The sequence below is a fragment of the Magnolia sinica genome, chromosome 6 (genome assembly GCF_029962835.1).
Source record: "Magnolia sinica isolate HGM2019 chromosome 6, MsV1, whole genome shotgun sequence".
NCBI classification, from domain to species: Eukaryota; Viridiplantae; Streptophyta; class Magnoliopsida; order Magnoliales; family Magnoliaceae; genus Magnolia; species Magnolia sinica.
In genome coordinates, this window is record NC_080578.1 from 7,186,882 (window position 1) to 7,241,023 (window position 54,142).

Consider the following 54,142-nt stretch of genomic DNA (forward strand, 5'->3'; position numbering starts at 1 on the left):
CGGCTTCTCCAAAATTTCTGCCGCCTGCATAAAAGTTTTTAATGGTGAGCATTCAATATCCACTTTTTTTTTCTGTGTTGTGGTCCACTTGAACCTTGGTTTTGTTTAATGTTTTTTCAAATATTCTAAAATGGGATGAAGAAACGGATCAACAGAATAGATATAACATATAATAATGTAGACCCCACATAGCTTAGGACTACAGGAATTCCTAAGGGCCAGTTTGGGTAACTGGCTTAAAACGTATTACGGTGGATGGAATTCGGTAATCCATGATGTGACGGATGGACTCACGTTTGGATGGCCACCATCTCTCCACGTTTTAAGATGGATTGAACGTGTACGATGGAGTCGGTGGGATTTCGAAATCCCACCGAGATACGCCTTTTCTTCAGCCCCTGCAAATCCAAATTCCGACATAACCAGATATAATCCGATATGTTGAACGTGCCGACCAGCTCCGCCATCTCATGCACAGTCTCCCTCACTTCCTCTGCTTCCCTTTCTTTGTCCGAACATATCCGGCTAATCGCCATCCTCGATACTATGCTGTTCATCATCTTTATGAGCTCTAGGCCAACATCGACTGCTTCTCCGCCATTGGATTTCTTATGTAGCAGTCGCAAGAATCGTTGGATCTCTTCACGACGGATGGGCTGGAGCTGATCAAGCGTGCGACCGCCTAAGAGATCAGACATGCAGAGTTTCTTCATGAACTTCCAGTAGGGGCCGTAGGGAGCAAAGGCGAAACCAGAAGCACCGTAGGCGAGGTAGTGAATGACTGAGGATTGAGGTCTAGATGCAAAGGTGGTCCCGTGGGTCTTGAGAATTTTTCTTGCTATATCAGCGTTGGAGGCAACGACAACAGGAACAGAGCCGATGCGGAGGTGGATCAATGGCCTGTAGCGCTTGGAGAGCTTGTGAAAAGCTTGGCGAGTTATGGGATCGAGGAGGTGGAGGTGTCAGATGACCGAAAGCGATATCGGGCCCGGTGGGAGGCAACGTGCCGTGGTTTGGGAATTGGAGAAAATGATCCAGATGGTTGCAAAATCTCATCAAATAACCCATGGGATGGTTGCAATCCCGCAAAACCCAAACAGAGCCAGGTGGTGCATGGGATAAAGATTTACACCATAATCCGCTGATAATTCACTGCACGTCATAAATGCATGGAATGCTCATAATTCCATCCCATGTAATCCGCTCTATTTCACACAGCCAAACACGGCCTAAGGGCCCCTTTGGCCGAGCGGATTGGATGGTATTGGAAGGGATTGGAAGTTAAATTCCGGGATTGGCTGGGCGTGCCAAATAGACTGGGAGACCTGATCCCAGGATATAGCAATCCCATGGATCTTAAGACAATCCATTGACAACACCATCATTACCTTTAAATCCCATCCAATCCACCCTAATCAGGGACGTGTTTGGTTCAAGGGATTAGATTGGAAGGGAAGGTTTAATCCCTGGATTGGTTCAAGGGATTAGATTGGAAGGGAAGGTTTAATCCCTGGATTGGCCGGCCGTGCCAAACAGACTCGATATAGCAATCCCATGGATCTTAAGACAATCCACCAACAACACCATCATTACCTTGAAATCCATGCCATCCACCCTGATACCATTCAATCCCTTCCAATCCAGCCGGCCAAATGGGCCCTAAAGTGGTCTGCACGCAATCTTCAATCCACGTCTATTGTGAAAATAATGAATTTAGAAGTGTACATTACTCTAGCAGTGTTATAGTTAATAAATAGGCACTCCTAGATTGTTGATATAGCATATTTCGACACCATCCAAACCGTCTAAATTAGGTGATCCATTCTAGATAGGCTAAATCACAAAAAAGAAATCCATTGATTTAACTATTCTATCTTCCAATTAGTGGGAATTTGTATGTTGAATTCAAATAATTTGTTTAGTTTACAAGAATCATCCAGTTAAGAGATCCAGTCATTGTGTGTTTTTGTTTTTGTTTTTCATGAACCATCTAAACTGGGACCCACTTTTATATATGTTTAATTTAATTTAAAAATATTCAAAGGTTGCAATTTCTCAATGCATGTGTATAGATTATCAAACGCTGTCAGAGTATTAAAAGCCTGTTCCTATAACATAGGGCCTTCATAATTAGGGGCCGCCTCACTTGCCTACCCATTAGAGCCGCCCCTGCCATGGGCCACTTTGATGTATGCATCTATATCCACACCATCCGTTTATTTTTTCTAATAAACTTCTCAAATATGAAGTGGACCATATCATAGGAAATTATGGTGACTGGCCATTAGAAACTTTATGTGAACCACAAAAGTTTTGGATTAAGCTTATATTTGTTTCGATTTGTCTAGTTAAAAAAACAAACATTACTGAAACATCATGGTGGGCCATTCAATCAACATTGTTTTTTGTAATAAAGTCTACTTAATAATTGGATTTGATTATTTTTGAACTCATACACAATAAACATCACGTAAACATTATGGTGGGCCATTCAAGCATCATTGTTTCCTATAACAAGGTCCACTTAAGAATTAGATTTGCTGCATTTTTTAACTTGTACTCTTAAATGATTTGAAAAAATGGATGAATATATTGCATGGATATAAAATACATATATTAAGGTGGGCCTCGTGGTAAGGTTGCACTGTCTTCCCTTGTCCGTGGGCTTTCCTTGATGTATGTGTTGTATATTCACATGGTTTATTTTTCAACTCAATTAAATCACGGTCTCAAAAATTGAAGTAAATCCAAATCTTAGGTGGACTGGGCCATGGTAAACCGTGCTTATTGAACATCCACCATTAACAAAATTATAAGGCCTACGGCAATGGTTATTTACCATTCAAACTGTTGATAAGGCCCCACGTAATTGTACGAAAGTAAAAAACACAAATATCAGCTTAATCTAAAGCTATTATGGCCTCAAAAATTTTCAAGGGTGGATATTTAATTTCTACCGTATGGTCCAGCTGCTTCCTTTTTGGGAGCAGATCAGGTGTTACCCACTAACACCACGCCCTAAAATCATCTCACAGGAGTGGATCAGGTGTTTTCCTGAACGTGGGGCCTACGTTGATGTATGTGTTGTATATATCCAGGCCGTCCATCATTTTTTTCGTTTTCGTTTCGAGGCCAATGCATGCATGATCCATGGCCCTAGCTGAGCAATGTCTCAGGAAACGGATTGGGTGGTGTGTTTACGTCACCAAGTTCTGTGAACCCCACTATGATGTATGTGTTATATTCACAGCGTCCGTACATTTGATGATATCATTTTCGGCTATGAGATCAAAACTGAGGCAGATTCATGGCTCAGGTGGGCCACACCACATTAAGCAGTGGGGACAACGATTCCCACCGTTGAAAACTCGTGGGCCACGGAAGTTTTGGATAGACTGATATTTGATTTTCATTTAGGTCTGTGTGACCTTATGAACAGATTAGATTTCAAATCAACATCACGGTGGAGCTTACAAAGGCTTCAACGGTTGGTAACATTGTCCCCACTACTACTTTTTGTGGTTTAACTGACATTTGGATCTCTCTCATTTTTTGATTGGTTATCTAAAATGATCTCCGAAAATGGATGGACGGTTTGGATATAACTCTTACATCACGGTAGAGTCCACAGAACTTGGTGACGTCAACGCACCACTGAGGTCGGTGGTGTGTGGCACACCACGCAATCTGCTTCCAATGTCTCGGGGAAACGGATTGGCTATTCCCTGCCACAGCCCGGTGGCTGGTGGTCGGTTCTCTGTGGGCTCCACCATGATGTATGTGTTTCATCCATTCTGTTCGTCCAAGTTTGCAGACCATGTTAGGCTTGATACCAAAAATGAAAAGGATATAAATCTCAGGTGGAACACACCATAGGAAAACAATAGTAATTGGATATTTACCCTTAAAATTCCCCTAAGGCCCACTGTACTTTTTATTAGACATCCAATCTGTCGATTAGGTCATACAGACTCAGATGAAGGGAAAAAAAAAAACAAAAAAAACAAAGATCAGCTTTGATCCAAAACTTTTATAGCCCTCAAAAAGTTTTTATTGGTCAACATTCATTCAACACTGTTTCTTGCAATGTGGTCAACTTGAGATTTGGATATGCCTCATTTTTTTCTCATAATATAAAATGAACTATAAAAACATATGGACAGCATGGATGAAATACATAAATCATGGTAGAGCCCACAGAGCACCGACCACCAGCCTACCTAATCCGTTTCCTGCATGTGTCGGACTCCGTACATACTGACCTGGTCTGTTTCATGCGGAAGCGGATCGGCTAGTGTACCACAAAACAGCTATATACCTGCTATGGGTAGCGAAGACGAGCACTGACGGTCCTCGATCTCCGAGTTGTACGAACGGTCCAAATAAGATCAAAGTTACGTGGCCTCACAGTGATGTATTTATTATATCTACACTTTTCATTTATTTTTAGATATCATTTTAGAGCATTATCCAAAAAATAAATCATATCCAAAGATCAACTGGACCACACCACAAATAGCAGTGGAGATAATGATTTTCACTGTTAAAAAAATCTTATTTTTCATTCAAAGCCTTAAGACGAGCTTGCCAAATGGATGGATGGTTTGGATATAATACATACCTCATGATGGAATCCGCTGAACTTATTGACATCAATGCAGCAGTCATATAGCAGGTGTGAGGTACACTAGCCAATCAGCTTTCGCACCAGTTGGTAAAGCTGGGCAAAACAGATGCGATCCAGTGGATCCGACCTGCTCAGACCCGATCCGATCCTAATCGAACTGATGGCCTGGATCGGTACAGATCAAGTTACGTATTTCATATCCGAATAATTTTAGGATCGTGATCATTCCGGACCGATCCGATTTGAAACCCGATCTGAATGGATCCAACCCGATTCGGAGCCTTAGGAAGATTTTAATGGAGGATATCCAATCATTATTGTTTTCCCTGTGGTGTGGTCCACCTGAGATTTTTATCGCTCTAATATTTTTAATCAAGCCTTAAAATGATCTGTAAAAATAGATGAGCGACATCGATGAAATACATACATCATGTTGGGGTCCACAGATCACCGAACATAGGGAGTAGCTAATCCGTTTCCGTCAGGCATAAGTACCACACACCGGCTACTGCTGTAGCCTAGACTAGCTGGCTAGGTACGTGACGTGCGAAGATGAGACTGACGCTCCGCGAGCTCCGAGTTGTACGAACGGTTCAAAGGAGATCAAAGTTAGATGGGCCCCACGATGATGTATTTATTATATCTACACCGTTCATATATTTTTAGAGATCATTGTAGAGCATTATCAAAAAAATGAATAACATCTAAAGATCATCTGGACCACACCACAAATAGTAGCAGAGAATGATTTACACCGTTAAACATTTCGTATGGTCCACTTGATAGTTAGATCTGTCTTATTTTTCTTCTCAAGTTTTATGACAAGCTCGCCAAATGGATGGACGGTTTGGATATAACACATACCCCATGATCAGACCCACGGAACTTGCTAACGTCGTTACAGTAAGTCACTTGCATGAAAAGCACTCACTGCACTTACGTGCAATGCACGTCAACACATGTCCGGTAAAAGCATAGATACGGTAACGAAGAGTTCTTTCAGAGCCATGTGGGGCCCACCTTGATGTATATGTTTTATCTAAGCCGTTCATCCATTTTGACATATCATTTTAGGCCTTGAGCACAAAAAGGCGGTATATTAAAAGCTGAAGTAGACCATACCATATGAAATAGTTTGATTAAATTCATACAATCCGAACTGGATCCGACTCGGTTTCTTTGACCGAGTCAGACTCGATTCGGGTCAGGTCAACCATTCATCAAATCGGTCCGAGTCAGGTGACCTGGACACAGTTCCGGATCAGATCGAGTTCGGGTCAAGCCATTGAGAATTTGGATTGGGTCAAGTTGGATCCAATTCGATCTGATCGGGGCCGATGCCTAGCTCTACTAGCTAGTGTGAGGTACACAGTCAATCCTCGGCACCACACACCACTATATAGTGGTTGTAGGTACTATCATGGGAAGATGAGCATTCACTCAACTCAAAGTAAGTGGTTGTAGGTACTATCATGGGAAGATGAGCGTTGACTCTCCTCAAACTTTGAGTTGTACGAACGGTTCAAAGGAGATCAAAGTTACATCCGCATCACTGAGGTTCAAAGGAGATCAAAGTTACATGCGCCCACAGTGATTTATTTATTATATCTACACTGTTTTTCTATTTTTAGAGATCATTTTAGAGCATTATCCAAAAAATGAATCGTAACCAAAGATCATCTGGACCACACCACAAATAGATAATGATTTTTACCGTTAAACAATTTGCAAGACTCGTCATAATGTTTATTTTCCATCCAATTTGTTCATAAGGTCACGAAGACATGAATTAAAAGAAAAAATAACTCATATTGATCCAAAATTTTTGTGGCCCAAAAAAGATTTTAATGGTAATCGCCCAATCCCCAACTGTTTTTTTAGTGTGGTCTACTTGATAGTTATCAACTTAGATCTGTCTGATCTTTCTTCTCAAGCCCTCCGCGAATGGATGGAGGTACACCAGCCAATCCCCTTCCGTTTCATGCACGCCCGTATGAATGAGAGCAATTCCTTCGTATTTGGACACGTGCGGCACCTGCGGCAAAGGTTGCGTCCTTTCCAAGGACCGTCAAGTGGCGTGCGTTGCATTTAGAATTCCAAGGACCGTCAAGGGGCGTGCTTGCCAGCTGATGATGGGAGTGGATTAGGTGAGACATCGGACTCACCCAAGATGGTGCAGCCCTTGACTTGGAGCCCACCTTGATGTATTTATTCTATATCACCACCGTCCATCCATTTTTAAAGATTACTTTAGATTATTCTCCCAAAAATGAAGCAGATTCAATTATCACGTGGACCATACCAAAGGAAATGGTGATTATTGACCATTATGGACTACAAAAGTTTTGGATCAAAATAATATTTGTTTTCTCCGTTCATCAAGGCTTATTTGGCCCTATAAACATATTGGATGGAAAATAAAAGCTACGAAAACTTAATTTTCACCGTAAAAAGTTTTTAATGGTAGAACGTTCACTCACCACTGCTACCTATGTTATGGTTCATCTGATAATTAGACCTACTTTATTTTTTTAATCATTTATTATAATGATCTGTAAAAGTATTTGGACGGTCTGGATAAATATTACATACATCAAGGTTGGCCCCAGATTAAGGACTGCACCATCTTGGGTGAGGCCGGGGTCTCACGTAATCCGCTCGCGCTTCTCACGTCCTCGGACGCGGATTGGCTGCCGACCTTCGAAGAAGAAAAACATTGATACTCTGGCCAGGTGTGATAGTTAATACACACACTCTCAGAAATTGTATACTTGGAACATTTTTAATCAAAATGAAACGGTCCAATTAAGGTATCACTTTATATGGATCAGAATTGGAAGTCCCACCGAACTGATGCCCTAACCGGACGATATTTATTCATTTAATGGACGTTTAAACTCAAATTCTCACATCAACTGAATTAAATCCATCTGATGTTGTAAATATCACATAATTTTTCTTGGTTACACGATTTTAACGGCTTAATTTTGAGTTATTTATATTATAGATGAATTATTTTTCAATGCACGTGTATTAACCATCATGCTCTTCCCGAGTATCAAATAACTACCCATTTTTTGGTCCTAAGTGCTGTCAACGGGCCGGGCTTGGTTCGTCTCGGCCCGGATTTTGAACTGTTTCGGGCTGGGAATATTCAAAATTCTAAAAATACTGCAGCAGACAATAATTTGATGCTCTGGAGCGTGGATGGTTCATATACATGCACTCTTAAATTTTACTAGCGGCGACGTGACATACATGTAACTCAAACTAAAAGTCTATTGATCAGATAATCATAACTTCTGTTTAATGGACTTTTTCTTTGTTGAATCAAAACCGTTGATTACTTTTTTTAATCATTCAATGGCTACCAACCAATCATTCAGCTATGAATGGTGTAATTCTTGGTTTGTGACCCATCTAAAGTAGGGCCGTGTCCCGATGGCTGCGCGATTTGAATGCCACGATGTAAGATTTCTGATGCACGTGTATGAACCGTCACACTCCGCTAGAGTATGGAAATTTTTCTCTTATTTAGAAGGCGACAGACGATTGCCCTTTTCTCATATTTAGTAGCTGACAGGTCATTTCTACGAGACTTCAAGTCTCGGGCGAGAGTAGGTCAAAGTATGAATTGGAATTCCATGACATCCTGGACCCGAGGCCATGGACAGTCTACCGGGTACAAGTGGGGCCCACGATCCAACCATTGGTCTCTTAGTCCTTCCATCCAAAAATCGGCTGATCCACGCACCAGATGGGCTCATTTGTAATACCCTATCTTTTTCAACGGTGAGTTCCATTGTTCCCTGTCGTGTAGCCCACTTGAGCTTTGGATCAACCTCATTTTCGGGTTAATGCCCTAACCTGATCTGAAGAAATAAATGGATGGAGTGGATTTTTCATAAACATCATGAGTGGGGCCCACTGTGTTAAAAAATAAAAAGAGAGAATGAAAATAAGTGACATACACCCTGTTCCACGGGTAGACTGAGGTCTTGGTATCGATCCCTAGGAGGGGGTGGCTAACGCTGAAGTGTCAAGACAGTGGGGTGTACTAACAATCTACCTAAAAAAGGGGGCGAATAAGGGACTTGTATTGTTCACACTCAACCACAACTCCAATTTTCTCTCTCCTCTCTAACCAAAATTCTTCTTTGTCATGCGAAGGGTCCGCGTGACTCGACCCATCTTTGCACGCCATTCTTCGTGGTGGGGCCCACCTCCCCAATCCAAACTGTTGGTTGGAACTTACTATTGTAGAACTTCATCCGTTGAAACCCCTTATCCAAAATCTTCTTGTACGGCCTATCAGAATTCTTAATCTACTCTGAGCTCCTAACTTATCTTGAATCACTGAAACTGATGAATGATATGGATTCTTTCTAAACTCATAGTGGACCCCACGTAGCATCCGCAACACACAACACTACACCTGCATTTGTTATAGAGTCCGCTCAAAGCAGAACTCCTCTTTTGCACTTGCCGCCATGCTGCTCCACAATCGGCACGAAGCCCATCCTCACGATCTCGACCATTAAATCTCTCCATCCAATAGCCTACTTTTCTCCAACATGAATTCTACCCAACAAGCAATCAAATGAAAGACATAGAGTAGAAAACGGAAGAAAAAAAAAAGAAGAAAGACATGGACTGAGAGAGGAAGCTGCACTTGGGTGTGATATGTTGAACACACCGAGTCTCGCCAAATCTAACCATTGAGCCGACTTCTATCTTGGCATTTGTGTTGATTTCCAGAGCCTTGACAACTCTTATAGCATCACCAGGTATGCATTCATTCCCCGCATCACCAGGTATGTATCATTCCCCTTAGATCAAATCTATTCATGAACTCCTTGCTCAATATACTATTTTGACCAATTTATTTGGTATGTTGACTCATAGAGTTAACTTAGTGAGCCAACCATTTCCGTTTGTTAGATTTCTTGAATATGAACCATAAATTCCATATATAGTTACCACCTCAAATGAGGAAGATGTTTTTTATTCAAACCAGTTAAATTCTTTTTCGTCTCCAATTTAGCAACAATTAAAGATTTCATGATTAGTCAAGTCGAAGTTATAGAATCTGGACCGTTCAAATCAACCATGTGAGAGTTTACATCTTCGTCAGTATCTACAATCATAATAGGTAGATGATCTTCCTGGTTGAAAAGCCTATATTAGTATGTACTTTGATATCGATTAATTATTTATTTCATATTACTAATTTAAGTTATTTGATTTTGGTTGTACGTAAAATAAAATGCATTTATTTGATTATTAATATGTGAAATTAATTCAATTGATTATTACTACGTGCTTTTAAATATGATTAAGTTATGGGTGTTCTGCCTTAGAAATGATCAAGTTGTTATGGGTGCTCTTCCCGAGTCATTCTCAAAAAGGATATTTATTTTGTACTGCATTTTAAATTTTAGCAATTGTGAACATTCGACTCCTGGCCTGTGTCCCAAGATGTGTCATATCTAAATATTTGATCCCTGGCTTGTGTTTCAGGATGAAAGTTGTATTTTCTTTATTTAAGATTAAGTGAATGTACACGTGGGTGCTCTGTCTGGACTTCCTAAAATGTTGGATGCACGGTGCCCTGCCCTGGGAGGTCCAAAATAATCATGGTGTTCTACCTTGGGTTAATCCCTAAAATGGGTGTATAGGAGCTCTACCATGGCAAAGTCCAAAAACGGATCAAAAGTTATTTTATTTTATTTGAATTCATTTTCAGAATTTCATTTATATTAGTAGAATATTAATGTCCTCTTATATTTAAGTTGTGGATGCATAAATATAGTTTTGGTGCACACATTCGTGAGCCACGATCCCCGATAGGTATGTGACTATTTGGGATTTGGAGTCTATTATTTTAGAATCACTTCACACGTTAGGTATGGGACTAACGCGAGTTGCGGCCCTTGGCGCGAGGCCCCTACCGGCTTACTATACTACGCACTATGAATCGACCTTTCATTATATATTCATCATTACATGCTAATGTAGAAGTTTTAATTTTGGGAATGATGTGATCCTACGAGCCGTCGTACTCACACCCGTATAGATTTTTGCAGGCTTTATGTATGAAGAACTAATTGAGCAAGATTGAAAACCTTTCCTTTTGTTTATTTGAATATTAATTAAAATTCAATACATTTTGTTATTATTTATTTTTGAATATTAATGTAAATAAAATTTCATGGGCACTATTTAATGACAATGATTTTTATTCTTTTAATTGCTTGAATTGCCTTTAAAATACATTATTATAATATGGGTTACGTTGTATGTTTTGTTTAAATACAACTCATAGTCTTGAAATTTAGGTTCGGGCCTGGCCAAACTCTGGTACCGAATTTCAGGGCGTGACACCACTTGTATCTCCAGTGAGATTGTTGGCTGTCCATTGATTTCAACCCGTATTACCATGAGAAGAACGTGCCACTAATATGATCTCAATCATTAAGCATTGTACACGTTTCCGAGATATGGACCTTTGATCTTGTGGGCCCTGCCATGGATGGACCTTTCCATGAAAATCACGCCGGCTGGGTGATCAAAGCAGCTGAACTGGAGCAATCTTGAAACTTACATCAGACAGTTGGGAAATGTGCCACCAACCATCCACATCAGATGGCCAGGTTCATCTGTGTGGTATGATTTTCGAAATTGCACCGGTCCATTCTAGGTAAAACCACATGACCTGTACGGATATTGCATGTGTTTGCGACGTTGGAGGAGCCTATCACTGGATTCTCACATTCGCAGCTGGTGCCATTTCACCGAAGGGGTGCTCAGGCCCGACCTACAAAGAATAGCCGTGGATTAGGCCACCATCAGTGGTGGGCCTGACTGGGCTGACCTGTCAACGATAGAGAAACTCAGTGTTGCACGTTTGTGAGAAATCTAGGCCACTCATTAGGCAGGGCCCACTGTTATCTGCACAAAAAGATTGGTCCGCCAATCAAGTGAACCAACACTGATAAATGCAGCCAGCTCATTTTTTTCATAAGGTCACACAGACCTGGATGAAGGGAAAACACAAATATAAGCTTGATCCAAAACCTTTGGCCCCCATGAAGTTTTTAATGGTGGGCGTTCAATCACCGCTGTTTGCCCGTATGGTCCACCTTTAGATTTGGATCTGCCTAATTTTTATGGCCCTAAGATGAGCTGGAAAAATGGATGGACGGCGCAGATAAAACAAATACATCATGGTGGGATCCACACAGCTTTTGCAACACCCACGTCGGTACTAGAGAGGTTACTACCGAATCCTCTATGCTCTTCCTGGGAAATTCCCGTGAGATGTCATCTTTTTTATACATTAGAATGTGGCAACCATTGTCCATTTTACATACCAATCTAGAACCGTCCAAATTGTGCCCCACTGCAGATGGAACACAAAGTCTAAGATCATGCTGACCGAGAGATGATTACGATCCAACTGGAGAAAGGGAGAACGAATGATCAACGGTCCAAATTCGAGTAAATGCTAGGGTCGGATTGTCCTATAGCTTCTTCCACGAGAAAATATGATGGAAGCTTGCTCGGGGGGGTATTGTGGAAACGGGTCATGATTCCGCTAGGGGGGCCCCTCATGTGAGGGTCCAGAACATGTGCGGTAGATCTATGCAGATGGCAAACGTGTCAGAGACTGGGCCATTCATCAGGTAGGATACAACGTGAACATGGCATGATCAGGCATGTCAAACTTCCACAAGAAAATATGGCAGTTAAAACAGAGTCCAACTGTCCAAAATCAAGGTACATTTGTGCCTCACAGTGCAAACCTGCCTTATGAATGGCCCAGATCTCTGACATGTGTTCCATCGCATAACATGGGGGCCCATCCTTGTAGATATTAGAAGGTTAAATATAGAACTTGGGGGGCAAATTTGCAATTATGGATCGTATGCAACTTCATGATCTAAAAATAAAGGTCAAGCGTAGCAGTCCACTAGAAATTCCAACGTGCCTGAGGATAAAGAGGAATTGCATGATACTCTCCCCAAGGACATGGAGTTGTCATTGGTCCTTTGTACAAGTAGCTCATGGTTTGGCAATCCAGGCCATTGATCTGATGGCTCGAATGAGGATGGACCGTGCCCCATAAAAGGGCAATTCTAATCCTCCAGGCTACCAGCCTGGAAAATATATAGTTTTTAGATTTTATTTTTTTTTCAAAATGACACAACGATTATCTGCATTTAATTGGACAAGGCCAAAGATTGCATGGTTAAGATCTTTCAATTCACGATACATGCCCTATCCACAGCAAGGCCCATCAGATCAACAGTCCGTATCGCTGAACCATGGTAAGGTTTGAGGATGCTGTTCTTATTTTCGGCAAAGAATCATAGGATCCCCCATGTTGGTACGAATAGGGCTGCTTTCAATCCGAATGGGATGGGTGGTAGGATCCCTCATCCTTCTACACTGGATGAATGCCATATGTCAGGGGCAATTGGGATCGGTAATCAAGAGGGCCACCAAGTCCAATAATGACAACAGAACATTGAAATCTAAGCACACATGGCACAATCCCAATCACCCCTCTATATGTCATCATCATGATCATCATCATCTAAGCCTTAATATCTCTCTGTACCTAAATCTAGAAAGGATTCAGTACAATCATATGCTTGGCACACCCAATTTTACTCTCCACTTCTATCTCGTTTTGATAATTTTGAACAACACATCGATCCTCAGTGGGCCAAGGCAGAATCAAAATTGCATCCATGGATAAGTAGAGATTCCACAGATAATCCCAATGTACATTTAGATCAAGGTATGCAGAAAAGAGTGCTGAATTCTACAGATATAAGACCATTCCTCAATCAAGTAAACGTTCTTCAACTATAGCAGGTGACCAAATTCAAGAGTTTGGATGCATAGTCGGATGCTATCTTACAGGGGGTTGGTTGTTTTGTGTGGGTCCTTGCATCTGCATCAACTTGGAATGTTACACTGGCACCCGTTTGCTTCTGTAGCGATCAAGGAACTGCAAAGGGAAAAAACCAAACCTCAGATTCCTTACTGAGAAGCTTGGAAAATTAAAGGCATTAGGTTTGAAGTTTGCTGATATGCACAATGCTCGGTCAGGCTTCTATGTTGCTGTACAAATGTTGTGCCGGATCTAACTTGTGGTGATCCAAATGTTTATATGGAAATCCATGTTTGATGGAAATACCCACTAAATCTGCCCCATCAGATAATCCCAATCATCCAATTTGGCCCCCATTAAACAAGGATACTGGCAGTAGGGTTGCCTATTTTCATTGAATGGCTAGGATCATCTGGTAGCGGGACATTTGGGGCATGGCAAGTTCCATGGTAGGGCCTCCCAGATCAATGGCTCAGGCAACAATAAGATGCATCCCAAGTATCGTATATCCATCTCTGAGTTTTCTTACCGATGTCATAAATGGTTGCTGGAACAACCAACCCAGAATAGGTATCCTCTGAAGAAACACTGCCAGAGTAGGCCAAAAACCGCTGCCCAACAAAACCCATCAGCATATGAGGAGGATTTATAACACAAGCAGACATTTTGAAATAATGAAAGAAATTTCACATGCCTGAAGAGCACAATAAACCCATATGCCTCCAAGATCATGCCCATGAGAGGCCATCCGATCAGGACCAAAAAGAAGCCAACACTGAAAGAGATCGTTCCCTGCCCGTCCATTGAAAGATCACTAATGAGAAGGTGAAGAAAGAAAAGAAGAAAAAATGTAGGCTTGATGGGATATGATCAAACCTTGTAGTTCTGGCGTTTCATGAAGAATTGCATGGTGGATTTCAGTCCGATGGTTAACATCACCCCTGACAAGAATAGGATCTGATAAGTATAACACAAATAAGCCAGTGTTAAGGCAGGCACAGCAGCAACAACCAGAATGAGAAGGTATAGCAAGAAAGGAGAAAGGGACATGAGCCTGTGGGCAAAGTGCTCTACTTACATTTCCCATGGCAAGAAGTCCCTTGTCAAATAAGAAAATGATCCCCAGAAACGAGAAAAGTACACCGAATCCAGTCAATCCTAAGCCTATCTCTGTTGCATTTCATGCTTCATGGTTAGAAGGAAATAAAAAACAAGAAGTTGGATGAAAAGCATTTCAGGGGTAATGATGAAAGATTAGAGAACAAGGAATTAATCCATACAAACAGAGTAACATTTAATGCAATAGAGAACTTACATTTAATTCAATAGAGAACATTCCAGGGCCAGTGATGAAAGATCGAAGAATGAGAAGTTAATCCACATAAACAGAGTACCATTCAATGCAATCTCAAATATAAAAGGTATTGTTGAAAAGAAAAAAAAAAAAAGCAGTCACAATCCACAGTGAAAAGGGTATGCTCCTATGAAAACCATATTTTCTCTAAGGTCTGTCTTGGCAGTTAAAAAATATTCAAGGGTTTCCAAAGTTATCATTGGATTTTGTTACTTTATTAGTGTTCACAAAACAGTAACCGTGGTAGACTCTCATCACATGAATGCCCTGGACTGGCTGTCTCTGTCTTTGGGTACGTGAGAAAATAACAGCTCTAAACATGTTTCTTTACGAGTGGTAAACACAATGTATGTTGGTTCCCTAGGATTAACAAATACTTGATTGCAGAAGAAACGAAGATAACTGAACAATGAATGGAAGCGTGCTGTGGAGGTTCCTTGAACCAAGATAACTGAACAATGAATGGAAGCAGGGTGTGGATGAACCTCCTTCCATGAGGTTGTGCATGCATGCGTGTGTGTAAAACGGCACACCCTTCCATGAGATTTGCAGTTGTTACAGCCATGAATCCATCGTGTGAATGTTACAGTTCCTCTTAAAGAGTTTATCACCTGGGTGGAATAGCCGGAAAAGCTATTTCACTTTGATGCATGAGTTGATCGATCGACACACAAGCTGAGCATTATCACTATCACATTCTTCTTGATAAAGTAACTTGAATTTTTGCTTCTTCTTTTTCTTCCTCTTCTTCTTCTTCTTCTTCTTTTTTTTTTTTTTGATTTCCCTTTTTTCTGATGGCTGATTAAATATCAATTCAGGCAGACCTAGACCTGTTACATGGTTAACTATGGACCCGATACCAAGACTCTGAAATTGTTTGATGTAGTGAGTAAGAGGCTCTGGTTGTTCGCAGTTCAAGAATTTTTGTTTAGGCAGTTCATACCATCCATACAGTGTTTTGATCTTCCTTGTATGGATGTTGCTCTTCCCACTCAACTATGAAGAGATTCACAAAAGAACTTCCAAAATCAAGGCAGGGAGGGAGCGTGGGAGACTATGGGCACGTTTGGGTGCCAAACTAAAATAATTTAGTTTTAAATCTGCAAGGGTCTGGCATAGTTCTCAGGAAAACAACTCAGTCACCATTTTTTAAAAAAAAGAAATTAGTTGAGTCTCAGAGATGCATTCTTCTTCCGTCTCCTTTTACAGATGCCAACTGGGCACGGGTGTTCAAGACCCGAGCCGTGTGCATGCCAGTGCGATAGCATCAAATTACCATGCCGCAAATATCTAGACCATCCTATGGCCACGGTAGTCAGGCACTGACTGTTCATGAGTCAGCTGAAAAGAGCCGACTGCTACAATAGCGCCTGACGGCTAGAAAGCAATTTAATTAATTTTTCAGTGGACAATCATGCCCTAAGGTTTTCCCAACCAGACTTTCTCCACCTTCCCATTTAAGCAAAGTTAAATTTCTTGACAGAATTATTATTTTGCCTTCCAGTGGGGTAACCTCAAAGGCACCACCAACTACACAAAATCAGTCAAGTCAAGCACTGATTGGTACTTCCAGACACCATCCAGTATGCCAGGTTTGATAAACTAGAAAGAATATTCTGTAGGCATAGATGATCAAATCAAAAGAACCATTAAGTAAAAAAGCATAAGAGTTGCATTAAGAATACACCACAAGTACTGCAAAGTTTCATGAAATTTATCATACATACAGTTGAAAATAGAGCAGATATGTGATTATCTCCTCCAATAAAAGGATTTTTTTTTAGTGAAACCCAGAATAACACTGGAAACATATCAACATCTACAGGTACTTGAGATCTCTATATACAGGATAAATATAAGATGTTGTTAGAAGATAACAGTATTGGTTTTCAGGATAATTCAAGGAAAAAAATTAAGGGCCTATTTGATAAAAGAGAAAAGAAAGGAAGATGAAACACTTTTCCTACAATTAGACATTTCACTCTATTTGGTTAACATAGAAATCCACATAGCAATCATAGCACTTTTCCACAGTCAAATTCTTTAGTACAACATATGGGGATGCCATTGTCTCATAAATATGAGATTTTCACCTTCTAATCAAACAAGACCCTGTCCATGGGAAACCATGTTTCAGTAGTGCTAATGGATATCATCATTAGATAATTATTACTTTTTTCTTTTATTTTCTTTTCCCAATAATCAAACAGGCCCTAGGAGAAGACATTTTACCACCTGATATGGCCATCATTGGAAAAAAAAAAAAAGGAAAAAAAAGAAAAAGAAAAAGAAAAAAGAGGTACAACATAAATATGACTTGAGTGCATAATTTGCACACAAATTTAACTCTAGTATCATGTCAGCTTGTTACAAAGGAAAAATGACATATGGTTGAGACTGCATACTTTTCCTGTCGTTCATCTCAAAAGAAACCATCGTGCTGATTTAAGACGGAGATGGTTACTCTGTATGTGAAGATTCTGAACTGCAGCAAAACAAGTAACCAAGTCAAGCTTAAATTTTATATGAGCGGAGAAAATCATTACATAGAATCTACAAAATCATCCTTCTAGAAATGAATTATCCATGACCACTTGAATCTATGAAAAAAATATTATGCAAGAAACAGACCAGTAAATATGTTAAAATTTAAAAAAATTAAAAAAATTAAGAAATTTAAAAAGATGGAACGTGGGAGGAAAAGAAATGAGTAAATGCTCATTTTCACATCTGCTCAAATCAGGATGGCTTTCACCTTTTCAGCACAACCAAACTGCCTTTCATGTGGGCTCTGCTCACCCCGCTTTGCCCCTTCAACTTGTGAGCAGGTTTAGAGTGTTGATACAAACTGAAATGGGCCCAAGATCCATAGGCCAAGCCCAAGCCCCACAGGTAGCCCATCAATAAGGAGGCCCTAGCCTCCTAATTAGGCAGCTAACTATGCAAAATAAATCAGCCAGCCATGCAATAAAATCCCATTAGTTCTCTCTTATTCACTGAGCATCTTTCTTGATTACTCATCTATTTTTGCAATAAGTTATTAGTTGTCAATGACATTTAGAACCTTCCTTCTTTATGCATCTAAGAAGCCTATGGGCCTAACATGAGTAGTTTTAAGGTACCCTTGAAATGAATAAAAATTCCAATTATTATTTTTGTAATTTTAAAAATGTTTTAAAATTTTCAATGTTTTCAAAATTCCCGCCTAAACTTTCCCTCCACGATTTCCATGTCCCTTATATATCTAGCACTGAAAATAGTCCCACGTCAAAAATGCAAGAGGAGTTTGAAGAGGCTATATGTGAGATGTGATGTAAAAGGCTTGCAGAGACCAACCACGTATCGACTAACCACTATCGGGTAGGGTTATGTCAACAGATCCAGCGTGAGATGGTCATGAATGATTTCAAGTCAGTCAACGATATTCATCGGAAGGCTCGACGAGTCGAACAACGGCTGTGACAACAGACTCTTCGACACTTTAGCTCTCCAGCTGGAAAACCTTCTGTGAGAAAAGGTTTGAATTCACATCCTATTTGGACTCCACCACAACACTATTGACTACCTCCATAACCTTTTTAGCCATGCCTACACAAATGTAGACTGTGCCTATTAAGGCAGCCAGAACCTTTGCAGAGTCCTCCACCACAAAATTCACACTAGAGGGAACTAACAATGCAAGGACATGACATCAAAGGGTGGGGGTCCTAATCAATCCTCCCCTTGACGAGAATAGTGGGGGATGTTGACTATTACCGTTGCAAACAAAGATGACACTTTTCTATTGAGTGTTCGAAAACCAAAAACCTTCATTACTACGGTAATGAGGACCCTACCACCCAAACGATCCTGCGTATTACAGCAAGCCCATTAAGATGGAACAATCATATGTAGAGCACGCATCAAAGCAAGATGACTCTCTGTTGAAACCGCAGTCAAAGTTGGGGTTGAAGGCCCCACCCTTATCATACGCCGCCTCCTTACCACAACTGAGAGGAAGATGAAGGTTGGTGATGGGCCACGATTTTCCATATGCAGGTACAGCGATAGAGTAGGTTATGTAATATGATCATTGATAGCGGCAATGCAATAAACATCATCTTACAAGAGGTAATTGATAAGCTCAAATTACCAACTGAAATGCATCCAAAACTATACAAGGTTGCATGGATCGATGACAATACCATCCCCGTGACTCAAAAGTGTTTTGCATCTTTTAAAATCAACATCTATGAGGACAAAATTTGATGTGACATAATTTTGATAAATGCCACCCACATCTTTCTCGTTCAAACTTGGCTCTTTGACCAAAAGGTACAAAGCGACAGTAGGCTAACTCGTATATTTTCCTATAGTGAGATCATCAAATCCACCATCACCCATGGCAGCCTACATCACCTTTTTCATCTACGCCCCCATCATTGACATCGGTTGCTCTTCCTAATTCTCATGTTCTCACCATGCAAAAGTTCAAGGAAGAGAGTAAGGAGAAAGGCATAATGTTTGCTTTAGTCACAAAATGAGTACAAGAGCTTGTTATTGATCAAGATAAGTCTATTCCTAATAAAGTCAAATCCATACTCCATAACTTTCAAGATTTAATCTTTGATGATTTGCTTAAGGAGTTGCCTCCGCTATGGGATTTCAATACGCCATAGATTTGGTTCCCAGAGCACCCTTACGTAACTTACAAGCATACCAAATGAGTCCAATCAAGCATATAGAGTTAAAGCATCACGTTGATGAGTTGCTAAAAAAAGGCCGAATCCGAGAGAGCCTAAGCTCATTTGTTGTGCCAGCCCTCCTTACCCCCAAGAAGGATAGAAGTTGGCGTATGTGTGCGGATGACAGATCTATTAATGAAATCACAATAAGATATTGCTTTCCCATTCCTTGATTTAATGATATACTAAACTTGATGCCAAGTGCTAACTTCTTCTTCAAGATTAATCTTGACAATGTATACTATCAAATCCGCATCCAACCTGGTGGCAAATGGAAGACAACATTTAAGATGAAGGATGGTCTCTATGAGTGGCTAGTCATGTTTTAAATATCGTTATTGCGTAATGTATCGCACCCCTGGGATACAGACGCATATTGGTTATCGCATGAGATATATCAGTTGTATCGCATAATGTATCGTTGCTGTTGGAAACATGGGAACATTGGGAAATTGGTTGAATTTTTCAATGAAACTTTAGGGATTGTTGAAAAAGACAACAATACACACTTAGAAATAAAAATATTACAAAAAAAAAGTGCACATAATAGGGGTTTCCTTTGTATGGGGTCCTAATATATGCATTGTCCAATTGAACTGATGCAAGTATATTCAAAGTCTTTTCATATAATTTATAAACGTAAGAAGACATGTATGGAAACACAAGCAATACATTCAAAAGTAAAAGAAGCATCATCAGATCAAATTATATACATGTTTGATTTTGTGTTTAGATACAAAGATTGCAATTGATTTAAGAGAAATTGAGAAATTTCAATTTTTTCCAATTTTTCACAACTTGGCCATCTCCCCCAAAATTTGAAATCGAAGCTTCAAATCCATAATTTTTCATAAAAAACATTAAGAATCATAGATTTGTAATCATTTGACGTTGATTTAACATGATTTACAGCCATGGTGTGCCACAAAGGCTATTACGGGGCCATAAAGGCCGTTACATAAAGGTAATAGTAGCAACTGTTACACGTTACGAGGTCGCAAAGGCCGTAACAGCCATTACGGAAAAAATGACTCATAAAGGCCATTACAGCCCCCGTAACGGCCCATTACGCTACCCAAAAAGGTTGTAACAACCTCATAACAGTCCATTACTGGTCTGATATAGGTTTTTCAGATTTTTCCCAATTTATAAAAAATAAAAATAAAAAATAAAAAAAAAAAAAAGGAAAAAAAGAAAAGAGGTCGTAACGGCCATTACACCCCGTAGCGTAAAGGTAATGGTGGTAGCTGTTACGGACACCATTACCGTTACAGAATACATTGTTTACAACAAAGAAAGAAAAAAAGAGATCAAAATCGAAAAGGCTCACTGGATCCAATATGTGGGACATATCGGCACAACCTATGCGTTTTGTATCACACAAGTGGGATACAAGATATATTGTAGGATATATTAGCCGATATTGTTGATATTTAAAACACCAATCATGCCATTTGGTCTAACAAACCCACCTAGGACTTTCATGTGCGTCATGACCCAATTGTTGCAATCCTTTATTGGCAAGTTTGTGGTTGTCTATTTTGACGACATTCGTATCAACAGTAAAAGTCAGGGAATGAGCAACTCAATCATTTGGGTTTTATCTTTAGAGTCCTTCGTCGTGAGTCCTTCTACATCGACATTAAAAAGTGCACCTTCATGAGTACATTCGTAATCTTCTTAGGGTACAGTGTCTCATCATGAGGTGTAGAGGTGGACCTCACTAAGGTGAAAAACATTAGAGATTGAGATTAGCCAACACCTACCACTATCTTTGAAGTTCGTAGGTTCCATGGCAAAACCCCACATTTTACAGACAATTTGTACAGAACTTAAGTAGCCTCATGTCTCCGATCACCAATTGCATGAAATAAAGAGAGTTTCGATGAACAACTGCAGCAGCAAGCGAATTTGATAAGATCAAACGTAAGGATGACAAATGCTCCAGTTTTGCGCCTTCCGGACCTTGAGAAGGTATTTGGGGTGAACTGCAACACTTCCAACATCAACATTGGTAGGGTTCTCAATCAAGATGGCCATCCAATAGCATTCTTCAACGAGCTTTCCGATGTAAAGCAACAATATTCCACTTATAACTTGGAGTTTTATGTCATTGATCAGACTCTACATCATTGGCGTCACTATTTGGTTGGCAAAGGGTCTGTCCCATACTCTGATCATGTAGCACTCAAATATCTAGACTCTCAATAGAAGATGAGGGCTCGTTGTGTCAGGTGGAGCACTTACCTACAAAAGTTCTCCTTTGTCATTTGTCACAAGGCTGGCATGGACAATCGGGTTGTTGATGCCCTGAGCCTTCATGCACATTTATTGTCATCAATGTTTGTCATTATTTCAAGATTCGAAGAGATAAAACATGAGTATATGGAAGACAAGGATTTTTTATGTATTTATACATACATTCTTAGTGGAGAGAATACGAAACACCCACATTTCAGCATTCATGATTGCTACTTGTTCCGGGGGGGCACAACTTTACCTACCCAACGCATCCATCCGCAAGTATATTGTGAGGAAATTACATGATCATGGATGTAGTAATCATTTAGGCTATGATAAGACCCTAGCCCTCGTTGGAGTTAGATATTTTTGTCCTCATCTAAAATTGGTTATCGTGAAGATCTACCAATTATGCAAAGTTTGCCAACTCACTAAATGTCAAAAGAAAAACAGTGAATCGTATCAACTACTACCGATCCCACATCCTCCATGGGAAGATCTCAACATGGACTTCGTTCTAGGTTTGCCAAAGATTGTCCAGAAAGTTGATTCAGTATTTGTGGTGGTTAACCGATTTTCAAAGATGACTCATTTTATACCATGTTCAAATACAACAATCACCCTTAAGTTTGCTCAATTATTTTCTCAAGAGACTTGTCTTCATGGGTTTTCAAAGACTTGTGTTAGATTGTGATACCAAGTTCATGAGCTATTTTTGAAAAATCTTTGGACAATAATGAGAACCAAACTCTAGTTCTCTAGTACCTACCACCCTCAGACTGATAGTCAAATGGAAGTGGTCAACCGTAGCTTGGGCAAGTAATTACAATGTCTTGTCCACAATCATATAGCTATGTGGGACCCAATAATACCATTGATTGAATTTGCTTATAATAACTCAGTCAACAAGTCCATGGGGATGTCACCTTTTGAAGCAGTGTTTGGTATACATCCGCATTTTCCAGTAGATTTGGTTCCTCTACCATAAAGTCGAGAACAAGCGCAAAAGTTGATCACTTCATCAGCCATATGCAACTAGTGCATGACAAGTTCAACATAATATCACCGTAAGTGGGGAAGCCCCCTCAGACGCAAGTTTGCTAGAGGCAGATCAACGGTGCTCTTCTTCAGTGTGTGGAGAACAAGGGCCGTCGTTTGGACCCTATCCGATCTTCTCAGAAAAGAACTCCAATGGGTAGAAAAAGGAAAGCTCAGAGGCCCAATTCTATCAATTCAGAAATTATTTCAGCTATCTCAAATGATTCAGAGCCCAAGGGAAAGCGGGGAAGTGAAGTCGTCCCATGAAGATAATTTCATGAAACATTCAGGGGCTGGGGTCCAAACAAAAAAGGAGACTTATAAAGTCTTCCTGCAGTAGAAACAATCCCCACATTATTTGCCTTCAGGAAACCAAGATCAAAGGAATGGATTCTCGTCTCATGAGTTCTATCTGGAAAGCCTCTGATGCTAATTGGGTGCTAAAAGAAGCTTCAGGCACCTCAGGTGGTATTCTCATAGCCTGGAGATCTACTCATTGGTCCTTTCTTAACAGCTCGGTGGGATCCTTCTCTATTTCCGCTACTCTCAGGAACAGCGTCTCGGGGACAGACTATCTCATTTGTTCAGTTTATGGGCCTACCAACTTTTCACTGAGGAGCGCATTCTGGGAAGAACTATCCTCTATCTGTCAGAGTTTCAATGGTCCTATCTGTTTCGCTGGGGATTTCAACTCTATCAGGTTTTCGGCAAAAAAATCTTCGGGGAATTCTTCTAAATCCCAGATGGCAGCTTTCTCAGACTGGATCGATACTAACTGCCTTATCGATCTTCCTCTTCTAGGCTCCCGTTTCACTTGGATAAACGGGAGACTAGACCCTATCCTTTGTAGATTGAATCGTTTTATTATATCCGCTGATTGGCTAAATCTCAAGCCAACCTCTTCTCAGTCAATTCTTCCTAGGACTACTTCTGATCACTGGCATCTGATCTTATCGACGAAGGAGGTAGACTGGGGTCCGAAGCCGTTTCGTTTTAATATTGCTTGGATTCACATGACAGGTTTTAGATCAATGATCGCTGATTGGTGGCATGAAGCTCAGTTCCAGGGATACGCTGGTCATCGCCTTTGTTGTAAATTAAAGTTTCTAAAAGATAAACTCAAACAGTGGTCTAAGGAGGATAAGCTCCGTTCGGTCCAGGAGATTGACTCCATCCTTAGGGATATTTAGAAGATCGACTCTCAAGCCGAAAGCAGCTCTATGTCTTACCAGACTCTGGCGTATAGAATTCGATTAGTTCAAGCCCTCTCCGACAAAATTTATCAGGAGGAAATTTCTTGGAAACAGAAAACTCGTATGAAATGGATCAAGGAAGGTGATAGGAACACGCGTTATTTTCACAATATCACCTCAGTCCAAGCTCAGGTCAACCGCATTACCTGCATCTCTATTGATGGTGTTTGGACAGACGATATAGACATGATCAGCACCTCTGCAGTTTCTTTCTTTCAACGTCTTCTCCAAAAAGAGAACTGGTTCGGACCTCGTTTGGATAATCTTCAGTTCAAACGTATCAGTGGAGAAGATAATGCATATCTGGAGTCCCGTTTTTCCAAGGATGAAGTCCATCAAGCTGTTATAGAACTGGGTGGCGACAAGTCTCCTAGCCCAGATGGCTTTCCCATTCTCTTTTTTCAGTCTTTCTGGGATCTCCTCATGAGGATATCTTCTCCTTTTCAATGAATTTTTTGAACGAGGTAGATTGTCTAAGAATATTGGTGCCACGTTTATTGCTCTGATTCCTTAACGACCGGGAGCTTCCGAATTTCAACATTTCAGACCGAAAAGTCTTATTGGAAGTCTGTATAAAATTATGGTGAAAGTGCTTGCTAACAGATTGAAGAAAGTAATGGATTCGATCATTAGCCCAAATCAGTGTGCTTTCATTCCAGGTCGACAAATCATCGATGCAGCTCTTATCGCTAACGAATGTCTTCATTCCAGTCTTCAATCAAAGGGGAAGTTTGTTTTCTATAAATTGGACATGGAGAAGGCGTACGACCACATGGATTGGGAAGTCCTCTATTTGATGCAACGGATGGGATTCGGTGTCTGCTGGAGACAATGGATTAAGGAATGTCTCGGTTCAGCTTATTTCTCTGTCATTGTTAACGGATCCCCAAAAGGTTTTTTCAAAAGCTCCCGTGGTCTCAGACAAGGAGATCCCCTTTCCCCCTTCCTCTTCCTTACCATCGGAGAAGCTTTCTCAGCTATGATCTTGAAAGCTCAATCGGAAAACATTTTTAAGGGAGTTCCAATGAAAGGTACACAAGCCCCACTCCCCCACGTGCAATTCGCGGATGATATTCTTATCTTCTCTGAAGCTACTTCTGATTCCGTTGCCAATCTGAGAACAGTTATCAGATGCTTCGAAGCAGTTATGGGGCTAAAGGTGAACCTGAGTAAATCCAAACTATACGGGGTTAATCTAGACGATCAGGAAAGCGAGGTTTTAGCTGATCTTATGGGGTGCGGTTTGGGATCCTTCCCAACTGTTTTTGTGGGTCTTCCGTTAATGGCCGGGCAGCCCAAAAAACAGCATTGGGACAAAGTTTTACAAAGGTTCCGTCACCACTTGCCTAGGTGGAAACGTTGTTTTCTTTCGATTGGTGGAAGACTTACACTAATTAAAGCTGCATTGTCTAATCTGCCCACTTACTTTATGTCAATTTTTCGGTGCCATGTTGTTGTTCTTAAGTCCATCGACAGACTCAGACGCAATTTTCTCTGGAGTGGCACTGAAGACAGGAAGAAATTCAGCCTATTGAAATGGAACAAAGTTTGTAAATCCTTTGAAGATGGAGGAGCTGGCATCAAAGATCTAAGCTTAATGAACAGGGCCCTGTTAGGTAAATGGATTTGGAGACTTGGTAATGAAAAAGGCAGAATGTGGAACATTATTATTAAAGGAAAATATGGGAGTTAGCCAGGAGGTTGGTGGACGATTAAGTCCTCCCTTAATAGGGCTTCTGCCATATGGAGAGGAATCAACCGAATGAAAGACGAGGTCACCCGGTGGATTAGCTTTGAGGTGGGTAAGGGAGATTGCATTCAGTTTTGGCAAGATTCATGGATAGGTGACATCCCCCTAAAGGACAAATTCCCCTCCATCTACAGGGTGGCAAGTAAAAGAAATAACTTCATAGCTGATAACTACTCCCTCGTTGTGGACAAAGTGGTTTGGAATATTCCCTATAGGAGGAATCTAGAGGACTGGGAAGTTGATCATTACGTGGCTCTATTACAGTATATTCAGGAAGTGCCCCTGAACATCGACTGCAATGACACCATCATTTGGAAGCCTGAGAAGTCATCCGTCTACACGGTGCGGTCTTTTTTCAAAATCATATCAGTCAGCAATGCTTCTACCCCCTCTCAACACTTCCACTTCATTTGGAAATATGTTGTTCCTCCTAAGCTTCAAGTATTCGGTTGGTTGGCTAGGAACAACCGAATTCTGACTCTGGACAATCTCAGGAAGAAAGGAATGATTCTTCCAAATGTCTGCCTTTGTTGTTGGTCCTCCGAAGAATCAGTCAGTCACCTCCTCATCCACTGTCCTTTCGCTTACTCAGTCTGGTGTGCCATTTTTTCTTGTTTCAAAATCAGTTGGTGTTTCCCTAAAGATGTGGACACGCTTATCAAAGCCTGGCATGGGGTTAGATTAGGGAAACACAAATCGAGGATCTGGCAGACTAGAATCTTAGCGGTTTGGTGGGCTCTCTGGAATGAAAGAAACAAACGCTATTTTCAGAACGAAGCAAAGCCTTCCCACTTAGTGTCCTCCTATGCTAAATGCTTTATTGCCGAATGGGCGTCCCTTAGGGAAGGGGCCAATGTAGATCTTTCTTTTTTTGTTGTCTAAGGGTCTGCGTCCTCAGCAGTTCCCTTCTTTTGTACTCTTTCTTCTTTTAATTCAAGTTATCTTTCAAAAAAAAAAAAATCACCATAAGTAATGAAAGTTATAAGCAACACGCAGATGCAAGTCTATATTCATCCTGAATGGTTACCCTCCCCCCGAGGTCATCAAAGAAGCTTCATCCTCGCAATACAGGACCATTAAAAATTATAAAGAAGATTAGTGTCAATGCTTATGTTTTAAATCTCCCACCAAATTTACCTATCAATTATATTTTCAATGTAAAGATCTTTCCATCTATCATGGGCACCGTACTGATGATGGTATTGAGGAACAAGCTATCACACTTCTGACCGTTTTGGTCACCTACAAACATAATCATTGATGTTCTCGACAACCAGATCGTCTCCATTCACCAAGGTGGTTACCAGAAATTTCTTGTCCATTAGCAAGGACGAACTCTATCTGATGCTATGTGTATCACAGCTACAGACTTTCAGCACTTGAATCTTGACCTCCATGAGTCAAGTTCTTTTAAGCCAAAGAGGACTACTGCAGGCTAAACTAGGTCTAAAATCCATAGGCCAGGTCCAACCTCCACAGTTGGCCCATCAGTTAGGAGACTCAAGCCTCCTAATTAGGTAGTTAGCATTGCAAAATCAATCAGCCAGCCACACCGCAAAATCCCATTAGATCTCCCTTATCCATTGAGCATCTTTCTTGATTACTCTTCTATTTTGTAATAAGGCATTAGTTATCAATGACATTAAGAATTCCTCATTTGTACGTCTAAGAAGTCTATTTAAGGACCTGATATGGGTAAACTCAAGGCGCCTTTGAAATGAATAACAATTCTTGTTATTATTTCTGCTTTGTCTGTGATTCTTGGGCGTAGCTTGGGGGTGCCTATATATGGGCGGATCCTTCCTATCAGCCGGCAGTGCCAAGTGCCACTTGCGAGCAGAAGCAATTCTTGGGAACTCTCAGAATGTACAGTACAGCCGCAAAATTTTTATATAAGTATGACACTTGAAAGATTAACATCATAAATTGAAAGAAATATACGTACAAAATGTCAAGAAAATGAAATAACTAGTGTAATTACAGTACCAGCCACAGGTTGGTCCTTGTATGTCAATAAATTCAACAAGCATATTGCATGATTTCCACATCAGAATTGCAAATAAGTAAGACAGGGTCGTACAGAGAATTATCTCAAGATTCGACAGATCCGCTGCGAATCAAAAATATTAAATGAATTTGAAGTAAAAGCGTATTCTTAAATGGAAAAAAAAAAAAAAACTCTTAAAAGGTAACAATTAGGATTTCAAGATTCAACACGACATACAGATAATTACTCTTCTTAGTTGGAATTACACGCAATCCGATTTCTGGGTTTAGGGCTTCGTTTCGAAGATTTTGTGCAGTTTCAATTCATTTGGTAGCGAATAAGAAAATTTTTTATTTTTTTTTAAAGGTCGATGAATTAAAAGAGAGTCAATCAGATGATGAAACGGAAGGAGATTGCGAAATCCACTAACAGAGAATTCGATTTCTAATCGGAGAAATGAAGTGAGAGAGAGTGTGAGAGAGAGAGAGGGGTTAAAGGGGAAGGGATCTGAACCTGCGTTCCGGGAAAGGAGACGAGATTCTCGTCGGCGGATTCTCGGAATTCTATCAGAGGAGAGAACTCGGAATTCTATCAGAGAGAGAGAGAGAGAGGGGGGAAACGTTTCAGCTGTGCATGACGACGACCTGTTTTTGGATAGCCATCCGCATGGACACCGATTTCCTGCAAAACACTTTCGTAGGGAGTGGAAACTAGGTGGGGGCCACCGTGATGTTTGTGAGAAATCCAACCCGTCCATCCGTTTTTCCAGATCATTTTAGGACGGTAGACCATAAATCAGGTGATTCCAACACCCAATGACGCCATACGAGAGCGAAAGATGGGAAAGAAATGCCTACGGTTGAAACCTTCCTGCTCCACCTTATGTTTATATGCCCCAACCGCATTCAGCAAGCGCCAAAACAGAAATGCACCGGATATGCTGATTGGCCACACGTGCGCGAGATCAGGCTCTTAATCGGGTGGGCCAAGAGGTAAATGTGGCCATCCAAAAAATCTGATCGGTCCACTAGTCAGATGGGACACATGCCTCCAATGGATGGTTTGTGACAAATCCACCTGTCCATCATTTTAGACAGGCGACTATTGAAATATTCATATGGTCACGGAAGTTTTGCATGAGGCTCAGTTTTTTAGTGTTCTATCAAGGCGGAGCTCACAAAGGTTTCAACGGTAACATTTCTTTTTCAAATTCCCATCTTGTGTGGCCCATTTGAGTTTTTGATCAGCCTAACTTTTTTAGGATAAGTAATAAAATAAGGGCCTGTTTGGCCGGCTGGATTAGATGGTCTTAGGTGGGATGGAATTGCATCTGGTCCTGTGCCAATTCCACTCCATGTTTGGGAAGAGTGGAAAAGCTTGGAAGTTGGATAGATGGAATCATATCGGGTCCCGTGCTAATATCACTCAATGTTAGCAAGTTGTGTAGGTCTCACCATGATGTGTGGGCTATATCCACACCGTCCACCCACTTTTTGAGATCATTTTAGAGCATGAACCAAAAATCCAGGTAGATCTAAAGCTCAAGTGGACCCCACCATAGAAAGCAATGGGGATTGAATACTTACTGTTGAAAACTTCTTTGGGGCCACATAAGTTTTGGATCTGCCTCATTTTTAGGCCCATGCTATAAAATGAGGTTACAAAACAAATGAACGGTTTAGATATAATACGTGTGTTATTGTCAATAGTTTCAAATGATGGTGGGTATATCCTTTCAATGTACCACTGTATTACAAACAAAAAAAAAAGTATTAAGCTTATCCCACGGTAACAGGAACAGTCCCTGCCATGGCTAATAATGATGTTTTTTTGAATCCCATCCCACCTAATGCCGTGGGATCGGTCCGGCCAAACAGGCCCTATGATTGAAAAACGGACGGATGGAGTAGATTTTTCACAAAGATCATCGTGGCCTTACTATCATCCGAGCGCAATAACTTCTTGGGAGACGCTTTTGCAGGAAATCCGCTTCCGATGTAAAGTGTTAAATTGTCGACGATTTTCACTATTAAGCATTTACCATTCATAAAGCGGGCATTCGAGCTTTGGGCGGTACATCCCGCCAAAAAGTCTGTAAATCACATAAAAATGGTTTTTATTTTTTAGGCCCCAAAAGATATTCAAAATGTCTGATGGACGGATTGGATGGTCTTCACCAATCATAAGGAACTCCACCAATAATTTAGAAGGTTTTTAATGGTAGGCATCCATTCTAAAATTTTTCCTATTATATGGGCCATTTAATGATGGATTGAGATTTTTTTTTTTTTTTTAAGAGATAAGAAAAGTATGAAGGGACACGCATGATGGATGGATTACATGTACTGTACACATTACGGTGGTAGCCTCCGTGCATCTAAAATGTGTATCGACCATTCAATCCTACTATCTTTTCAACTGTCTTTAGGACAACTTTTACCGTCCAAATAGGAACTGAGTAAATTCTGTGGGGCCTGCTATAATATATTTGTCTTATCCATGCCGTCCATCCGTTTTATAATATTATTTTACAGCATGAAATTAAAATTTAAGCATATCCAAATCTCAAGTGGACCACACCACAGGAAACAGTGAACTGAAAGCTTACCGTTGAAAACTTCTTAGAGGCCACAGACTTTTTTAATCAAGTTGTGTTTTCCCTTTATCCATGTCTGTTTAATCTTGTGAATAGGTTGGATGACAAATAAACATCACTGTGGGCCCTAAGAAGGTTTCAACAGTGTACAACATTTTCCTCACTGCCTCCTGTGGTGTGGCCGGGTTGAGCTTTTGACATGCTTCGAATTTTGGAACATGCATTAAAATGATCAGGAAAAACGTATGGACGGTGTGGATAATACACATACATCCAAAGTGGGCCCATAGAGTGTATTTAGTACAGCATAGCATACGGAGTTACTTGGTACTCAATCCGCTTCCTTCCGAACACTGACCTGTAAAGCGTATTCATATGGTACGTTACAACTAAGAAGCATCGAAGCCAATGACTTCCACGCTCCTGCAGCCCACCTTAATAGAGGAAGGCGCGACATGTTGTACGGAGCATGCGGAACAAAAAGCTCCGTGTGGCCCACCTTGACACGTATGAGACATCTAGTTCGTCTATCATTTGCTCCAGCTCATGTTGTAACATGGGCTGAAAATTAGGTTGATCCAAAGCTCTAGTGGGCCTGACCAAGATAGGATAAGGATCCAAAGCTCAAGTGGACCAGACCAAGGAAGGATGAGGATCCAAAGCTCTGGTGCGCCAGGCCAGGGAAGTTTTCAAAAGCTTTTCCCTTCATCCTGATGGGACTTACCTTATGGAGGGTTGGATAGAATGGCGCGAGGAAGGTTTGGATGGTGGATGCCCCCATCGGCACTGTTTAATATCGTGTGGCCCACATGTGCTTTTAATGGGCCTGATTTTTCATCCCACATCCTAATATGATCTGGTGCGAGTGATCAACGGAGTGGATGTCACATAAATGACGGGGGCCCTACATGGAGCCTTTTGCTGCTCAGGCTACCTACAGTGAAAATCGCGTGACATCGTTATTATTTTTGTAACCGTCCAATTTTCACATCGACACGTGGGCCCGCCTAATGCGTATACCAGCACAGTGGCTTCCATTTCCCAGTAGTCCCCGTTTCGCCGACTCGGTGAGGTACACCACACGCGCGGACTTTACACATGTGTATGGAATCTACAGCATCTACGGTTGACTGTCGATGAATGCTCCTTGCCACATAGTGCGTGCGTCGTACATTCACATGTATTTTACGCGCGCACGAAGAAGTGGACAGAAAATTAATAACCAACGGCGTGGATTCTAATTGTATATACTTGCTGCCCCGATGACTGGGCCCATCCATTCTAAAATAGATCCCGCATGCATATGCCACGTCAGCACGCGTGGTGCATTTGCGTTTGGCGCCTGAAGATGGCCCACCTGGAATTTGTGTTCCGCTGAGACGAATTCGTTTTCCGAATGTCGCGACTTAGTATCGTCCGCATGCGTTGCCTCTTGGGCCAATATGTATGGCTGGACAGATTTCTAAAACCATCCATCTTCTCACAGCTACCATCAATAAACTGCTCTGCAGTAATGAACTTCAAGAATGATCTTAGCCTTTGATTTTTCAAGTTGAATGTGATCCATTGAAAATTTTCTTTCAATTTTTAGAACCATTATTTCAGCGTAACTATTCGTAAATTACCTAATAAAGAATCATACACAAAGTGAACGGTTCTGATCATCAGATCACTTCATCAAGCTTTCCACAATGCGGCGGTATATACTGATGTTGACCATCAGTCGCGACACAAGGAACATGAAACCTTACCACACGTGCATGTCACGTGACAGCCGACAATACTGTATGTAAATACCGAAGTTAGGTACCCCACTCCGTATATACGGTACGACAGACCGTTAATTAACAGCCGTCAAGAGAGAGAACACCAACCTCTCCTGATTCCCCCCCAAAACCTCCAAACCCTCCCAACTCCCATTCCCATCCAACACGCCAGGGGTGCGCAGGTTAAGCTATCCGCTCCAAAGAGGCGCAGTTTAAGCTCCCCTCTCACCTCGATTCATCTATCTGTAAGAGACAAAAGAACAGCCATGGCTGCTCAGACTGCCGTCGCAGAAACCGACGATGACTATTCGGCGCTGAAAGACGTCAGGATAGGCCTCGACCGAGTCGAAGGTCCCTTCTCTCTCTGCCTTTGGATTTATCTATCCGAACCTGTCTGCCCGCTAGCAACGATTATTCAGCAGGTTTTGATTTCTGCCTCATCTCTATTTCGATTTGTTCATATCTTCTCTCTCGATGCAGGCAACAATACCCATTTCCTGTTCTTCCATGTTGTTTCTGAATATTATGATTTTTCTTCTTCTTCTGTTTTGACAGTGGACAGGTATCAAATTCTCCGTGTCAATCTCTATTGCTGCATTACTGTTGTTATTACTATTATTTTAACAATACCCATATCCTGTTTTGTACTGTTTGCTCATGGATTTTGTGAGATTCTTTTATCATCTGGAGGTATTGATTTCTCTTCTTCTCTGTATCTGCACTGTCTTTTCTGATGAGGCAACAATACCCATTTTCTGTTTTTATCTGTTGTTTCTGGTTTTCTCTAGCATTCTTCCTTTTGCAATTAGCTGTGGGTAAATGGAAGAACGATGACTTGTTGGGTACAAATGCTTTCTAATTGAGGATATGCTGATAATGTATAATATCTATAGTCGGTTTTCATTATAGGAAAATAGAAAGCCCTTTTGCTACTTCCCAGTGCAGATAACAATACTGAGTTCCTGGTTTTTCGTGTTGTTTCTCGAATTCATGATATTGTTTTATCGTCAGCTGTGAGCAGTGTCAAATTACTATTTTCACTGCTTTATTTTGAGTTTGTTTTTGGATAAATGGAAGAATTGATGTTCTCTTGGGTACAAATGCTTCTCTTGGGTACAAATGCTTTTTTATTGTGAAAGCTTATAATGACATGTAGCATCTATAGTAACTCTCTCTCTCTCTCTCTGTGCTATTTATTAAGGGAACATGCAGATGCTCATGAACCCAGATGAACTCCAACAGCAGATGCAACATTTCCCCTTTTTATTATGGGAACATGCAGATGCTCATGAACCCAGATGAACTCCAACAGCAGATGCAACATTTCCCCTTATATACTTATTTCCCTACTCATTTTATGTCATCAAATAAAGTACATATTTCTCATTTTGTTTTAAAAACCAGACTTGACTGGCTGCCCTTCGGACTGGTTTAGTCTGGAACTGAGCAGGATAATGGGGGTCACTTAGAGGCCTGTTTTGGGAAAGAATCTGTACTGACCACGCAGTTTAGCTGGTCCAAGCATCCAGGTGAGGCAGTGGACCAGGCAGGTCAACTGGTTGGCTGCTTTTTTCCTTTTTAATTAGACATATCAAAGTTTTAGACCTAGGCAAAGTCGAACCAATGATCTCCTTAGGAATAATGCTCCTGGTTGCTGCACATTAAGTACCATTTTCTATATTTAGTTAAGTACGTATCACAGGTTGGATGGTCGGAACCCCGGCTGGGCTGTTTTTGACTGAACCGCTGAAAGAAACAGGTCTTGGTCAGGTCCAGGTTTTAAAACATTGGTCCATTCTGTAATGTGTAATGTGTTTTTCCTTGTGGTTATGAAAAAAGGAGGAAACATGTTTTCCTGGGCATCTGATTCATTCTGTTGCTGAAGATGATCTCTCCCTATGTAGCTCTTCAATTTATTTTCATCGTCAAAAACAATTTCAGTTTCCTTTTTTTCTGGTTTCATGGAAAAGTGGTTGAATCCAATTCATTTTGGTTGCCCAGATGCATCCGGACATAAAAGGTGACATTCCCTTTCTTGTCTTGAACAAGGAGAAGAAGATAACACTCTTTCCATTGTTGTTCCTGCATGAAGAAGCTCCCCGTTCTCCTGCTTCCTGGACCAACGTGCCATGTTTATCTGCAGAAATTGAGTGCCCACTTACTAAATGGGTTCATGTTGGATGTGAGGTTTGTCGTCATTGTAGCACAAGTTTTACTTAAGTGAGATAATCACCTGATTTGATGAATTTTCCAATTATTTTTAGTGTTTTTCATCAGAAACACAATCTTATCATCAAGTACATAATGAGGTCTAGTCATGATGATGTCATCTAATTATGATCATTGCATGTCATGGGTCAATATATTTTTGCATCAATAAAATTAAAAGCACTATTAATTTGTTTGGTATTGAAAGATTAGAAATGAAGGTTACCATGAGGAGAATGTTCTTGCTGAGAATACCAAACCATAGTTTTCCATTATCATAGTAATCGTATTTCGTCCGTTATGAGATAAAATATCAGCAATATGTAAACAAAACACAATGCCCTTTCTCAGATTCCTTGGTAATGCCAAGAAATGAAATCTCAAATGCCTTCTAGAATGTGAATTTCTACATAACACTGAATAATCAGTTCAAGGAATTCTAGGCAACTATTGGACACATTCTAGAATGTGGATTCTCCACAATGCATAATGGTTGGACAAGGAGTTTCCTAGTACTTTCACTCTTAGGTTAGAACTAGAATCTTGTTGGCTTTCCCAGGTTTTTATTTTTCCTCACTTCTACAAGAATGTCTTGATTTTCCCCCCTTTTTATCCATTTAATGCATGAAAATACCTAAATGAATACAATTGCGAAACAGTCAAAAGCCCCAATGTTTTTGGCTCATTGACCCAAATCCATTGCTCATTACATGAAACCCCAAAATCTACCAGATCTCTGTGTTTGCTTCCAACATTCCAGGCATACTCTCTTTTTAGTTGCTGGGTATTCTTGCAAGACATAACATGCAATTTTGACTTAGCATTCCATGTTCTCTTGTAGTATGTAACGTGAAATATTTTTGGATCTATGTTCTGTCATTAGGTGGCTACAAACATCATGCGCCTTTACATTGACGGAGTGTTGGTCAGAGAGACACATCTGTCTCACTCAGCAAAGAATGAGTCTTATCAGGATGATTTACGGAGAATTACTTTGGCTGGTGGTGGTGGAGGCGACAAGAGACTTCAGGGCTATGTGCATGATCTTCGAGTCTTGCCTAAATCATCATCTATTGCAGACCACTTTGTAAAGGTATAATAACAGGAAGAGGACCTTATGTTGACATTTTCTCATTACCTATATAGAATCATATCATGTCTTCATACTCAATGGGTTTGGTTAATTGCAGAACCCACCGCTAGAACTATCTATTGATAGTTCATGTATCTCTGAAAAGCATGAGATTGAAGAAGGTGACGATGGCGTTTGGAGCGTTGTTGGGGGCAAGGTTAGAGAAAACTCTCATTCCCAAGACAGTTCCCATATGCGAAGTTTAAAATCATGAGCAACGAGTTTAAAATTTTTTATTTAAATTTTTTTTTTTTTTTTTAAAAAAAAAAAAAAAGAAGAAGAAGAAAAAGAATAGCCAAAGAATGAAATTAGATAATTTTAAGATTTGAACTGTAAAAACATATAATTTTATCAGCAACCATTGTGTGATTTCTACTTCTAATCTAACCTGCAATGGGAGATTGCACTTGGGTGCACTCATTTCCATGCTTGATTTTTCTGAACTAACAGTTCTACTGAATTACAGGCATCTTGTCGCAGGAATTTCTCCCTGGATGTCATTTTACTAGATGCCCTTGGTCGTTCTGTACACAAGGAAATTGAGGTCCTTATCTCCTATTTTACACTGAGCCGTGATTGGGATATCAATTCCAGATATTTCTTCTATTTTTATATAACCGTTGTTGTTCCTTTTTTTATTATTTTATTATTTTATTATTTATCAGCTTGTTGCTTCACTTGTATACGCCGACAATGGAGCGCCAGTGGAGAAGCCAAAGGAGGAAGCTGAAGCTCCTCTTCTGACAAGCTACGATGGAGTTGAATTGCCTTCAACTGACCGACCCATCAAACTTCTTCATGGCCGTGCATCCTTTAAGCTCAAAATATCTCAGGTGATTACCATGAGAAATCATCGCACTGGCGCAGATCCACTCAATTCATTACCTAATACCTGTCCCATAATCCCTTTTGGATATTGTCCTTTCATTTCCTAGATGTATAGGGATATGCTTTCGCATTTACAAAAAATAAAAATAAAAATGATTTCTATTGCTGCTTTAACCGAACTTCATCAATGACTTGTTCTTTTTTGCCATTTCAGCTTTCTTCCAAATGTGACAACAGGCTATTTCGTGTACATTTTGAGCCTCTTGACTCACCATCCACTGAAAGATATCCTTTTCTTGAAGCATTCTCCCGTCAGATTCGTTGCATATCTAGGAACCGTAATAGCCGGACATCTTCTGTATTATGGAAAAGGCCGACATCCACAGCACACCAACTTGATGGACCTCAGTCATCAGGAGCAGATGAGGGATCCCCTGAAACACAACATCACAATAGAGATGGCCACTTACAGATCTTGAGTCAGCGGATGTCAAAGTACAGCCCCCCTCCAAAACGTGTTAAAGTGGGAAATGAAAAATCATCAATTAGGATCTACGCTAACACTGTTCCGGAACATCTAGACAATGCGTACAGCTCTCGTTGCCTAACTGCTAAGGAGGTATCCTATGTTTGCTATCTTTAGCAATGATGATGTATTGAATGCTCCTCAATCAGAGAAGATGCATGTATCCTTGGTTTCACAGTTCAGTGACCCAGACTGTTAATATGGTGGGCCCACCATGTATGGAACATGCCCCTAAAACTCCCAGATTGGAGATCCTAGCCATCCTATGTCTTTTATTTTCTGTTGAATATGGACTGTTGCCATATTTCCTTTCTTAACTGTCTTTATGCAGGCAGCCAATCGATGGGGTAAGATTGTCACATCAAGTACATTTAGGCATTATCCATCCACCATGGGGCCCATCAGATCAGCAGTCTGGATCACTGGGGACCAGATGGTACCATAGATAGCCTTGGGTTGAGGATGGTATCATCTTCTAGAATTGACATACTTGTTCAAATATTTATGTTTCCATTGTATTTTTGTAATTGTTTTCTGCTTGAGTATCCATTTTTTATCCATGATTTTTTAACTTCTACTGACTTGTCACTTGTTCGGCTCTAACATAGGATGGGAATGGATTCGGAGTGGGTTTGGAGGGGAAACCTGAAAACCTCGAAAGGACAGACAGCATTCCATCTGATTCCGAGAGTGTTCATGCCAGAAACTCGGCTTTCAGAGGGATGGCAGATACTAGAAAGCCCATCTCAGATTTTTCAGTTTTCAAATATTGTCTAGAAGGCATGGATGAGCGTGCTCTATTACTAAGAGAGATTGTAGCTACTGCTAGTGACCAAGATATGGCAGACTTTGCACAGCAGGTTTCCTTGTACACGGGTTGTTTTCATCATCGGTAATCTGATTTGGATTCACTAAGAGGAATGCTACTTCCAGATATGCACTTGCAGTCCTAAGATCCAAAGCCCCCAAATGTGTGGGTATGGCACGTGTGAGAGATGCGGGCTGTTCATGAGATGGGCCCAATGTTAGTCCCAAATCAGGCCATTCTTCTCATCAGTTGGGCCCACATAATTCTGAAGAAATGGATGGTTGAAAGAGATTACCAACGGTCTGCATTCATTGTACATGTATGGCCCACCTGATGAGCAGACTGGCCTGACTTTTGGGCCAGTGCAAATTAATGGTGGGGTGACGTGATGTACAGCCGAGCTCTCACATACATGTATCATGTAGGCACATGCGGAGGCATTCAAGTTTGGTGACTGCAGATATGCCTTTGCTCTTTTCTTTTGAAATGAATTTGGAACTTCAAAATGTATTGAGTTACAGTGATTTGATAGGTCTCGTGTTGTTTCTTCAGGCACCAGATATTGATTGCAAAGGGACTGGTCCAAGAAGGAATAGACACTTGGAACGCAATTCCACGAAGCAACAACCAAGTTCTTTGGAAAAGTGCAGCCCGGGAAATTGAAAAGAAATTCATGAAAATTTCTAGTTGCTCTAGTAGAAGTCTATCTGGACAGGTTGCATCTCAGTTTTTTTTTTTAATCTTTCACCCAGTGAGGGTGCATCTTTCATCAATCCCCACTCAAAGCTTTGCTTGCCGACAATGTTCCTTTTCCAAGATTTCTTAAACAGTGCTGACTCATGCACCATATGTGTGGCATACATGCACATCGTTCCAGAACAATCAGAACCTGGGCCTCATTGTGGATGGAATACCACCCAAAAACCTTATTATCTTGGCCATGAACTGGGATGCTGATGGTTCTCTTTTAACAGTCCATGTGATGACTGCCATGGCCATCCAATCAATGTGATTACCAGGATATACTCCATCCCAAATAGGTCCATGGTTTGGAATTTAATTACCTGCAACTTACCTGGGAAAGAAAACCAGTTTGCCCGATTCGGTCTGACTTGGTCCCATTTCGTTGTGGTGACTCTTGTTGTTTTGGTCCAAAACTGAATGAATCTGACGATAGGGAATCATAAGGGATGATATTTTAGGAAAGGTACTTCAAATGGCCTGGATTGATGTAAATATGTGCCACATGTATGGTGAATGTGTCACTACTCCCCAAGACATGATGGAAAACACACACAAGAGTGTAGCCCCTCAAAAATACTGTTCTAAGTATTAATCTTATCCAATATTTCAGGACATGGAGCTTTTGCAAAGAATTGCCAGGTGCCAGGACAAGATCACTCGTGAGAATTTTGATAAGATGTGGCATTGGTTGTATCCCATAGCTTTTGCTTTGTCGAGGGATCAGATCAAAGCGGTCTGGGAATGCACATCACCCAAGTGGATAGAAGGGTTGATTACAAAGGAAGATGCAGAAGCTTCAATTACTGGTCCAATAGGGCTCCAAAGACCGGGAACTTTTGTACTTAGGTTTCCTACGTCACGGAGCTGGCCTCACCCAGATTCTGGCAGCCTGGTTGTCACCTATGTCGGTGCTGATTACGCTCTTCATCACAGGATGCTCTCTCTTGATGATAGGTTGGTTCTTGGCTTCCTCATTGAACTCGAACTGTACCGATGATTGTTTAATTTTCTTTGTTATGCTCCACCTAAACAATTTTAGCTACGCTCTTTTTTTATTTTATTTTCCTGTGGGTAACATAGTTAAAAAGCTCAAAAAAACTGGACTTGATCAAATTTTGATTTGACTTGACAAAACTCAATTTGACAGAGATTCAGTCTACTTAACTCGCCATGACAAAAAATATTTAAGATATTCAATATCGGCATTCAAGACTAGACCAAGTTTATTCGACTTGACTGGGTTTGAGTTGGATCGAGTTTTCGCGTATTTAGACCATGGCGGAAGGAGGCTTTCCTGATGATTTGAATAGAGAAATTGAGCAACTGTCCCTCTCTCTCTCAGCGACAGTTAATATGACTCTCCCATCAGATTCAGATGAAGGGTTGAAGTCAACTTGAATGCGAAATGGCCTTTTCTCATGATGGGGAATCGATAAATCAAATAGATGTATGCCACTCTTCCATCTTTTTGTTAGCTTAACCTTCACGTTGTTGCTTCAGTAATCGCAGTGAAGTTGTGGTGGAATACAAAAACTCAAAATGTATAGAGCCTTTTCTTTCAGGGTTTCGATTTCCACGTGTTACGATTTTTATCTTAGCCCATATATTTTTTTATTAAGGCAATGAAACTTTTTGCATGATCATGACTTCTTATATTTTTTTCACCGTTCATGTTGCTTCAGGGAAACAAATAGAGAATCACTTCAAGATTTGCTATTGGCAGAACCTGAACTCTCTCATTTGGGAAGGTAAGTCAAAACTTGAGCTTACATGACCATCTTGTCAAATGCCCGTGTTTGTTTGCATCTATCACGCTCTTGAACCAGTGCGTCTTTACACAAGTGCAGGCATATTGGATGGCGTGTATTCGTGTGCTTCTTGTGGTGAGGAAATGCACAAGAATGTGCTATGCATATGTTCATGGACATCCTTGTAGATTTCTTCTTCTTTTTCGAAAAGAAAAAAAGAAAAAAAGAAATCTGCAAGGATGTTCATGAACATATGCATAGCACATTCATATGGTGATTGGAATAATTGATTTCATGGGTTGTCATCTGAACAAGCACGATCTAACTACTATAGCCATCTAATTATTGGCTTGTAAACAGCCAGATACAAAAGATGAGCAAAAGATGACAACCACCAATGCTTAACAGGCAGAGATCACACTTATCAGAGAGTTAGCAATTTAGTCCAATCACCATGAGTTTTCGACTATGGACCATGGGGCCCTAGATCAACAATCTGGATCACCATAAACGTGTACCACATGTTCTCGGTCATTGTTGTGGCATTTCTCATTTAGGGCATGCTTGGATACATGGAATCCAAGGCAAAAGAAAGGGGAAAAACACAATAAATTATCAAATGATGATTTCAATGAGAAATATTGAAACATGGATTCCATTTTTATGTACTTGTTTGGGTAGCAAGTGGAAATCTGATATTCCTCTTACAATACTCACCTATTTTCTTTTGCCAAGAATCCAAATTATGTAAAAGTGAATGATTGCTTGGTGGAATGCACCATTTTTTACTATCCAAATAACACAAATCACCACATCAAAGAAACCCTTTCATTCTCTACTGTTTGGCATGGAATCCATGGTTTCCAAACATGGCCTTAGGGTGCTTGCAGGAAAGAAAAAGAAAAGGAAAAAAATTTGTAATAACTATCTAATGATTATTTCTTTTGTTTTTTGTTTGGATAACAAAATAAAATGTAGATTTCAAAAGGCAATTATTAAACTTTTTTCATAGTAAGAATTCTCTAGCACAAGAAACTAGCCGACTGTTGCTAGAGGAATATGATATTTTCACTTGCTATCCAAACAAGGAATCCATGTTTTAGTAGTGCTCTTTGGAAATAATGATTAGATTAATCTTATATTTTTCTTTTCTTCTCTTTGTTTTTTCTCCCCGCAATTCAAACATATAGCCTTTGCTTACTTCCTACAACACCCCCATGTAATTGGACTGATGAACGGCTGTGCAGGGTAACAAGACAAGTGACTCAATTTGTTGGAGATGAAGTCTAGATGCAGATTTTCACTTTGAAAATATGATGTTTGTAGTTTTTTTAAATTTTAATCAACATACTTTTTGTATATTGGTTTTCTTCTTGTATTCAATTCCTAGAACTGAAATGTATTATTATTTCTAATGAGCCTTTTTTATTGTAATATGATACAAAGCAATACCACAGATCTGTACTGCCCATCCTTTCTACATGCCACCACATGTGCCAATGACATGTGCAAGATTATGTGGCCCAAGAAAGGCCGGTCCGCTAATCTGTTGGGCCACGATGTATGAAACCAACTGATGCCTCAAAAACTCCTGGGAAAAAACATTCATATCCACCCATGTTTTGTGCCTTTTGGCCCACTAGATGAGTGGACTGATTTCTAGGCCAGGGCATGTGCTCAGCTGAAGACAGCTCAGATATGCCATGGTGTCATCGGAGTTTCAATGGGAACTAATGGCCAGGCATGATGCATAAGCATGTGGACAGTGTCCTGATCTGCCCGTTCACATTGCTTGATGATATTTTTGGTTTTTTTTTTTTTTTTTTGTTAGTAACAGATTGAATGGTCAGGATCACTGAATTGAGAAAGAGAAACACTTGGATGCTCTGGCAGTATGTGATGGATGATAGCAAACACAGGTGCTTAGAAATTACTTTAAAATTGCATACGTGGCATGCAATTAATTCAACCGTCCAAATTTGGGTCCTAGCTTTTAGATGTACCATGAACAAAAAATTACACTTATTTGATCATCCAAACTTTGGGTGGGGTAGACGTCTTGAATGGTTGAAATGAAAAATATCCAATGGCCCTATTTCAGTAAGTGTTTACAGAATCAGAAGTTAGGATTGTTCAATGAATCTGATTTTTTGACTGACTGAGAGACAATGGGTTTCATAATTTCTCCAGTTGCATGCCATGTTACAATTTCAGAGAACCCGTGCATCAAGCATCATACTCTTTGGTAGTATCAAATAACTCCTCATTGGGAGATCAGCCCATCAATCATTTAGAACATGGCCCACCATCAGATTAATTTAATGGATTATCACAGCCAACATGGACATGGCCGCATAATAGCGCAATTCACATCATGAAAATGAGTAATCTCATTTTACTAGATCATACTCACGTAGTATTAGAGATCAAATACATATAACTATGATTATATAAAATGAGATCGAACTCATTTTGAAGTGGCAACCAAACAGACCTTTGATGAAACTGCAATGACTGGACCTCCTGAACTAGGGATTATGGTTAAAAGACTTGGTGACTTGACCCAACTTGGTTCAGTCCCAATTCAGTTTGGGGCTCACCTAAGTCAGGGGGTGACTTAGGGTGTCAAAATGCACTGGGGCTCACCATGTCAGGGGTGACTTGGGGTGTCAAAATGCATCGGTTCCCACTGAGTCGGAGTCAACTCATCAAACCATGATACAGATGCCACCACCATAGACGGCCTATGCCTCGCAACTTCCCCAGGTCATAGTTGTAGATGACAGATCAGTGGTCGGAATTGAAGAATAAGCCCCATTGTCAGAACTAAAACATGGACAGAGGCCTCAGCATAAGGATCCTATAACACCTCGTGAAACAAACGTTCAGCAAGCAGCAAGGAAGGTGATACTGTAGAGCCAGAAGAACTGGAAGACGGTAGAGACATATTGCTACATTACACATGGTAGGGTTTTCTTTCAATCAGGATTGTCTATCTAGTGGGACCCTCCATGGACAGAAATTAAGTTGACTTATGCGTAGATCCGATGATCCTAGCCATCTAAACAGTGCCCTCCAATAGATGGTGAGAATGAAAAACAGTTAATAGTCAACATTTTAAGTACTCGAAAAATGATGGCACTCTTCTTATGAAGAGTAGATTTCTGAAACATTGTCCACCACTAGTGAGGCCCACTAGTTGGACAGTTCACATGCAAGCCACACATGATTCTTATGTCACCACCAAATGAATTTGTTTTTATAACATACAGAGCTATTAGAACGAGTAATATAAAGTAGCTCATTACAGACTGTAAAATAAATGCATAGAAAGATGCCAGTGATTGCAATCCACCATCTTCGTTGAAAACCTCTCAAGCAGCAATGCAAATGAAAGTGTGGTGGAAATTTACTGGTACGTACCGTCGCCAAATCATGATAACGATCAGACAATACGGTTCTATACAGGATCATATTCTGGGGTAGCATTTGGATTTGTACCCACAAACCTTGTTTCTAGAGACTTATCGAGCACCCTCAACGCACTTGGTGTTTGGGGTGGTGCGGAAAACACAACCCACATTAAAAGCTAAAAGGCACCCAAAGGTACACTCAATTGCCAAAATCTAATACCCATAATAGGTGAGAAAATACTTAATGTAGGGGCATTTTTACATTGGGCTCGAGTGGAGTCGCTTGTGAGATGCAAGGGCACACTCGGGGTGGGCGGAGCCCACGGGGAAGGTCTCGTGTTCGAGATTCCTAACCGGGGGTGATTAATGCGTATTTTACACTGGGCTCAAGTGGGGTAGCCTGTGGGATGTGGGGACACTCAGGGTGGGCAGCCCATATGAGGCGGTACCCATGTGAGTCCTAACCCATGAGATGTGGGCCTGAGCTATGAGATAAAGGGATTAATTTGCCATACTCTAACAGTTCGAGCTTTTAGAGCAAGTGATTAATTGTCCTGCATCAATACTAGTTTGATTGAGTATGCTACTAATAGATCTTACCTGTTAGTATTGTGTGTGCTTCCGGAGGAGCACAATGCTAAGAAGGAAGTTTCAGATTGATGCAAATAAGAAGGAAGTTTAAGATTGATGCAAATGGCTAAAATTTTCTCCTACTACAGCAAACCAGACATCAAATACCATTTTTTTAAAAAACTGAAATGTCACAGTACAATAACACGTTACCAGTCAAGTAGGCCCATGTAACAACTCTGCCCCGAATTGGCTCTACAGCAGTTGGCTGTTAGCAATCCATGCGCAGCTATGTCTCGATTCAAGTTCACATACCAACAGCTCATCAAGAAAACACCCGGCCTAGCTCCAAACTCAACTTGGTCACAGTCATGCTGAAATCTGCACTAGCAATCTCATCTATGATGAGTTGTCCAGACGCAGACTAGCCCTATTGAAGAGTCTATATCTCTTGGGAGGCTTTAAGCAGAAATTTTGCAGTATCCCTCCAACCAGGTTCTGCTCCCGTTTGGAATCACAATTCAAGCTAACACTGTTGTTCCCACATCCTAGCCTTCTATGCTTTATAACATTTCAAAATAGACGCTTCCATGCTCCCACACCCAAATCTGTTGCCACTTCGCTTCATGCTATACAAGCAAATAAAGGATGTTGTGTTTTAGAGACTAGATATTTTTGAATGGGCAGATGGCATTGCTGAAATGGCAGCAAGTCTCCATTAGCATACATTTGCCTGCAATTGGAGAAGATCTTGTTAGAGAGTAAAATGGATCCTTGACCCGAAGCTTTGCACAGTACACACAGGTTTTTAGTTCTGACAAGCAGCCCCCATGTTTTTAGTTCAAGAAGAAATAATAATAATAAAGGAAAAATCTACTATAAACTTGTTGGAAAAGAGAGGGATTTATTGTGGAAATGGTCGGAAGAGAAACAAAAATTCCATCTGTTGAAGTGGGAGGAGGTTTGTAAGTCGACGGACCAATGAGGTGCAGGGTTTAGGAAGTTAAGAGGAGATGAATTTAGCATTGCTGGGGAAATGGGTATGGAGGTTTGAGGCAGAGAGGGAAGCTAAATGGAGAGAGGTTTAAACTTTTAACGAGAAAGATGGGGGTAGAGGATTTGATGGGATATCTCCAACATCTTTTCTATGGCGATATGGTGCTCCTTTGAAGGTGGCGGCTTTTGGGTGGCTTGTTGGGAGGAACAAAGTGTTAACAATTGATAATCTGTGCTTCCTCCCGAATGTTTGTTTGTTGTGCCACAGAGATGCAGAATCAGTGGCTCACCACTTTATACATTGCTCCTTCGCCAGAGAGGCGTGGAGTCATCTCCTTAGTATTTCGGGGTTGGGTGTTTCCGAACTCAATGGAGGAACTTCTTCTTTCTTGGCATGGTGGGAGAAGAGGGTGTGGAGGTTTAAGTCTGTTAGTGGTTCTATGAGCTTCATGATGGGAAAGGAATGAGCGGGGCCTAGAAATAAAACAGGAAGAGCAATAGATGTTTCCAGAAAGGCTACTATCAATGTAAAAGAGTGGGCAGTAGCGTAGCATCCTCAGCTACATCTATAGCTTGTTTGGGTGGCTGCCTTGTTTGCTTAAGTTGTGTATTTGTATTTTTGGCAGCGGCCTTTTTAATGAAATATCATCATCGTTTCAATAATAATAATAATAAAGGCAAGATTTCTAGCTAGAATCTTCCAATCACCATCATCTAAGCCTCATCCCACCTAACAGGGGTCAGCTGGCTAGGAGCTTCCAAGCTGGGATTTTGGGGCATAATCCCGTGGTGGGATGGAACCATGAATGGTTTGGATTTTCTGAACTATTGGCCACTTGTCAGAACTAAAACCAAAAAAAAAAAAACAAAAAAACAAGCATGTTGTGCAGAGTTGGGTGAGTGTCCCATACTCAAAAGTAGAATGGGAGAATGCAGAAGCATCATACCAATATCACCACATGTTATGCGCACAATCGGGAATGTTGGTCCATCATAAGTACATAAGTGCAGAAATATGTGGTTACTGAATGCAACCATTGAGAAGCTTAAGTAGCTCACTGGAGTTACTAGTTAGTGGAGTTCTGTCAATAAAACAATTTGCAGATGTGATGAAAATATAAGAACAAAAATCAGTTTACTGATTCAAATCAATCTCTGAGATTGCAGTTAGGCAGAACCAATGATTCATGGACTTGAACAGGAGCTTTGAGAGTACCTCAAGGCAACATTTGGCTGTCAAATAATCAGCTTGGGATTCGGTTCCTTCTTTTCTTTTTCTTTTCTTTTTCTTTTTTTTTTAAATATATATATATATAAAAGCAACATGGTTCTAAAAATTGGTATCGTATCGCGTATCATGTCCGTATTAGCTTGATATGATATGCGATACGGGGTTGTATCGTATCGGAATCGGCTGGACCGTATCAGCCTGTATCAGCTGATACAGCCCGTATCGGTGCCAATACAGGGCTGATACACTCATAAAACCCCAAATGTGATTTTTATTTTTATTTTTCCAAAAATTCACTCATGTCTCCTCTTCTTCTTTTCATTTAAACCATAGAAGAATCTTAAAAACTCATTTTAGGCTAGATCTAGACTTATTTTGGGATCAAAACAAATTATTTGATTGGGATTCGACAAATTAAAGCGAAGAGGACCATTCTTCTTTTTGTTGTATTTCCTATGTAATGGGCCATTGTTCACCAAATCATGTTTAATTTGTGTTCAATTAGAACCCATTTAGTTAACCTTCAACAAATCAAATCGACAAACAATATTCTCATCAAAGAATGATCTGATACACCATTGAATACATGGTCAAAAAAGAAGAAGAAGAAGAAGAAGAAGATAGATCATGAATATCTCATTTTTCCTATTTTTCTGATAATTTTCACAATTTTTTTGCTTTAAAAAACTCTGACCGATACGGGCCAATACAAGCCGATACGGCCCTAATTCCGATACGTGACACAATATTGTATCATTTTTCCGTGGGGCCAATACAGTGGCCGATACCGTCATTCAAAACCATGAGCAACGAAGTAAATTTCATTAAGAAAAAACTGGGGAATGCAGGTGTTGAGATATGTTTTATACGGGCATATCTGTAATAAAAGGAATGTGAGGGGTTTATTCGTAATTTCGTTATAAGCTTTTCATAAAAGAATGAAAATAGGGCTGCTGGCCCTAGCTTCTCATTTTCTCTTTTCATTTTTCTTCTCTCTTCTTTTCCTCTTCCAATTTTCCAGTCCTAGCACCTACCCTCATCTTCCACTTGGTATGAGAGAGAAGAAGAAATAACAAGTATGAGAGAGAAGAAGAAATATAACAAGAGAAAAAGAGAGAGTTATGAAGAGAAAGGAAAAGAAAATTGTAACAATGATAACCTCTTTGTGTCCATGAGTACCCAAGGAAAATACATTTAACAATAATAACCTCTTTTGTCGGAAGATGTCGACTTCCAGTTTTGGAGCCATTTGCGAGGACTCAAGTTCCATTCCTATAATAGGTTTCTAGGGCAACAATCCTAGTGAATGGTCTCAATCCCATCAGGAAGTCTATCGGTGGGCAAGGGAAACTAGGGTATGTAAATGGTCGTTAGAGAACGAGTTATATACGATTCCTCGTACAATAAGTGGGAACAAGAAATTTTGATAATGATGTCTTGGTTTCTTAATTCTAAGCAATCTCAGATAGGTAGAGGTTTTTTGTTCTTGCGGACAGCCAAAGAAATATGGGATAAAGTTACCAGAACTTACTCCAAAAACTGAATATTACTCGTGTTTATCAATTACGTCAGGAGATTGCTACTATCCGTCAAGGGAAGAAAATTTGGCTACATATTACTCCACTCTACAAGGGTTGTGGGAAGAGTTGAATCGCTATAAGTTATTACAGTGGGATACTAATGCTAATAGGGAGAGACATTAAAAATATGTTGAAGTTTAACTAAACTGGATATTTAATTTTTTTTGGCTGGGTTGAGTTTTGAATACGAGTCAACCCGTGTGCAGCTTTTAGGGATAGATGAACTTACATCATTGGACCAAGTTTATTCTTTGGAGCAGAGTGAGGAAAGCAGGAAGAAGGCCACGCAACCATTTCTAACAATGACCACTCAGCCCTTGCAATCTCTTCTGGTACCCCCTAGGGGTGTAAAATGACCTAATCGGAAGAATAGAGCACCTGATGAGAAGGATGAGTTGAAATGTGACAATTGTGGAAAAACTCAGCATACGCAGGAGACTTGTTAGGATCTCCATGGTTGACCAGCAAAGTTCAACCGCTTGAGACGGTCGCCTTCATCCAATGGTTTTGTTGTTGCCTCTGCTTCTCACTCCTCGGGTACTACTTCCTCTGCCACATCTGCACCTCCCTTGGGACAATCTTCATCAACATTAGACAGCTTATCTTCTGTGGACTTGGAACACCTCCTTGATCTTCTTTCCAAACTAGAAGGTCCATCTGCTTCTACTTCATTTGCACAGTCAAGTATACATGCGTCCGTTAACCTTGTCAGTCATCCTTCATCCAGTCCATCATAGATCATTAATTCAAGTACTTTTAATCACATGACAGGTTTGTCATCCATTTTTTTTCTTCATATAATCTATCATTTGAAAAGGATAATGTGAGAATTGTAAATGGATCCATATCTTCCATTTCTGTAAAGGCTGATATCAATCTTAATGATCACTTATCTCTATCCATTGTTCTTCATGTTCCAAATTTATTCACAAATTTGTTGATTGTTGGTAGTCTTATTCGCAAATTCGTAAATGGGTTGGGTTGCAGCCCTAGCGCAAGCAACCTCATTAGCATCCTTCTTTACCAATGTAAATGTAAGTGGTTAACCTAGTAGAAAGGGATCTAATTACATCAAAAATACCCAAAGCCCCCATGGCTAAGCCCTGCGAGAGACCCACTTAATAATAACTGTGATGGAATGCCCTTCCACCCACAACTGCCCATGGGGGTCATCGCCCAACTGGCGCAATGCTTCCCTAATCGCTACTGCTTCAGATTGGGATTCAGTTCCATTGCTAAATCCTACCATGACTTAGGTCAACTGTCATACTGTAGCGAGAGAAAAGAAAAGTAGTTACCCTTGCCAAATCAATATCTTGCTATTTGGTCAAAAAATAGAAACTCACAGCACCATCAAACCCCACACGGTAATTTACATAGTTGTTAAAAAGGCTTAGGGTTCAGTGGGCATTGATTGTAATTCACTAAATTGTATCAAGGCTATAAAGCATTGATGGGTGCACTTTGGCATTAGACATGCGATGCAGGACAACTAACCACTTGCTCTAAAAGCTTGAACTAATAGAGCATGGCGAATTAATTCATTTATCTCATAAGTCCAAGCCCTACATCTCATGGGTTAGGACCTCGGCCGAACCCCCCTCGTGGGCCCCACTTCACATGGGTTTTGCTTCACACAAGCCACCAGCCTCACACGGGCCGCCCACCCCGAGTATACCCCCGCATCCCACAGGCCACCCCACTCGAGCCCAACGTGAAAATGCCCCTACATTAACATGGGACCATTCTATTGGGATCCTGGTTTGAAAATTTTTCCAATATGACTTGGTATAATCTGAGTTCCATTGGTTTCTTTCAGAAACAAAACAAGTCACCACAATGATAGGGCACCCAATCAGACCGAGTTGGGGAAAGTTACGATTCGCACTCTAAAACCACTACTTAAATCCATGATTAGGGCACCATCTCAGCAATGAGCAATAACTGAAGAATTACGATGATTGGAAGTTTGATCTATCATCCATTTTTTTAAGGCCCACAATTTTATTTTATTTTTGAGAGAACGAAAAAAAAAAAAGTCCATTGATGAAACGGTTGGAAACTAGCCATTGCTGCAAATATTGACTGCAGGCCTGTCCATGAGGTGGCCCATCAGCTGGACCGTCTAGATTGATTGACCCCTATCCACTGATCTCACAAGTAATGAGGTAGATGCCATTTAAATGGCATTCTGACATGCATATGCTGGACCCATACTCTTAAAAAGAGCTATGATTTGACTGCCTGGCTATAGCTCAAGAAAGTTTCATGCAGAATATCACGGGAAAGCTACTACTATGAGAAAAGCATGACAACGAACAGAAACCAAAAGATAGTAAACAAAATTGAAGAATTAAAGGGAAGTTGCAGCAAGAGAGCTTCTGACAAGCAGCATGTGCAAAATTGTAATGGAATTCATTAGAAGTTTGAAGTTTGAAGAATACATACTAAAATTTTACAAGCCCCCCTGGATTCATTAGCAGGTAGATTCTAAGGTTTGTCTATCAGGCGGCCAGTAAAGAGATTACCTTCTGCCTTTTCTCCTGCCATCACAGTACAAATAGCGGACACAATTCAGAACACAAAAATGTACTTATCTCACATCTGTGCGGCCCGCACAATGCCGCCCTCTCCATTTTCTTCATCATCTCTGGCCCTGCTTTTGGTGTTGTCCTCACTCAATCCCAACAGGAGCTCTTTCGCTCTCTCGACATTATTTCCCTCAGCGGGGGGCGGCTGATCTGCAAAAACCCCGTTTCTTTTGTAGTTCCAAACAAGCATCGAAATGTAATCCTGCGGTGTAATAAGACCCTCTTCTTTAAGGCATTGTCGCTGCTGCTCCAACATCTTCGGATCCTGAAGCCTTATATATTCGAGCAAAACCTTCTCATGATCAGGCCTCCACCCGCTCGGGAAAGGGCTGTAGTCGGTCTCGGGTACAAGAGACATCCGCGTGTACTGCAGACCATCAATTGAATCCACAAGACCCATCCTCAAAAGATTATGGTACTCGGGCGACTGCCCCTTCTTCTCCTTCAATGGGCGGCTGAGATTCCGTGATGCAATCTTGTAAACCTTTGCCCGTGAGCGGAGCTTGTACTTGGCGGCATACAGCTTTGCCAGAGACCCCCTTATGATGTACGAGCAGAAATTCACGACTTTCTTACGGTTGTCAGCATATCTGTACCACTCGACCATCGTCGACAGCAACTTGTTCATCTGCGTGTTGGTGTGAGCCTGCGTCGCATGGAACATCCGGAAACAAGGCTGTGGGTCTGGATCCCGGTCCCCCTTGAGGAATTGCAGCTTTCTAAATTGCCTAATGCATTGCTTCAAGCTCGCAGTTACAGAAAGAAGGGTGCCAACGCCTTTCTCACTAATGATCTTCCCGCCCGTAGCGGTGTACCGAAGAGTCGGATAGACGACCCGCCGGCACAAGACGTGGTCCAGAAACATGATGCCCTTTGTTATGTGCTCGATTGGAAGACTCTCATTGTCGAGCTTGAGCAGATACTTCTGCTCACAGAACTCAATAAGCTGCTTCCTCAGCGTCGCTGCATCGGCACGTGGACCCCTCACCCCTATCAGAATATGCCCGCCGTAACGGATGTAATCCATCTTCCGGGTCTTGTCCGGCCCGCTTGTCGGGACAAACTCCGGCCATGATGTGTTCCCCTGTTCGTTCTCCCCTTCTGGACCATTCCAAATCACATCTGTCTTTGAAGGCTGATAGAAATCCTTGATCTTCCCTTCCATCCAACGGTCCAATTCATCGAGGCAAACATTCGCAAGAAGAGGACTCAGAATCCCACAGTGCCCCCATGACGGGAGCTTCTCCGCCTCTTCCGGGGCGAACCCGAAGAACGCCTCCAGCCAATAGGGGTCGGGCTTTGGCTCGTCCTCCGCCAGCACCCGCTTCTTCTGATACTTCCTCTTCTTCTTCTTCTCTTCCACAACCTGGCTCGTGATCACAGGCGTAACCAATGCCGATTTGATCAGATCAACCACCTTCTTATCACGGACATCCCGCAGGAGGGCATTGATCACCATACCAACCTTCACACCGTCGAGAATTGTACTCAAATCCCCCTTTATATACCACAAATACCCTGCAAAGCTCCGCCGAACTACTCGGAGAACCGTGTGTGCATTCCGCCCGGGCCGGAATGCAAATGACTTCTGCGAGAACCGGGCCTCATAGACGGGCTCCAAGATCATAAGCAGGACTTCCTGGACAATCCGATCCTGGAACGCGGTAGGCTGCGTGGTCGTCAACAGGGCACGGATTTTCCGCTTCGAGAGCGACTCGAGGTCGGTCTTGTCCTTGGGCGACCGGATGAAGAAATCCAGCCGGGCGCCCCACTTGAACCTGGCATCGAGGACAGCGTTGCGGAGGGCCAGGAGATCATCGAGTGCAGACCGTTGGATCGCACTGCGGGGCATGTAAGACCCCAGCTCATCGATGCAGACCTTCTGGTAGGCAACGACCCAGAGCTCGAAGCGGCGGAGATGGGTGGTGAGGTTTGTAACGGTCTTATCCGGTTCTCGGAAGCTGTCGATCCAAATTGATGAGCAGACGGCGATGCCGTCTTCTCTGAGGAGGGTTGTGGGGTCATCAGACGATGAGGCAGCAAAGGCTGGGATTTGACGCGGTGGAGGCGAGGGCGGCGACGTGTAGAGGAAGCGAGAGAGGATGAGAGTGGCATTTTTGAAAATGATTGGGGGATTCGAGGGTTTAAATGGAGAAGGGGGGAATTTGGAGGGGATGTCGATGAGAATTCTGCGGCCGAGGATGGAGAGATGTCGATGCATCTGGGGAGGAGGAGGGTGTGGTTTTTGGTAATTTCATGGCATTTTAGGGGGAGAGTAGGGAGAGGTGATGGAAGAGAAAACCTAGCTCGGCTGGTTCTAATGGAGGAAGAAAGAAGGAAGAGAGGCCGAAAAATCCGAAGGGGAGAAGCCAAAAACCCTACTCCGATATTTTGAGAAGAATGTCGGGGTTTTAGCACAACCGCCCAGTTATTAGACGATCGCGCGAAGAGATACCGGCGGAGATACGAGTCGCCACGCGAGATTAAAGCACGGCGATTGCATCCTAACCCTGCCAGTTGCGGGTCGCTACTGGTCGGTGCTCCGTGGGCCCACTATAATGTATGTATTTAATCCACGCCGTTCATCTTTCTTTTTTTCCATCATAACCACTCTGGAAGTTGTCCGCAATCCAGACTTGTGATGGATTCATCGAGAATCAAACCTATTAGATAATTTCATCCGTTAATTTGGCACAATTTACTCCACTCAATATCCAACCCTTAAAATCTTTTCATTTTCTAATGTTTCTTTGATGACCAAGAATCATATGGATAAAAATGTCTAAAGTAATAGGTTCGATTTTGGGCCACCATTAAAGTTGTAAATCTTATAGAACTTATTGAAAACATCCATCCAATAAAAGCTCATGCAGATTGAGTCACCTGGATAGACTGTTCTGAAGCATTGTTCTTTAGAATGCGTATTTAACTCTCATACACATTGGTTACATTAATATGCGTGGGATACATGGTGGGTGGTACAGAGACAGGCAAAAAAGTCCTTTCTATTTAACCATTGTTCATATATGTTTAAGGTACTCTCGTATATTAATCTTAGCATTACAACTCTTTTATTCTTTTTCTTTTTTTTCTGTTAGCTTGTTAGTACACCCCACTGTCAGTTCACATTTCAGTGTTACCCACCCCCACTGGGGATCGATACCAAGACCTCAGTGTTGAAACAAGGTATCTTTCACTCAGCCTGCCACTTGAGCTATGGATCAGGGTGTTCTCAGCATTACAACTTGTTCCTTAAGGCCAATGGTCATCATTATTGGCATAATTTACATGGACTATTGGCCATATTCTTCTTAATCATTCATTTGAAGGTTGGTGATTAGATTGTCCAATTAATGTGTATAGGCAACCAGACTTACACAATCTGCAGCCATTATGAAGCGTTCATTCTTTTCATCCACCTGATGATTCGCCTTGGCCTTTTTTATTGGCCAACTGCATAAAGGAAAGTCTTTTAAGAATTTCTTATGCATTAAACACGGAGTTGTACATGAGCTGAACGGAGAGCTTG

The 54,142-nt window shown here is 41.1% G+C and overlaps 4 protein-coding genes across 10 annotated transcripts; 1 reads left to right on the forward strand and 3 right to left on the reverse strand.

The window, feature by feature from the left end:
* Nucleotides 1-290: 290 nt before the first annotated feature.
* On the reverse strand, nucleotides 291-4,668 carry LOC131249473 (cytochrome P450 93A3-like). The gene is made up of 2 exons (XM_058250286.1): nucleotides 4,622-4,668; nucleotides 291-900 (listed from the first exon to the last, which is right to left on the reverse strand). The coding sequence occupies exons 1-2, from the start codon at nucleotides 4,666-4,668 to the stop codon at nucleotides 291-293; spliced, it is 657 nt and encodes a 218-aa protein (XP_058106269.1).
* An 8,698-nt stretch (nucleotides 4,669-13,366) lies between these two features.
* Nucleotides 13,367-28,548, reverse strand: LOC131248119 (vesicle transport protein GOT1-like). 4 transcript variants are annotated; one of them, XM_058248180.1, is made up of 8 exons: nucleotides 28,456-28,474; nucleotides 28,390-28,422; nucleotides 17,289-17,368; nucleotides 14,608-14,699; nucleotides 14,406-14,486; nucleotides 14,224-14,321; nucleotides 14,059-14,140; nucleotides 13,367-13,646 (listed from the first exon to the last, which is right to left on the reverse strand). In XM_058248180.1, the coding sequence occupies exons 3-8, from the start codon at nucleotides 17,317-17,319 to the stop codon at nucleotides 13,608-13,610; spliced, it is 423 nt and encodes a 140-aa protein (XP_058104163.1). In that variant the 5' UTR covers nucleotides 17,320-17,368; nucleotides 28,390-28,422; nucleotides 28,456-28,474; the 3' UTR covers nucleotides 13,367-13,607. The 4 variants fall into 4 exon arrangements, with proteins under 4 accessions (XP_058104163.1, XP_058104162.1, XP_058104164.1 ...); XM_058248179.1 differs by having other exon boundaries at nucleotides 28,390-28,548; XM_058248181.1 differs by having other exon boundaries at nucleotides 17,289-17,363; nucleotides 28,390-28,534.
* A 3,779-nt stretch (nucleotides 28,549-32,327) lies between these two features.
* Nucleotides 32,328-41,650, forward strand: LOC131248120 (SH2 domain-containing protein A-like). 3 transcript variants are annotated; one of them, XR_009172147.1, is made up of 14 exons: nucleotides 32,541-32,660; nucleotides 33,643-33,767; nucleotides 34,240-34,425; nucleotides 35,330-35,539; nucleotides 35,637-35,735; nucleotides 36,045-36,122; nucleotides 36,244-36,411; nucleotides 36,621-37,025; nucleotides 37,541-37,824; nucleotides 38,293-38,455; nucleotides 39,095-39,438; nucleotides 39,632-39,931; nucleotides 40,167-40,232; nucleotides 41,480-41,650. XR_009172147.1 is itself a non-coding variant. In XM_058248183.1 (12 exons), exons 1-12 carry the CDS (start codon nucleotides 32,505-32,507, stop codon nucleotides 41,520-41,522), a joined length of 2,202 nt encoding a protein of 733 aa, XP_058104166.1. In that variant the 5' UTR covers nucleotides 32,330-32,504; the 3' UTR covers nucleotides 41,523-41,650. The 3 variants fall into 3 exon arrangements, 1 of the variants encoding a protein (XP_058104166.1); XR_009172146.1 differs by lacking the exon at nucleotides 33,643-33,767 and having other exon boundaries at nucleotides 32,328-32,660; XM_058248183.1 differs by lacking the exons at nucleotides 33,643-33,767; nucleotides 39,632-39,931 and having other exon boundaries at nucleotides 32,330-32,660.
* A 2,651-nt stretch (nucleotides 41,651-44,301) lies between these two features.
* On the reverse strand, nucleotides 44,302-53,079 carry LOC131248121 (nuclear intron maturase 2, mitochondrial). 2 transcript variants are annotated; one of them, XM_058248185.1, is made up of 2 exons: nucleotides 50,551-53,079; nucleotides 44,302-44,948 (listed from the first exon to the last, which is right to left on the reverse strand). In XM_058248185.1, the coding sequence occupies exon 1, from the start codon at nucleotides 52,832-52,834 to the stop codon at nucleotides 50,621-50,623; it is 2,214 nt and encodes a 737-aa protein (XP_058104168.1). In that variant the 5' UTR covers nucleotides 52,835-53,079; the 3' UTR covers nucleotides 44,302-44,948; nucleotides 50,551-50,620. The 2 variants fall into 2 exon arrangements, with proteins under 2 accessions (XP_058104168.1, XP_058104167.1); XM_058248184.1 differs by having other exon boundaries at nucleotides 50,471-53,079.
* Nucleotides 53,080-54,142: the final 1,063 nt, after the last annotated feature.

What these genes read in the sequence shown, in the direction of transcription:
- LOC131249473 (XM_058250286.1), bottom strand. Translation starts at nt 4,668, where the DNA reads ATGACTGCTGCATTGATGTCAATAAGTTCAGCGGATTCCATCATGAG. An exon ending in TCAGCGGATTCCATCATGAG is followed by an intron (nt 901 to 4,621) that starts GTATGTATTATA and finishes CAAGCGCTACAG; the next exon opens with GCCATTGATCCACCTCCGCA.
- LOC131248119 (XM_058248179.1), bottom strand. Translation starts at nt 17,319, where the DNA reads ATGGTTTCTTTTGAGATGAACGACAGGAAAA. An exon ending in TGAGATGAACGACAGGAAAA is followed by an intron (nt 14,700 to 17,288) that starts GTATGCAGTCTC and finishes GAAATGCAACAG; the next exon opens with AGATAGGCTTAGGATTGACT. An exon ending in GGGTTTATTGTGCTCTTCAG is followed by an intron (nt 14,141 to 14,223) that starts GCATGTGAAATT and finishes TTTGTTGGGCAG; the next exon opens with CGGTTTTTGGCCTACTCTGG.
- LOC131248120 (XM_058248183.1), top strand. Translation starts at nt 32,505, where the DNA reads ATGGCTGCTCAGACTGCCGTCGCAGAAACCGACGATGACTATTCGGCG. An exon ending in GGAGCGTTGTTGGGGGCAAG is followed by an intron (nt 35,736 to 36,044) that starts GTTAGAGAAAAC and finishes ACTGAATTACAG; the next exon opens with GCATCTTGTCGCAGGAATTT. An exon ending in TTAAGCTCAAAATATCTCAG is followed by an intron (nt 36,412 to 36,620) that starts GTGATTACCATG and finishes TTGCCATTTCAG; the next exon opens with CTTTCTTCCAAATGTGACAA.
- LOC131248121 (XM_058248185.1), bottom strand. Translation starts at nt 52,834, where the DNA reads ATGCATCGACATCTCTCCATCCTCGGCCGCAGAATTCTCATCGACATC.